This window comes from Sorghum bicolor, chromosome 3, assembly GCF_000003195.3.
Source record: "Sorghum bicolor cultivar BTx623 chromosome 3, Sorghum_bicolor_NCBIv3, whole genome shotgun sequence".
Taxonomy (NCBI): Eukaryota; Viridiplantae; Streptophyta; class Magnoliopsida; order Poales; family Poaceae; genus Sorghum; species Sorghum bicolor.
The window spans coordinates 37,027,150-37,099,238 of NC_012872.2; positions in this window are offsets into that span (position 1 = coordinate 37,027,150).

Genomic DNA, 72,089 nt, shown 5'->3' on the forward strand with positions numbered 1-72,089 from the left:
AGCGCTGTCAACCATCTCTTGAAGTTTGCCAGGATTGGCTTCAAAAGTAACCTGCCGAGGTGCCGGCAGTGCATCCTTCTGGATCACTTTGCCGCTCTTGTTTATGCTGAAGGACCTCAGGCATTGCTGCTTGTAATCCTCCATGGCTTTAGCAATAGCTTGCTTCTGCTCATCCTTGAGGTTGGCTTCTGTCACGGGGATGACGTTTTCTTGATCAAAGTCAGAAGTCGACATGTTGATCTCGATCTTGAATCTGTCCCACTGGGCATGCCAAAAGATGTGTTGGTGCAAAAGCTGATCTGCAAACACAAAGGGCTAATACCCGATTCAAACGTTAAGGTGTGCCAGCCGATTTGACCTTACTATCGGCAAGGGTGGTAACTTGAACACTTTGGTCCCGACAACAGCGATGCGTCCGGATGTCACGGCCAAGAGGTATTCATGCGGAACTTGAGAATACGCCGAGCTTAAGTTGACGAATTCCTAAGAACTCGTAACGAAAAGGAAAAAGTATGACGAAGTCCTCGAAAAAGTAGCTGCTGGAATATGAGTAAAAACTTGTGTTTTATTGATCGATAGATGTCCTCATTACAAAGCCCTAGGGTCTACAATTATACCCTGCTCAAAGAGCTACAACCAGACATGACTAAAATTCGAATTCCAAACTTAAACAGAATCCGTGTACAAAACGATCTAAATAACTAAGGAAAAGGTAAAACTGTCCTCACGGGACAAACCAGAACATCCCCACCAGCCAATCGGCAGCTTCCAGACTCTCCCTTCGTAGCATCGGCAGACCTCCTTGTCGTAGCCATCGGCACAGACACATCATCACCTACGGACTTAGTCACGCTCAACAACCCCTCCATCGGCAACCATCCTCCATCGGCAACTCACCCTGCAGATCAAGCAACACCATCTCATCCTGCCGATCCACACTTTACCGATCATGGACACGTGCCCAAAAACGGTGTCAACACCTGGCATGTCCGAGGGACTACATGCAAACATGTCGGCTTTCGCACGGAGAAAGTCGACGAGCACAGCTTCCTATTTGGGGTCGAGGTCGGCACCGATCGTTAGCACCTTGCCGTCGGAGTTGTTAGGGTCGAGCGGGATCTTCTTGGTTCCCTCAGCTAGCTCGAAACTGCCCGCGTGGCGCTTGGGCTCTGGAGCCTCAGCGGCCAGGGCCTCGAGCTTCGCGACGAGCTCGATGGAGTTCTCGACCGCCTCCCCATACTCGACGCACTCGACGTCACACTCGTAAGCGTGCTCGAAGGAGGAGCTGACGGTGATGACTCCTTTAGGACCGGGCATCTTCAGCTTCAAGTAGGTGTAGTTGGGTATAGCCATGAACTTGGCGTAGCCCGGGCGCCCGATGATGGCGTGGTACGTGCCCCGGAACCCGACCACCTCAAAGGTGAGGGTCTCCTTCCTGAAGTTGGCTGCCGTGCCAAAGCAGATCGGTAAGTCAATTCGACCCACTGGCAGCACCTTTTTCCCTAGCACGACGCCATGGAAACCGCCGGCGCTTGGTTGGAGCCGCCCCCTGTCGATACCTAGGAGGTCGAGGGTCTCGAGGTAGATGATGTTGAGGCTGCTGCCACCATCCATCAACACCTTTGAGAGCCGGGTGTTGACGATGATGGGGTCTACGACGAGCGGGTAGATGCCCGGGGCAACCACCTTGTCGGGGTGGTCCTCTCGATCGAAGGTGATGGGCGTGCTCGACCAGCTGAGGTACTGGGGCACCGCCATTCTCGCTGCGAAGACCTCACAGCGTTCCCTCTTGCGCTGCCTTGCAGTCAACTGTGTCGAGGGCCCACCATAGATCATGTAGCAGTCGTGGACGGTAGGGAAACCATCGTCGTCCTTGTTGGCCTCCTTGTCGCCGCCCTTCTCCTTCTTTGGGTCGTCACGTGCGTCCTTTTTGAACCCCAGACCGTCAAAAGGCTTTTTCAGCATGCGACAGTCTTTGAGCTTGTGATTGGCTCCTCCCTTATGGTAAGGGCATGGCTCCTCTAGCATCTTATCGAAGATGCCTCCATCTGGAGGACCTCGAGGTCTCTTGCGTTCCATGGCAGCGACGAGATTGTCATCGAAGTCTTCTCGTGGGAACTGCTGCGCTTTCTGCTTCTTCTTGTTCTTCTTTGGCCCTCGACTAGGGGTCCCATCTTCATCGGTAGGCTGCTTGCCTTTCCTTCCTTCACAGCTAAAGAAGGCACCGACCGCTTCCTCCCCTGCTGCGTAATTTGCCACTACGTCCATCAGCTCATCAATGGTCTGAGGGTGATTCCGGCCCAGCTCCTGCACCAAGTCCCGACTGGTGGTACCAGAGACAAAGGCCAGGATGACATCATCGTCGGGTATATGTGGCAGCTCAGTGCGCTACTTCGAGAAGCGTTGAGCAAACTCTCGAAGAGTTTCTCCTGACTTCTGCTTGCACTTGCTGAGGTCCCACGAGTTCCCGGGCCGTATGTAAGTCCCTTTGAAATTACCCTCGAAGACTCTAACCAAATCGACCCAGTCGTGGATGTGATTAGCTGGAAGTTCCTCGAGCCACCGACGGGCGGTATCAGAGTGGAAAAGTGGTAGCTGTCTGATGATGGCTCGATCATCTCCTCGAGCACCTCCCAGCTGACAAGCTAACCTGAAGTCTGCCAGCCATAGTTCTGGTTTGGTTTCACCATTGTATTTTGCGATGCTGGTTGGGGTCGGAACGGACTGGGTAGTGGTGTGCTGCGGATTGCCCTGCTGAACACCCGTGGGCCTGGTGGCTCGGGGGCCATTCAGTCCTCGTCGCTGTCGTACCTCCCGCCATGATGTGCGCTGTAACCGCGCTCTTCCGTGTCCCCATGCCGGCGGCGTCGATTCTCTTCGATGTCATGTCGTGCGTCGTGTCGACGCTGATCGTCGACGGGGGCGTGGTCTTTCTTGCCCGAGGAGGTGGCTGCTGATGGACCCACACCTCCTTTTCGTTTTGAGCCGGTTCGTCGCGCCTTTCAGTGGCAGCACCTCGACGTCGAGAAGTCGAGCTTTTGGCCTGCTGAACTGCCGCCACCTGGAGCAGCGTCTGTACCTCGTCTCGAATACGTCGAGCTTGGGAGTTCGATGGCTCTGGCATGTTGCGCAGCAGCATTGTTGCCGCCACCACATTCTGGCCTGCTCGAGGGAAACGGCTGACAGGCTGCTCTGGCTCTGCGTCTCCGACGATTTGTCGGTATACCTCTCGAGCGCGTCTGCGGACACTTCCGCCAGGCGGGTAGGGCAAGTCTTGCTCGAGGATTTGCTTGAGCAGGACGAGGCGCTCACGGTCCTCGTCAAGCTTGGTCTTGAGCTCTCGTAACTGTGCGAGTTGCGCGGCCCTGTCGTCCTGTGGAAGCGGGTCGACCTGTCCGTCGTTCCCAGGCGTCCTGGGATCATCTCTTGCTGCAGGGGCTCGACCGCTGGCAGCCGCATCCTGCGTCTCGTCGGTAGTTTCTACTGCCCCGTCGATGTGATAACATTCCCTTGTAGGGTCGTAGCTATCGGTCTCGGAGTCGGAGTCCAGCTCGGCAGTGTAGTAACCTCCATGTCCTTCCTCCAGCAGCCACTGCCTGAGCGAGGTGATCGTGTATCGTCCAGGGCCTAGGCGGCGGAGGCCTCGTACTCGGGAGAGGTCCGGCAGCTCGGACGTCGGCGGCCGTGCTTCAGAGTCATGTGGGAGGAGCATTGGTCTTTCCACGTACGTCCGGGCGTTTGGGCATATCGCCCTGGCGAGCGACGTCACGGCGTTGTCCAACCCGAATGGCAATGCCCTTCTTGGGGTGAACAGCCCATGTGGAAGCAACCTAGCGGTGGGGGAGAGCGCTCGGGGTGTGTCACCTCTTGTCGTCGTATGATGTTGGGCCGACATGGCCACGGTTCCGATATGCGGCGCGGCCGGCTCCTGTGCCACCTCTTGCCTAGCACGAACTGTCGGTCGTGACGAGGCAGAGGGGTGACGATGGTGCTGCCCACGCCTCTTCTTGGGCGGGGAGGCGTGGTGTCGAGGGCGTCTCGGGGCCCTCATTCGCACTGGCGCAACGCGGGCTCCTCCCGGTCCTTTGATCGAGAGCAAGATCATGTCATAGCCGAAGCCAGTCGACATGAACTCAAGGCTCCCAAACCAAATCACGGTGGAGTGCGGAATCGGCGAAGCGGGAGTGGCCATCTGGAAAGGAGTGGGAAATCGATGAAAAAACACGCAGGACCCCTACCTGGCGCGCCAACTATCGGTGTTTTCCCCACGGGGGGTCACGCCAATGAGTAAATTTGTATGCGTGCTCCCTTTTCCAGATGGTGATGCAAGAAGACACAAAGATTTATCCTGGTTCGGGCAAGAGAAGACCCTACGTCCAGCGGTGGAGGGAAGTTTGTATTATCTTGCACCTAAGTGCTTGTACAGGGGCGAATACAAGTGTGGTATGGAATGAGATGGAGTATGGGAGTTCTACTGCGTAGGAGTGTAGTGTTGCGTGGTGTATGTCTATTCCTGGGTCTCCCCTTTTATAGCTCCAAGGAGAGGCCTAGGGTACATGTATAGGTGTCAGAGTAGGGGTCGATAGAGGCATGGCGCGCTGACCTACTCGAGGCCTCCGTACTGGCGTGGTCTCGAGCCGTCCCGTCTTGGTAGCTTGATGATGATTACGCGTGCCCCCGTATCCGGCTCTGCACGCCGTCTCGGGTTGGTTCACCGGTCGCACGCCTATACGGTATAGCGGCAGATCCAGCGGAGTGGCTGCGGTGTTGTCAGTCGACGCCCAATTCTTCCCCAGGAAGGAAACATGTCTGGTCGAGGGTCAGACGTCGTGCAGTGCCTTGTTGTCTAAAGCGTTGACCTTGGGCGTCTCGAGGGGGTCCCGATTAGACGCTCCATCCCTGCATTCTACGTCCTGGTACGCTCTGGTTTGTTTGGTGGGGAAAGCTGCAAAAAGGATGATGGGACGGGTGCCTGTTCCCTATCACGCTTCCCGTGGTCAGCGTGTTAGGTGGGAAGGCGACAGGCGTATTAAATGCCCTGGCTCTCGTGCGCGCGTCAGGCGACGGACAGTGTCCTTGCACTCGACGCCTCCGATTCGCTCGAGCCTATTCCCGTATTCGACGGTAGTTAGCGCTCGGCCCCTAACTGGTTCGCTCGACGTCCTTTTCGTCTTCGAGGCTGCAGCCTTCGATGACCGCATGGCTTATTAGAACGTCGAGTTGAAGGCCTCAATCTGTGCACGGGTAATCTTTTTGAGTGTATCAGTTAGGGTACCCCTTACTGATGCCCTCGACAGCAGCCCCCGAGTCTCCGTTCGAGCGCTGGCACTCGAGTGGAGGCTTTATTTTGCGGTCGAGTTTCCGTGGGGACGCGCGAGCGACCCCACGGGGGTAGCCCCCGAGCCCTTGGAGGAGTTTTTGACTCCTTTGAGGGTTATATTGCCTAACTTCTTAGAAACGCTATCGACACCGGTGGTGGAAGGTCCTGATTGGCTTGTTTTGTGCGGGGGTTTCGACATACTCTCGATAGAGCGAGCGTCTTCCATCCCAAATTGAGTTCCTAACGGGTAGTCCAAGTGAGAACCTGTGCCCCTTTCGAGGGGGTCAGCTGTAGCCCGGAGGCGTTCTCATAAAGCAGGGTCGACGTGGTCGGGGATACTGATCTCATTCGATAGAGTCCAGCGGCTCGATGCCTCCCGTGGGGGGGATTCCTCTCGACTGTCTCGACCCTACCTTGGACATACCTAGCGAGTCTTTGAGGCGGGACTCGATCTTCGACATCTCGTTGGGGATCCCTGACTCTGGTGCTCGAGATCGGCTGTCGAACCCTTTTGTTGGGCCAGCCTGCGACCTCTTGAGGCTTTCACGGGTACATCCCTTGGCTTACATGGGAAGGAAAGAGTCGTGGTCGGTTCGCCTTTTTGCCCGTTGGGCGCGCCTTTTTAGGTGGGAGGCGTTACGACACTGTATTGGCGTGGAATTTGTAACAGAACCGTCCAATTTATAAGAATTCAAGTGAATTAGCGACCACTGAGGCAGTCAAGCCAATGGACTTGAACCCATATAAACCCGGTAGTCCGACGAAATCTCAAAAGACCTCGATTCAACCAACATACAACCAAGATCGTACATGATCAAGAATCACCATCACAGATTACAACATTCAACACAGAACATAGTTTTACATCACATCAGAGTTTAAAAGAGGTTATTACAAACCATAGCAGTAGCGGAAACAAAGTAGTTTTGAAACAACTCCAACTCAGTTCATAATACATGCCAGTTCCATGGTCAATCCCCACAAAAGCATAATTGAAGGTAGAAGAGTGATCACGCCCATGATCTATTCATCATCCACAGCGGGGTGATGACAGTTAGCGCAATAGCCGTGATAGACGACATCATCTGCAACAGGGGTAAATAAAACCCTGAGTACGAGAATGTACTCAGCTAGACTTACCCGTCATAAACCAGAAATAAAGTGACACCAAGGAGTATGCGAGGCTGATCTTTGTGGGCTGGTTTGACTCACCTTTTGCATAAAAGCCTTTGTTATAAGTAGTTCATTTAATCATATTTCAGCAGCAGGTTCATTACTTAACAACTATCCACTAGATTAGCACCTATTCTAAGCATACACTTGAGTAATTAAGCATTTCAATAATAACCATATCAAGATTATCACTTTGCTATCAACATTCTCATCATAACCATCAAGTTTATTTAGTGGATTCTACGTTGCCGCTGCCCAAGTCAAGTTCTCACTATCCGGGAGAGACGGCGATTCGAATCGATTCCTATCCAGCTGGAGGGGTATTCCTAACACTCACCCAAGCATACTTCATGACGGCAGCTTGGATCACCTTTAGCACAACTCCGGACCAATTCGCGGGTCCGTACGGCGCCGCACCCCCAGGGACCGCCAATCTGCCAGGGTCAGGACTCTAACCTGATACCTCGGTCTTACGCCATTGACTCCCCGCACATCCTTACTACCAACCGGGGTGCGCACTTTAAACAGATCGGGGTATCCGGCCGGAGTTGCACTCGTAGGCTTCGCGGTCGGAACGACTTATCCGGCCAACTAAGTGATAGGCATGCGTTCAACATGACACGGGGACGTACAGCGATTCGGTCCTTAAACGACATAGACGGGGATAGATTCACACCCAAGACCTCCATGCCTTGTTGCTGCACTATCGTCATCCTGCCCGGTCTCAAATTCATTATTAGCACATGGTTATCTTCCACGATAGCAAATATAGCCAACCGTGATCATCATCCACCTAACTCTCGCAGGTGACAGGAAATCACCCGGCTTCTACCGAGCTAAGCATGGCTAAGCATTATTTCGATCCCGGACCTACTTTGGTAATGTTTAAGGTGGACAAGGTAGTCATTATGCAGCAAGGGTGTCATATCAATGCCTACCACTTAATGCATCAATATATATAACCATAGTCAATTGATAGCTAAACACAATTAACAAAATAGTAGGAGGCTTATAATGCTCCGGGGCTTGCCTTCAACGTAGGTAGAGGGACGGTGGTCAGGGCACTCCGGCAAATCCTCCTCCTCCTCAGCTCCTTGAGGTAGTTCCACTTGCTGTCCTTCCGGCTCCGGCAGCTCGAACTCCAGCACCGTTACTCCCTTGGGTACACCTATGTATGCATGACAAGGAGATGAATATAGAGAATGCACATATGATGCATGATGTCATGATGAAGAGCCAAAGGGACATAAACAAGGTATAACATGAGCATAAACTTCTAAGAATAAGTGAGTCATGGAATAACAAGTAAATGCATACTTCTTTTCTGGTAGAGAGACTAATTAGACAAGTTAAACAAGTCCTAGCTACTCTTACCCAGTCACTGGTTTAGTAGGCAAACCAACCAGTCACAAGTTTCAGCAAGTAAGCACTTTCTGGAAAGCTTAACAAATTGTTTACAATTTACTTTTAGACATCCCAGCATGATTCCCAACCGAAATATGCTAAAACATACAAAGTTGGCTGGCTGCTCTGGAAATTCCAGAGAGCAAGCACTTTGTAGCAGCTACTTGAAATATGCATAACTTTCAAACTACTCAACCAAATGTCATGAAATTTGGACACGAAGTATATCAGTAAGTTAGCTACAAGTTTGTTGTAGACAAGATTCCCAGAAAACACAATCTTCACATAGCTGTTAATCATTTGCTATCAGCTGTACAAAAATGCTCTAGGAAAGGCAACAATAGCCAAAAATAATATTTTGCACATATTGAGAATGTATCAGAGGAACAATCCAATTGCACCAGTAGGTAGAACATATCTAAGAAACACTAGAAAACATCATGGCAAGGTCTAAAACTATTTCTATCATCACCTTTTCCATTTATTTAATTATTAAGGTGATTTAATGAACATATACTTCAAGTGTTCCAAAAATCCTAAGACAATTACAGCAAGTTACTTATGCTAACATAAGATCACTGTAAAATTTTCAGAACCTTTGCACATACACATTGTGAGGTATAAAAATAACAAGCTAACAAAGGCATGCAAGGCATAAATGTGAAACCCTATCAAAAAGTGTCAAACAACAAATTTCAGATTTTTCCTAGCTTTGTCCACACATAAGTACAACACTCAGCAAGTTTCATCACAAAAGGAGTTATAACTTAATTACTAAAAATATCACAAGAAACTCCTATTTAAGCAAGAATTATTTTTAACTTCTTAACTAGGCTTCCAAAAATCATGACAAATTTATCAGAGCCTATTCATAACATAAGTAACAACTCCCTAAATTTGCATGGTCAGCAGATCACTAGATCTCAAGATATAATTACCCACTGAAAATCCAAGATTAATTTATATCTATTTATTTCTGCAAAAACATAGCATGTTTCATATTTTTATTAAAAACTAGGCTTGAGCTAGAACCTAGCAAAATTGGAATCACCACATTTGGATCTTTAAAACTCCAGATATGAATTTTACAAAAACAGCTTTGGCTCTGCAAAACAGTGAACCAGAGGGGGTGACACAGAGAGGCTGACATCCGGGACCCACGCGCCAGTGAAACGGGGACAGGGGAGATGCTCGTCGCCGGCAAAGCTCGACGACGACGAGGTCTCGGCCGGATCTAAGGGCACCTACGTGTTCCTCTCATCAAGGCGACTCTGTTGACCTACATTACGCGCGCTCTACTGGACTCTAGGGTGCTCGCCGTCGGGAATGGCGGAGCGGCGGCGCTGCGCGGCGGTACGCCGATGGATCCAGGCAATGGCGACGCGGTAGAGGTTGCGGACGAGCAAGAGCAGCTCAAGGCAAAGCTATAGGAAGAAGAATCACGGCCAGAGGTGAACCAGAGAGGTCTGGCCACATTGCCGGTGATCTCTGTGAACTCCGGCGAGGTGAAGCTCGCGACGGAGATGACAATGTGACCTCACCGGTGCTCGGCTAAGGGAATGGAGTGGATGTCGAGGTAGAGGACGTCAAGGCGGAGCTCTGGACGGGCTGGCTTGGCCGGAGACACGGTGGAACGACCGGAGAAGCTCGCCGAAGCGCGGCGGAGCTCACCGAGGCGACGGCGGAGCGAAATGTGCTGCGCTGAGCGAGTGGAGAGCGCGTCTGAGGCGTCCACTCGGTGCGTGGCGACTTGGAGACGCTGTGGGAGCTGACAGGCGGAGTCGTCGATGGCGTACGGCCGACACCTGGCCGGACCTGCGGCGGCGGACGGTTTCTGACGAAACTGAATCGCGCGATTCAGTCGTCGTCGACCGTGTCTAAAACCGAAAGTTCACCGACGTTTTACTCTCAACTCACTCGATGGTTTTGGCTAGGAATTGATCCTCTGGACAGAGCTACACGAGTTCTACAACTTTGATTACAAGATCAAAGCCTAACTCGGTCTGGATTTCAAACTACAAAGCTCCCAATCACCCTTGGTCGAAACTGCGCGGTCCAACACTTAGCCAAATTCGGCTAAGTATGAAATCAGCCCTGATTTTTGGCTTGTGAGCAATTTTTGGATATTTTCTAAGCTTTTTCATAAAAAGTTATCAACATAACTTTTGTAGCTTATGAAAGTATCTACAACTTTGTTTCAGGTGTCATAGACATGCAAGGGCTCTAACATTACTTTCATAAAACATCTTTGAAGAGAGGTCTAGGGGGTCAAATAAGCCATTCTAGGTTTAACCCTAACCTAGTGGCATTTTTGGCCAAAACCTTCAACATGAACTTTGCTCCAAATGATATTCTAATTATGATTGAAGTATTTTGGAAGACAATGTACACTTGTTTGCATTGGTTACCCCTTATAGTCACTCAATTCGAGTCACACAAGCAATTCAATCATACATGGTATACATAAGATGACATGTGATCATGATAGATGCTTATGAATGAGCATGATGATGCTTATGTTGATGCAATGCTCATGGTTAACATGCAAGCTAACACTAGGAGTGTTACAGAATTCGGAGCGCCTCACCTGTGAGGAGGGAAAGGACCGTTAGACGGCGCATTTATGGGGGGAGTTACCTCATTTCTCGGATCTGCCCGTTGGTGGACTGCTGCCTATAAATGTGCCTTGGCGTCGCCACCGTTCTCCCTTCTGCCTCCCGTCTTCATTCTTGCCTTAGCCCTCTTCGTTGCTTTAGTTCTCTTGCTGTCTCACGCGCGCGCGCACCCCCTCGAGCGGTAGCGGATCCATCGTCCTTTCAGCCAAGATGCCTGTGAGACTCGTCGCCGCCGACGATTGGCGCCCGTCGTCGATGACGGAGCGCCGGTTGCTAGAGCTTGAGAGAGAGGGACTCCTGCGCCGCCGCACCTTGCTATCGTCGCTAGAGTGGATCGCGCCGCTGGCAGACCACAGGGAGCCCCAGCCGCCCGAGGGCTACGTGGTGTCGTTCGCCAAATTCCACCGCCACGGCCTGGGTGCTCCTCCGAGCCGCTTCATGCGGGCGCTCTGCCTCCACTATGGGGTGGAGCTCCAGCACTTCTCCCCAAACGCCATCACCATCGAGGCGGTCTTCGCCGCGGTGTGCGAGGGCTACCTGGGGATGATGCCCCACTGGGAGCTGTGGCTCCACCTCTACAGGGGCGAGCTTTACAACGCCCCCACCGGAACCACTGGCGTGAGGAAACCCGTGCGGGCGGGATGCCTCAATCTCGTGCAGAAGACGGGGAAGACGGACAAGCCGCGTGAGTACATCCCAGTGGGGTTGTCGACTAACCACGCCGGCTGGGACTCCCAGTGGTTTTATCTGCGGAACGACGACAACCTCCTACCTGCTTACTCCGGTCGCCTGATCACGGAGCGTCCAGCGGACTGGACATACAGCGTCGTCTAAGCTCATCAATCGCGGCTCGACCCCCTCCTCGACACCCTGAAGAAGCTTCGCCTGGAGGGCTTGACTGCCGCTCTCGTCCTCTCGGCCGTCCATCACCGGAGAGTTCTCCCATTGATGTCTCGACCGTTGAGGATGGACGAGATGGGCCCTGGCGTTTCATCTCGGGACCTCGAGGTGTGCCGGATGTCCAGCGAGGCTTCGGCGAACGACAAAGTCGCGGCCCGGGTCAGGGCCGCAATTGCCGGTGACTTTAAGCCAGAGCACGTTAACGGCTTCCCCATGAGGCCTGATGTGGGCTCGATCGATCTGGTATGCTCTCTTCTCATGCACAGCTTCGATTCTGGGTTTCTTTCTTCCCGTTTTCTAAGTCTACCTTTGTTCTGGTAGGGACGGATTGATGTCCGGTCCTCGAGGCCTCCAGTAAAGGAGGACGAGGTCGACCGCGACACACGGCGTCAGTCCGCCGAGAAACTGAAGTCCGCTAAGGACTCTAAGAAGAAAGGAGAGAAGAAGAGGAACCTCGACCGCCAAGCACTAGATGCGCGTCGAGCTAAATCCAGGCAGAGGGGGGAGCCTGAGGAAGAATCCCCCAGCGACGATGATGGGGGAGATGGTGATGAGGACAGCGACGACTCCGAGGGGATGGCGTCTCGCCTCGACCGGATCCTCGAGGGTCTGCCTCGAGGCGACGTCGTCGCCCCACGGATGGAAACACCAAAAGAGGAACCGGGCGGATCTCATCGTCCTCGTGCCGACACCCCCCTGTGCCCGCGACTGGTCAGGTGGCCCCACGTCCTCCCTCTGTGCCCAGGACGGGTAGCCATGCTAGGCCTCAGGCGACGGGGCCACTGACCCGCGGTCGCACCGCGGCCTCCGAGAAAGGAGAGACTGACCACAGGAGCACCAGTCTTGGTGCCCGCCAAGCGGAAGTTGCTGGGCCAAGGCCAGCGCCTGTCCTCGAGGGGCCTGGGACCTTGGCGCGGGTGGCTCGAGGCCCACCGGTCGGCGCACCGGCAGGCGAGCTGTTCTCCCCATGGGGTAAGCTCTTTGATGTTGTGACTTTTGTTCTCCTGTTCCTCTGCGTTTCCTCGTATACCGGTCTCTTTATGCTCGTTCCTTTTTTCTCAGATTAAAGCGGACGCTCGAGCAGGCCCAGCCTTCAATGGCGAAGAGGCTCAAAGCGGGAGCAGCCTCCAAGGAGCCAGGTTTGTAGCTGAATTCTGGGACTTGTGATGCTCTTACGTTGGTCATCATGGTGACCGGCCTTTATTCTTTGTTTTACAGGCTCCTCCGACTCTCAACCTCCGGCCAACGCTGAGAGTGCCCCGCCTCGTCCCGAGTCTGCCCCGTCGCCGCCGACACAGGCCGAGGTCGCCTAGACCCAAGGGCAAGAGGGAGCCCCCGAGCCTCCCCGATCGGGGGTCGAGGGGGACCCCATTACCATCAGCGACACGTCTGGCGGCAACGAGATGTCTAGGGATGCCCGTCCTATGGATGAGGAGGCGTCGACCTCCCTTGTCGCGGGGCGGATGCCCTGGCCTGCTGGTCTTCGCGCCCTCGAGGAGCAGAAGAAAAAGGGAGAGGAGGAGGAGTGGGAGCGCGAGGCAAGGCGGCAGCCGCAGGAGCAAGGCTGCCGACAAGAGTCGCAGTATCTCGAAGAGCAACAGCAGCAGCAGGGGGCCAGGAAGAAGGACCGCTCGAGCCCCCTCCTCACAGTCTGCCCCAACCTGTACCACCGGAGCCGCAAGAACCCGGAGACCAGGAGGAGGATTTGCCGGTTTTCGGCCCTCTAACCCCAGCGTGGCTCCTTCCAGGGGCGCCCGCCACGATCCCGGCAGAGTCGGGGCGGGCGGACGGTGTGGTGGCGCTTGCCTGCATGATGCGCACCCCCGTCGACCCCGAGTCCGAGATCAGGAGGACGATCTACGGCATGGACGGAATCGCCCCAGGGTTCCTCCGGGAGCGTCGGGTGTGGGAGGACCGTTTTCCCTCTGAGGAGGACGAGATCGGGACGTCGGGGAGTAAAGACGGCACCTGGAAGACGGTAGACGACGACGGTCGGTTCCCATGCCTCGTCGACTTGTTCTTGCGCCATGGGGGCTCCCTCGAGACCGTCGAGAACCTTATCCACGGCGTCAAGGCGCGGGCTGACCGAGAGATGGAGAACTGGTGCCCTGATCGGATTTGCATCTGGGCTTCCACCGACCCGTCCGAGCCCAACATCTTCCTGGACGATAGGAAGGAGGCGGAGAAATGGGAACACGTCGAGGAGCTCCGCCTTTGGATGAAGCACGTGGTGGGGCTCCTGTCGGACGTCATCAACAACGGGCTCGGGCCGGCTTACTTTGTAAGTGTTTTTCGATCTTTAATCCTCATGGAGCCTTTTGGTTTTGTATTCTAACTGTTCGACCGCCGGCTCGCAGGATATGAAAGAGACTTCTCGTATCAAATCGAGCTTCATTCATGCTACGAGGGGTGGCTAGGAGCAGCTCCCCCTCGTCAAGGATCAGCTCCTCGAGTCGTAGGAGAAACTCCTTAAGGCTTCTAAAGATCTCATAGCGCTCGAGGAGGAGAAGAAGGTGAGGGAAGCTGCCCTGGCCAAGGATCGAGAGGCCTCAAAGAAGGCTGAGGAAGAGGCCGTGTTGCTGAGGGAGCGGGCTCTGACAGTCGAGGAGGCTGCGTCCAAAGCCCGGGAGGAGGCCCTGTCTTATAGGAGCGTCGTTGCTGATTTTGACAAGGAGAAGGGCCTCCTCAAGACTGATTTGGACTCCCTTCGAGAATCCTTCCAGAGGATGAAGGTGGAGCACGTGAACGGCGAAATCGCTAGGAGCGCCATGGAGGAAGCCAAGAAGAAGGCCCTCGAAGACCTCGAGGCGGAGCGGGCTCGATCCCGCAGGCTCTCTGACGACGTCGAACGTCTGAAGGGAGAGATGTTGGAGAAGAGTGGGGCCATTGCTCAGGCTGGTAAGGTGATCGAGGATCTCCACGTTGCCAACACTGAGCTGGCACGCTCCAACAGAGAGATTGAGAGGGCCAACACCAGATTAGTCGGTGAGAACACAGCCTTGGAGGAGAGTGTCCGCGGTACGTTTCTGTTGCCGGATTTCCTTTTCGAGGTGTGCTTGGTTTTTTCTAAAGTTTTTTTGCGTTGGCATCCACAGGGCTTAAGGACGTACTCTTGGCCGTCCAAGTCGAGGCCTGCAATGCTAAGGCCCAGCTTGAGTCGGAGGTTGCTTTGAACCATCGAGTACGGACGGCGATAAGCAATCTCTCGACCTCTTGGGAGATCGAGCCCATGGAGGAGTCGAAGGAGGACGCTCGAGGCGACGCACTAGTTGACCAGCTGTGCTACTTAGGCGCGACGCTGAGAGATCGGGTGCGGGATGCCCTCCACATCGGGGTGAAGCGGGCAATGGCGGTTGTCTGCTCAGGCTTCTCCTACGACATTGAGGTGGTGTCCCACGGCTTCGTTACCGACATCTCAAAGACCGACGTGGAGAACGAAGAGAGGCTCCACGCCTTGATCGACGACGCGGAGGTTCCTGGAGAGAGGTTGTCCAAGCTTTTTGAGCCTGAGGTGCTTCCCCCTGAGACTAGCTCGGGCGCAGGCGACGGTGGTGAGGATCGTGCTATGGACTAAGGCCTGCGAGCCTGCTTAGGGTGCCTGGGTCCCCTTGTATAGTACTTTGTTAATCCTGTTTTCAAGTGGTACATTGTCTTTAAGTGGTTTATATGTCTGTCTGTCTTTTCTCCCGAAGCTTCTTTTCCTTCCTTTTTGCGCCTATGTTTGTTTTTTCTCACTTGGTCTTTTGTTCGAGGCGGTCTCGATTGCCTTAAGGGTGAGGGGATGAGTAGAGTTTCCATAGCCCGGGGGCGTAGGAGTTCTCAGGCTCGTCGTTTCTCGGCACTTAAGGGGCTCGAGGTACCTTTACTACTCAACCGTGTGAGATTACCGAAAGGAATGAAAGGATTGCTAGATTTTTTCGACACTTGGGGGGGGGGTCGCCCCCCTTGCTAGCCCTCGAGGGAGTGTCGACTATGATGGGTCGTAGTCGATACTCCCTTCTATCGCTGAGACTTGTGGAATAGTAAATTGCTCGAGGGAAAGACTTCCTTTATTCGTACATTCATTTACAAGGCCTTGGTACAAAGCGTACGTAGGAACATAAAGCTTTGAAATTCTAGGGGTAGAATCGACGTAGCTGTTCGATGTCCCATGCGTTGGTGAAGACCGCCCCCTTTTCGTCAGCAAGCTTATATGTCCCTGGCTTCAAGACCTCGGCCACCACATATGGGCCCTCCCATGGCGGGGTCAGCTTGTGGCGTCCTTGGTTGCTTTGTCGCCGTCGTAGAACGAGGTCTCCCACGTTCAAGTCCCTCCTGCGCACGTGCTTGTCGTGGTAGCGTCGAAGCTTCTGTTGGTACCTAGCAGAGTTGATGAGGGCCATGTCTCGAGCTTCTTCGAGTTGGTCGACCGCGTTCTCTTGAGATTCTTTATTTGATTGTTTGTTGTACGCTTTAAGTCGAGGGGACCCATACTCGAGGTATGTGGGGAGGATAGCCTCAGAGCCGTAGACCACGAAGAATGGGGTGTATTTTGTGGCCCTGCTTGGCGTCGTCCTTAGGCTCCATAAGACCGAGGAAAGCTCCTCGACCCACTTCTTGCTGAATTTCTTCAAGTGATTGTAGATCCTTGGTTTGAGCCCTTGCAAAATCATGTCGTTGGCACGGTCGACCTGGCCGTTAGTTCGAGGGTGGGCCACTGCAGACCAATTCACACGGATGTGATGCTGATCGCAGAAGTCCAAGAACTTTTTGCTGGTGAACTGGGTGCCGTTGTCGGTGATGATTACATTGGGGATCCCAAACCGGTGGATGATGTCGGTGAAGAAAAGGACGGCCTGCTCGGAGCGGATGTTGGTGATGGGTCGAGCCTCGATCCATTTGGAGAACTTGTCAATAGCTACCAGCAAGTGGGTGTACCCCCCTTTTGCCTTTTGCAGAGGCCCTACTAAGTCGAGCCCCCATACTGCGAATGGCCATGTGATGGGGATCATCTGAAGAGCGTGGGCGGGCAGATGCGTCTGTTTGGCGTAGAACTGGCACCCATGGCATGAGCGTACGAGCTCGATGGCATCAGCTACGATCGTTGGCCAGTAGAAACCTTGTCGGAAGGTGTTCCCTACGAGGGTCCGTGGAGCAGCATGGTGGCCACAAGCCCCCGAGTGCAGATCCACGAGGAGTTTCTGGCCTTCTTCCACGGTGACGCAACGCTGCAAGATCCCCGTCAGGCTTCGTTGATATAACTCGTTGTCCTCGCCATAGATCACATATGACTTGGCCCATCGAGCGATACGGCGGGCCTCATATCGATCTTCTGGCAGCTCGCAGCGGATTAGGCAGTCGAGGAATGGTGTGCGCCAGTCGAACGGTCGACCGGGCCGCTGTGCTACCTCCATCACCTCAGCTGCCATCAACAATGCATCGACGGTGTTGGTTTGCTGGGCAGGAGCGGCATCGACGCCAGCCCCCGAGCCCAAGTCGACGGATGGCTCGTGAAGATATCTTGAGAACGCGTCAGGTGGTATTGTGCCTCGGGTCGACGCGATCTTGGCGAGTTCGTCGGCTGCCTCGTTCTAGCGTCGGGCGACGTGGACGAGCTCAAGGCCATGGAATTTGTCCTCGAGTCGACGTACTTCCTTGCAGTACGCCTCCATTTTCGGGTCGTGGCAACTTGAGGTCTTCATCACTTGGTCAATGACGAGTTGGGAGTCGCCTCGGACGTCAAGGCGTCGGACTCCTAGCTCGATGGCGATCTTGAGACCGTTGACGAGGGCTTCGTACACTGCGACGTTGTTGGATGCAGCAAAGTGAATCCTGATGACGTACCTCATATGAATGCCTAAGGGCGAGATGAACAGAAGGCCGGCCCTGGCTCCCGTCTTCATGAGTGACCCGTCGAAATACATCGTCCACAGCTCTGACTGGACCTGAGTCGGGGGAAGCTGGGAGTCTGTCATTCCGCGACGAAATCCACCAGGGCTTGTGATTTGATAGCCTTGCGAGGTGCATAAGTGAGAGTCTCACTCATGAGCTCGACTGACCATTTGGCTATTCTTCCGGTAGCCTCCGTACTTTGGATTATCTCGCCCAGGGGGAAGGACGAGACCACCGTGATAGGGTGGCCGAGGAAGTAGTGCTGCAGCTTGTGTTGGGCGAGGATTACGGCATAGATCAGCTTCTGGATTTGGGGGTAACGTGCCTTGGTTTCTGTGAGCACCTCGCTGATGAAATAGACCGGTCTCTGGACCGGCAACGCATGCCCTTCCTCCTTCCTCTCGACAACCATAGCTGCACTGACGACCTGAGTCGTCGAGGCAACGTAAAGGAGCAGTGGTTCTCCGGGTTGAGGCGGGATCAGGACCGGTGCTGAAGTCAGCATTTTCTTCCAGTTTTCGAGGGCTTCCTCGGCCTCGGGGGTCCAAGAGAAATGCTCGACCTTCTTCAGAAGTTGATATAATGGTAACGCCTTTTCTCCTAACCTCGAGATGAAACGGCTCAGCGCCGCTAGACATCCCGTGACTCTCTGCACACCCTTGATGTCTCGGATCGGCCCCATTCTTGTGATGGCCGAGACTTTCTCAGGGTTGGCCTCGATGCCTCACTGGGAAACAATGTAACCCAGGAGCATGCCTCGAGGCACGCCGAAAACGCATTTCTCGGGATTGAGCTTGATCTGGTTGGCGCGTAAGCAGCTGAAAGCGATCTCGAGATCCTGGATCAGGTCTCCTTGTCGCATTGATTTGATGATGATGTCGTCGACATAGGCCTCGACCGTCGACCCTATGTGTTTGCCAAACACGTGGAGCATGCAACATTGGTACGTAGCTCCCGCGTTTTGAAGCCCAAACGGCACGGTTACATAACAATACATCCCAAAAGGTGTGATAAAAGACGTCGCGAGCTGGTCGGACTCTTTCATTTTTATTTGGTGGTAACCGGAATATGCATCAAGGAAAGAAAGGGTTTCACATCCCGCAGTAGAATCAACAATTTGATCAATACGTGGTAATGGAAATGGAACTTTTGGACATGCTTTATTTAAACTCGTATAATCGACACACATCCTCATTTTCCCATTCTTTTTCTTAACTAGTACAGGGTTTGCTAACCAATCGGGATGATGAACCTCCTTGATGAATCCGGCCATCAAAAGCTTGTGGATCTCCTCGCCAATGATCTTGCGCTTCTCCTCGTCGAATCGGCGCAACCGTTGCTTCACTGGCTTGGAACCAGCTCGAATTTCTAAGGAGTGCTCGGCGACTTCCCTCGGTATGCCTGGCATGTCTGAGGGACTCCATGCAAACATGTCGGCGTTCGCACGGAGAAAGTCGACGAGCACAGCTTCCTATTTGGGGTCGAGGTCGACACCGATCATTAGCACCTTGCCGTCGAAGTTGTTAGGGTCGAGCGGGATCTTCTTGGTTCCCTCTGCTGGCTCGAAGCTGCCCGCGTGGCGCTTGGGCTCTGGAGCCTCAGCGGCTAGGGCCTCGAGCTTCGCGACAAGCTCGGTGGAGTTCTCGACCGCCTCCCCATACTCGACACACTCGTCATCACACTCGTAAGCGTGCTCGAAGGAGGAGCTGACGGTGATGACTCCTTTGGGACCGGGCATCTTCAGCTTCAAGTAGGTGTAGTTGGGTATAGCCATGAACTTGGCGTAGCCCTGGCGCTCGATGATGGCGTGGTACGTGCCCCGGAACCCGACCACCTCAAAGGTGAGGGTCTCTGTTGACGCCGTTTTTGGGCACGTGTCCATGTTTGGTAAAGTATAGGCTGGCAAGATAAGACGGCGGTGTTTAATCCATAGGATGAGTTGCCGAAGAGGATGGTTGCTGTCGGTGTTTTTTTTCCCGGGGGGGTCACACCAACGAGTAAATTTGTATGCGTGCTCCCCTTTCCGGATGGTGATGCAAGAAGACACAGAGATTTATCCTGGTTCGGGCAAGAGAAGGCCCTACGTCCAGCGGGGGGAGAGAGTTGTATTATCTTGCACCTAAGTGCTTGTACAGGGGCGAATACAAGCGTGGGATGAAATGTGTCGCTTCTACTATGTGTGTGTGTGTGTGCTTGCATTGTGATCTCCCTCTCTTCTATTCCTGAGTCCCTCCTTTTATAGCTCCAAGGAGAGACAAAGGGTACATGCATAAATATTAGAGTAGGGATCGATAGCCGCATGGAGCGCTGACCTACTAGAGGCTTCCGTACGTCATGGCCTCGAGCCGTCCCATCTTGATAGCTTGGTGATGATTACGCGTGCTCCTGCGTGCTGCCCTGCCAGCCGCCTTGTGCTGGTTCTGAGGTCGCATGCTCGTATGGTATGGTGGCGGATCCGGCGGAGCAGCTGTGGTGTTGTCAGCCGATGCCTGACTTGTCCCCGGGAAGGGACCTCGTTCGGTCGAGGGTCGGGCGCCGCGTAATAGGCTGACATCCGGAGCGCTGACCTTGGGTGTCTCGAAGGGGTCCCGATTAGACGTTCCATCCTCGTTTCCTGCGTCCTGACACACCCTGGGTTGTTCGGTGGGAAGGCTGCAAAAAGAACGATGGGACAGAAGCTCGTTCCCTATCACGCCTTCCGTGACCCGGGTGTTAGGTGGGAAACGTCAGATGCATTTAATGCTCCCGCCCGCGTGCGCGCATCAGGCGGTGGACAGTGTCCTAACGTTCGACGTCTCTCAGTTCGCTCGAGCCCGCTTCCGTCTTCGACGGTAGTCGTTGCTCGAGCCCTGACCGATTCGCTCGACGCTATTTCCGTATTCGAGGCTGCGACCGTCGTTGGCGGCGCGTAAGTAAGATTAAGGCGTCGAATTGGGGGTCCCAACCTTCGTATGGGCAATCTCATAATGCGCATCGCTGAGGGTACCCCTTACCGATACCCTCGACAGTAGCCCCCGAGCCTTCATTCGAGCGCTAGCGCTCGAATGGAGGCTTTGATTTACGGTCGAATTTTCGTGGGGGCGCGCGAGCGACCCCGCGGGGTAGCCCCCGAGACCTCGGAGGAGTTTTTGACTCCTTCGAGGGTTATGTTGTCTAATTCGCAGAAACGCTTTCGACACCAGTGGTGGAAGATTCTGACTGGCTCGTTTTTGCCCGTGGGTTTCGACGTACTCTCGATAGAGCGAGCGTCTTTCATCCCAAATTGAGTTCCTAGCGGGTAGTCCAAGTGAGAACCTGTGCCCCTTTCGAGGGGGGTCAGCTGTAGCCCGGAGGCGTCCTCATAAAGCAGGGTCGACGTGGTCGGGGATACCGGTCTCATTCGATAGAGTCCAGTGGCTCGATGCCTCCCTTCGGGGGGATTCCTCTCGACTGTCACGATCCTACCTTGAACATCGCCAGCAAGTCCTCGAGGCGGGCCTCGATTTTCGACCACTCGCTGGGGATCCCTGACTCTGGCGCTCGAGATCGGCTGTCGAACCCTTTCGGCGGGCCAGCCATCGACCTCCCGAGACTTTTGCGGTTATGTCCCCTGGCTTACGAGGGAAGGAAACGGTCGTGGCGGTTCGCATTTCTGCCCGTTGGGCGCGTCTTTTTAGGCGGATGACGTTGCGACACCGTATCGGCGAGGAATTCGGAGAGTCCGGCCTGTGAGGAGAGAGAGAGACCGTATCGCTGTCAGGCGGCGCATTTATGGGGGAGTTACCTTACTTCTCGGATCTGTCCGTTGGCGGACAGCTGCCTATAAATATGTCGTCGCGTCACCGCCGTTCCTCTCCCTTCCGCCTTCTCGCTCTCGTTCTTTCGCTGCCTTTGCTTTCTCGTCATCTCACGCGCACGCGCCCCCTCGAGCCGTAGCGAACCCACCGTCCCGTTAGCCAAGATGCCTGTAAGACTTGTCGCCGCCGATGACTGGCGCCCGTCGTCGATGACGGAGCGCCGGCTGTTGGAGCTCGAGAAGGAGGGACTGCTGCGCCGCCGCACCTCCCTGTCGTCGCCAGAGTGGATCGCGCCGCCAGCGAGCCACAGGACGCCTCAGCCACCCGAGGGCTACGTGGTGTCGTTCGCCAAGTTCCACCGCCACGGTCTGGGCGCGCCTCCAAGCCGCTTCATGCGGGCCCTCTGCTTCCATTATGGGGTGGAGCTGCAGCACTTCTCCCCGAACGCCATCACCGTGGCGGCGGTCTTCGCCGCCGTGTGTGAGGGCTTCCTAGGGATGATGCCGCACTGGGAGCTGTGGCTCCACCTCTACAGGGGCGAGCTGTTTCACGCCTCCACCGGAACCACGGGCGTGAGGAAACCCGTGCGAGCCCGGGAGGAGGTCCTGTCCCACAAGGGCATCATTGCGGACCTGGATAAGGAGAAGGGCCTTCTCCAGACCGACCTGGACTCCCTCCGCGATACCTTCCAGAAGATGAAGGTGGCGTTCGTGGACAGTGAGGTCGCCAGGGGTGCCGCTGAGGACGCAAAAAAGAAAGCCCTCGAAGACCTCGAGATGGAGCGAGCTCGATCCCGCAGTCTCTCTGACGACGTCAAGCGTCTGAAGGGAGAACTGCTAGAGAAGAGTGGAGCCGTCGCTCAGGCTGGCAAGGTGATCGAAGATCTCCGCGTTGCCAATACTGAGCTGACGCGCTCCAACAGAGAGATCGAGCGTGCCAATACCAGATTGGTTGGCGAGAACACGGCTCTAGAGGAGAGCATCAAAGGTATGTTCCCTTTGTCGAATTTCCTTTTCGAGGTGTGCTTGAATTTTTTCTAAAGCTCCTTTGTATCGGTATTTGTAGGGCTCAAGGACGAACTCCTGGCCGCCCAAGCCGAGGCTCGCAACTCCAAGGCTCAACTCGAGGCTGAGGTTGCTTTGAACCGTCGAGTGCGGACGGCGATAAGCGATCTCTCGACCTCTTGGGAGGTCGAGCCTATGGATGAGTCAAGGGAGGACTCTCGAGGTGACGCACTGGTCGATCAGCTGTGCTACTTAGGTGCGACGCTGCGAGATCGGGTGCGGGATGCCCTCCACATCGGGGTGAAGCGGGCGATGGCGGTTGTCTGCTCGGGCTTCTCCTACGATATGGAGGTGGTGTCCCATGGCTTCGTCACCGACATCTCCAAGACCGACGCGGAGAACGAGGAGAGGCTCCATGCCTTGATCGACGACGCGGAGGCTCCTGGGGAAAGGTTGGCCAAGCTCTTCGAGCCTGAGGTGCTCCCTCCTGAGGCTAGCTCGGGCGGAGGTGAGGGTGGTGAGGATCGTACCATGGACTGAGGCCTGCGAGCCTGCTCGGGGTGCCTGGGGCCTCTTGTATAAAACTTAGTTAATCCTGTTTCTAAACGATACAGTATTTTTGTGGTTGTTAAATGTTTGTTTGTCTTTCCACTCGATGTTCTTTTATTTCTTTTGCGCCTACACATGTGTTCCTTGTTCGATTTTTCGTAAAACACAGCCTCGATCGCCTCGAGGGTGAGGGAGTGAGTAGAGTTTCCATAGCCCGGGGGCGTAGGTGTTCTCAGACTCGCTATCCTTCGGTCCTCGAGGGGCTCGAGGCGCCTTGACTACTCGATCGTTCAAGGTTTACTAAGTAGGAAATAGAGAAACTTTTTGGCTTTTTCGACGCTTGGGGAGGGGTCGTCCCTCTGGTAGCCCCCGAGGGGGTGCGGACTATGATGGGTCATGGTCGGCATCCCCTTTTAATGTCGAGACTATAATTCGTAACTATTTTTGGTACAGAAAGAAACTGCTCGAGGGAAAGACTTTATTTATTCATGCGTTCATTTACAAAGTCTTCGTACAAAAAGTAGGATCGTAAATCTAGGACTTCTAGGGGTAGAATCGACGTAGCTGTTCGATGTTCCATGCGTTGGTGAAGACTGCCCCCTTTTCGTCCGCCAATTTGTAAGTTCCTGGCTTAAGGACCTCGGCCACCACATACGGGCCTTCCCAAGGTGGGGTTAGCTTGTGGCGTCCTTGGTTGCTTTGCCGGCGTCGTAGGACAAGGTCGCCTACGTTGAGGTCCCTCTTGCGCACGTGCTTGTCGTGGTAGCGTCGGAGTCTCTGCTGATATCTAGCAGAGTTGAGGAGGGCCATGTCTCGAGCTTCCTCGAGTTGGTCGACCGCGTTTTCTTGAGCTTCTTTGTTCGATTGCTCATTGTAAGCCTTGAGTCGAGGTGACCCATACTCGAGGTCTGTGGGGAGGATAGCCTCAGAGCCGTAGACCATAAAGAACGGGGTGTATTTGGTGGCTCTGCTCGGCGTTGTCCTTAGGCTCCATAGGACCGAGGAAAGCTCCTCGACCCATCTCTTGCCGAATTTCTTCAATCGATTGTAGATCCTTGGCTTGAGTCCTTGTAAAATCATGCCGTTGGCACGCTCGACCTGGCCGTTAGTTCGAGGGTGGGCTACTGCGGACCAATTCACACGGATGTGATGCTGATCACAGAAATCCAAGAACTTTCTGCCAGTAAACTGGGTGCCGTTATCGGTGATGATGACATTGGGGATCCCAAATCGATGGATGATGTCGGAGAAGAAGAGGACGGCCTGCTCGGAGCGGATGTTAGTGATGGGTCGAGCCTCGATCCATTTAGAGAACTTGTCAATAGCCACCAGCAAATGTGTATACCCTCCTTTCGCCTTTTGTAGAGGTCCTACTAAGTCGAGCCCCCATACCGCAAACGGCCAGGTGATGGGGATCATCTGAAGAGCATGGGCGGGCAGGTGCGTCTGTTTGGCGTAGAATTGGCACCCGTGACACGAGCGTACGAGCTCGACGGCATCCGCCACGGCCGTTGGCCAGTAAAAGCCTTGCCGAAAAGCGTTTCCTACAAGGGTCCGTGCGGCGGCGTGGTGGCCACAAGCCCCCGAGTGCAGGTCGTCGAGGAGTTTTCGGCCTTCCTCTATGGTGATGCAACGCTGTAAGATCCCCGTCGGGCTCCGTCGATACAGCTCGTTGTCTTCACCATAGATCACATATGATTTGGCCCATCGAGCGATACGACGAGCTTCTGTCCTGTCTTCTGGCAACTCACCGCGGATAAGGCAGTCGAGGAGCGGTGTGCGCCAATCGAATGGTCGACCCGGTCGTCGTTCTATTTCCATCACCTCTTCCTCCATCAAGAGCGCATCGACAGCATTGGTTGGTTGGGCGATGGTGGTATCGACGCCAGCCCCCGTGCCTAGGTCGACGGATGGCTCGTGTAGATCCTTTGAGAATACATCAGGCGGCACTGTTCCTCTGGTAGACGCAATCTTGGCGAGTTCGTCGGCTGCCTCGTTGTAGCGTCGAGCGACATGGACGAGCTCGAGGCCGTGGAATTTGTCTTCGAGTCGACGCACCTCCTTGCAGTATGCTTCCATTTTTGGGTCATGGCAACTCGAGGCTTTCATTACCTGGTCGATGACGAGTTGGGAGTCGCCTCGGACGTCGAGGCGTCGGACTCCTAACTCAATAGCGATCTTGAGACCGTTGACGAGGGCCTCATATTCTGCGACATTGTTAGATGCGGCGAAATGAATCCTGATTACGTACCTCATGTGGACGCCCAAGGGTGAGATGAACAGTAGGCCGGCCCCGGCCCCAGTTTTCATGAGTGACCCGTCGAAATACATTGTCCACAGCTCCGCCTGGACCTGAGTCGGGGGAAGCTGGGAGTCCGTCCATTCTGCGACGAAGTCTACCAGGGCTTGCGATTTGATGGCCTTTCGAGGCGCGTAAGTGAGAGTCTCGCTCATGAGCTCGACCGACCACTTCGCTATCCTTCCCGTGGCCTCCTTGCTCTGGATTATTTCGCCCAAAGGAAAAGAAGAGACCACCGTGATAGGATGACCAAGGAAATAATGCTGTAATTTACGGCGGGCAAGGATTACGGCGTAGATCAGCTTCTGGATTTGGGGGTAACGCGCCTTGGTCTCCGAAAGTACCTCGCTGACGAAATAGACCGGCCTTTGGACTGGTAGCGCGTGACCCTCCTCTTGTCTTTCGACCACCACCGCCGCGCTGACGACCTGGGTCGTCGACGCGACGTAGAGGAGCAGCGGTTCCGCCGGTTGAGGCGGAACCAGGACTGGTGCCGAAGTCAGCGTCTTTTTCAGCTTTTCAAGTGCTTCCTCGGCCTCGGGGGTCCAAGAAAAACGCTCGACCTTCTTCAGGAGTCGATATAATGGTAATGCCTTTTCTCCTAGTCTCGAGATGAAACGGCTCAGAGCCGCCAGGCACCCCGTGACTCTCTGGACACCCTTGATGTCTCGGATTGGCCCCATTTTCGTGATGGCCGAGACCTTCTCGGGGTTGGCCTCGATACCGCGCTGTGAAACGATGTATCCTAAGAGCATGCCTCGAGGCACGCCAAAAACGCACTTCTCGGGATTAAGCTTGATCCGGCTGGTGCGTAAGCAGCTGAAAGCAACCTCGAGGTCCTGGATCAGGTCTCCTCGTTGCTTTGACTTGACGACAATGTCGTCGACGTAGGCTTCGACCGTTGAACCTATATGTTCGCCAAATACGTGGAGCATGCAACGTTGATACGTGGCTCCCGCGTTTCGAAGCCCAAATGGCATGGTCACGTAGCAAAACATCCCGAAAGGCGTGATAAAAGAGGTCGCGAGCTGGTCAGACTCTTTCATTTTTATTTGGTGATAACCAGAATAAGCATCAAGGAAAGAAAGGGTTTCACATCCCGCGGTAGAATCGACAATTTGATCAATGCGTGGTAACGGAAAAGGAACTTTCGGACATGCTTTATTCAAACTAGTATAATCGACACACATCCTCATTTTCCCATTCTTTTTCTTAACTAATACAGGGTTCGCTAACCAGTCAGGATGATGAACCTCCTTGATGAATCCGGCCGTCAAAAGCTTTTGGACTTCCTCGCCAATGATCTTGCGCTTTTCCTCGTCGAATCGGCGCAACCGCTGCTTCATTGGCTTGGAACCGGCTCGAATCTCCAAGGAGTGCTCGGCGACTTCCCTCGGTATGCCCGGCATATCCGAGGGACTCCATGCAAACATATCAGCATTCGCACGGAGAAAGTCGACGAGCACGGCTTCCTATTTTGGGTCGAGGTCGGTGCTGATTGTCAGCACCTTGCCGTCGGAGTTGTTGGGGTCGAGCGGGATCTTCTTAGTACCTTCCACCGCCTCGAAGCTGCCCGCATGACGTTTAGGTTCTGGAGCCTCAGCGGCCATGGCTTCGAGCTTCGCAACGAGCTCGGTGGAGCTCTCGACCGCCTCCCCGTACTCGACGCACTCGACGTCGCACTCGTACGCGTGCTCGAAGGAAGAACTGATGGTGATGACGCCTTTGGGACCAGGCATCTTCAGCTTCAAGTATGTGTAGTTGGGTATAGCCATGAACTTGGCGTAGCCCGGGCGTCCGATGATGGCGTGGTACGTGCCTCGGAACCCAACCACCTCAAAGGTGAGGGTCTCCTTCCTGAAGTTAGCCGCCGTTCCGAAGCAGACCGGTAGGTCGATTCGACCTACTGGCAGTGCTTTTTTCCCTGGTACGACGCCATGGAAGCCGCCGGCGCTCGGCTGGAGGCGTTCTCTATCGATGCCGAGGAGATCGAGGGTCTCGAGGTAGATGATGTTGAGGCTGCTGCCGCCGTCCATCAGCACTTTCGAGAGTCAGGTGTTGACGATGATGGGGTCGACGACGAGCGGGTAGACGCCTGGGGCGACCACTTTGTCGGGGTGATCCTCTCGGTCGAAGGTGATGGGAGTGCTCGACCAGCTAAGATACTGGGGCACCGCCATCCTTGCTGCAAAGACTTCGCGACGCTCCCTCTTGCGTTGCCTTGTGGTCAACTGAGTCGAAGGCCCGCCATAGATCATGTAGCAGTCGTGGACGGCGGGGAAACCGTCGTCATCTTTGTTGTCCTCCTTGCCGCCAGCCTTCTCCTTCTTGGAGTCATCACGCGCATCTTTTTTAAGCCCCTGACCGTCGAAATGCTTTCTCAGCATGCGACAATCCTTGAGTTTGTGGTTAGCGCCTCCCTTATGGTAAGGGCACGGCTCCTCCAACATCTTGTCGAAGATGCCTCCCTCCGGAGGGCCTCGCGGCTTCTTTCGATCCATCGTGGCGACGAGGTCGTCACCCGAATCTCCCTGGTGGAACTGCCGTACTTTCTGCTTCTTTTTATTTTTCTTGAGGCCTCGACTGAAAGTCCCTTCTTCATCGACGGGCTGCTTGCCTTTTGTTCCTTCTGAGCTGAAGAAAGCGCCGACTGCCTCCTCCCCTGCCGCGTAGTTAGCTACTACGTCCATCAGCTCATCGACGGTCTGAGGTCGATTGCAGCCTAATTCCCGCACCAAGTCTCGACTGGTGGTGCCCGAGACAAACGCCAAGATGACGTCGTGGTCGGGGATGTGTGGCAACCCAGTGCGTTGCTTCGAGAAGCGTCGAGCGTACTCCCGAAGAGTCTCTCCTGTCTTCTGCTTGCATTTGCTGAGGTCCCACGAGTTCCCTGGCCGTATATAGGTCCCTTTGAAGTTACCCTCGAAGACTCTGACCAGGTCAACCCAGTTGTGAATCTGATTGGCTGGGAGTTCCTCGAGCCATCGACGGGCGGTGTCGGAGAGAAAAAGGGGTAGTTGTCTGATGGCTCGATCATCCCCCCGAGCGCCGCCTAGCTGACAAGCCAGCCTGAAATCGGCCAGCCATAGCTCTGGCTTGGTTTCTCCATTGTACTTCGCGATGCTGGTTGGGGGTCGGAATGGACTAGGCAGGGGTGTGCTGCGAATTGCCCTGCTGAACACCCGCGGGCCTGGTGGCTCGGGGGCTACCCGGTCCTCGTCGCTGTCGTACCTCCCACCGCGATGTGCGCTATAACCACGTTCTTCCGCGTCTCCGTGCCGTCGGCGTCTATTTTCTTTGACGTCGTGTCGCGCGTCGTGTCGACGTTGATTGTCGGCAGGGAGGATGAGAGCGGTCTTTCTGCCTCGAGGGGGAGGTTGTTGCTGGACAGACACCTCCTCTTCGATTAGAGGCTGTTCGTCGCGCTTCTCTGTGGCAGCTCCTCGTCGTCGAGATGCCGAACTTTCGGCTTGTTGAACTGCTGCCACCTGGAGCAACGTCTGAACTTCGTCTCGAATTCGTCGGGCCTGGGAATTCGACGGTTCTGGCATGTTACGCAGTAGCATCGTCGCTGCCACTACATTCTGGCCTGCTCGAGGGAAACGGCCGACAGGTTGCTCCGCCTCCGTGTCACCGACGATCTGTCGATGTACCTCTCGAGCGCGTCTGCGGACACTTCCGCCTGGCGGGTAGGGCAGGTCTTGTTCGAGGATTTGCTCGAGCAGGACGAGGCGCTCGCGATCTTCGTCGAGCTTCATCTTGAGCTCCCGCAGCTGCGCGAGCTGCGTAGTTCTATCTTCCTGAGGAAGAGGGTCGAACCGTCCGTCGTTCCCAGGCGTCCTGGGGTCTTCTTGCGCCGCGGGGGCTCGTCCACCCGCAACAGCATCCCGTGTCTCGTCGGTGGTTTCTGCCGCTCCGTCGAGGTGATAGCATTCCCTCGTAGGGTCATAACTGTCTGTCTCGGAGTCGGAGTCCGGCTCGGCAGCGTGGAGACATTCACGTCCTTCCTCCAGCCATCGTTGCCTGAGGGAGGTGATCGAGTATCGTCCGGGGCCTAGACGGCGAAGGCCCCGTACTTGGGAAAGGTCCGGCAGTTCGGACGTCGGTCGCCGCTCTTCGGAACTACGTGGGATGACCATTGGTCTTTCCACGTATGTCTGAGCGTTTGGGCATATCGTCTTGGCGAGCGATGCCGCGGCGTTGTCCAATCCGAACGGCAGTGCCGTCCTTGGAGAGAACAACCCGCGTGGAGGTAGCCTAGCTGCGGTGGGGGAGGGTGCGCGAGACGCGTCTTCCCCCGTCGTTGCGTGGTGCTGAGTCGTCGCGCTTGTTGCTTGGTCAGACGGTGCTGCCGACCCGTGGCCCGCATCCTGCCTTGCACGAGTTGTTGGTCGTGCCGAAGCAAGGGGGCCGCGGTGGTGCTGCCCGCGCCTCTTCTTATGCGGGGAGGCGTGGTGGTGAGGGCGTCTTGGAGCCTTCAACCGTGCTGGCGTAACGCGGACTCCTCCTGGTCCTTTGACCGAGAGCAAGATCATGTCGTAGCCGAAGCCCGTAGACATGAACTCGAGACTCCCAAACCAAATCACCGTGGAGTGCGGAAGCGGCGAGGCAGGAGTAGCCATCCGGAAAGTGGTGGGAAATCGGTGAAAAGCACGCAGGACCCCTACCTGGCGCGCCAACTGTCGGTGTTTTTTTTCCCGGGGGGGGTCACACCAACGAGTAAATTTGTATGCGTGCTCCCCTTTCCGGATGGTGATGCAAGAAGACACAGAGATTTATCCTGGTTCGGGCAAGAGAAGGCCCTACGTCCAGCGGGGGGAGAGAGTTTGTATTATCTTGCACCTAAGTGCTTGTACAGGGGCGAATACAAGCGTGGGATGAAATGTGTCGCTTCTACTACGTGTGTGTGTGTGTGCTTGCGTTGTGATCTCCCTCTCTTCTATTCCTGAGTCCCTCCTTTTATAGCTCCAAGGAGAGACAAAGGGTACATGCATAAATATTAGAGTAGGGATCGATAGCCGCATGGAGCGCTGACCTACTAGAGGCTTCCGTACGTCATGGCCTCGAGCCGTCCCATCTTGATAGCTTGGTGATGATTACGCGTGCTCCTGCGTGCTGCCCTGCCAGCCGCCTTGTGCTGGTTCTGAGGTCGCATGCTCGTATGGTATGGTGGCGGATCCGGCGGAGCAGCTGTGGTGTTGTCAGCCGATGCCTGACTTGTCCCCGGGAAGGGACCTCGTTCGGTCGAGGGTCGGGCGCCGCGTAATAGGCTGACATCCGGAGCGCTGACCTTGGGTGTCTCGAAGGGGTCCCGATTAGACGTTCCATCCTCGTTTCCTGCGTCCTGACACACCCTGGGTCGTTCGGTGGGAAGGCTGCAAAAAGAACGATGGGACAGAAGCTCGTTCCCTATCACGCCTTCCGTGACCCGGGTGTTAGGTGGGAAACGTCAGATGCATTTAATGCTCCCGCCCGCGTGCGCGCATCAGGCGGCGGACAGTGTCCTAACGTTCGACGTCTCTCGGTTCGCTCGAGCCCGCTTCCGTCTTCGACGGTAGTCGTTGCTCGAGCCCTGACCGATTCGCTCGACGCTATTTCCGTATTCGAGGCTGCGACCGTCGTTGGCGGCGCGTAAGTAAGATTAAGGCGTCGAATTGGGGGTCCCAACCTTCGTATGGGCAATCTCATAATGCGCATCGCTGAGGGTACCCCTTACCGATACCCTCGACAGTTGCCGATGGACGAGGGGTTGAACATGACTAAGTCCATAGGTGGTGATGTGTCTGTGCCGATGGCTACGACAAGGAAGTCTACCGATGACTATGACGAGGGAGTCTGCCGATGATATGGAGGGAGAGTCTGGAAGCTGCCGATCGGCTTGTGGAGGTGTTCCAGTTTGTCACGGGGGGATAGTTTTATGTTTTCCTTAGTTATTTAAATCGTTTTGTATACGGATTCTGTGTAATTTGGAATTCGAGTTCTAGTCGTGTCTGGTTGTAGCACTTTAAGCAGGGTATAAATATAAACCCTAGGGCCTTGTAATGAGATATCTATCAATCAATCAAACACACGTTTTTACTTACATTCCAAGCATCTACTTTTCCGACGACTTCGTCATACTTTTTCCTTTTCATTACGAGTTCTTAGGAATTTGTCGACTTAAGCTCGGCGTGTTCTCAAGTTCCACGTGGATACCTCTTGGCCGTGACATCCGGGCGCATCGCTGTTGTCGGGACCAAAGTATTCGAGTTACCACCTTTGCCGATAGTAAGGTCAAATCGGCTGACACGCCTTAACGTTTGAATCGGGTATTAGCCCTTTGTGTTTGCAGATTAGCTTTTGCACCAGCACATCTTTTGGCACGCCCGGTGGGACAGATTCAAGATCAAGATCAACATGTCGACCTCTGAGTTCGATCAGGAGAACGTCATCCCCGTGACGGAAGCCAATCTCAAGGATGAGCAGAAGCAAGCTATTGCCAAAGCCATGGAGGATTACAAGCAGCAATGTTTGAGGTCCTTCAGCATGAACAGGAGTGGCGAGGTGATCTAGAAGGATGCACTGCCGGCACCGCGGCAGGTTACTTTTGAAGCCAATCCTGGCAAACTTCAAGAGATGGTTGACAGCGCTATCAACCGTGCTTTGATCAACCAAGCTGTTGTACAGTCTAACACGATTTTCAATGCCGTGGCAAGAACTTTCAAGGAAGGACAATTGCCACTAGATTATGTGGGCCCCACTTATCACCAGCCAAGGTCACCAGTGGTCACAGCTCCATCCGCTGCTACAGTCGCTGCGGGCATGGATATTCCTGTTCCGCCAAGCACGGTGGGAGTCACCAATGCACAATCTACGCCGATGACAACCAATCCACAAACTTCACATGGGCAGATCAAACTTGCTACAGATCTATTGGCATCGGCAATGTCAGGATTGACTCCTCCTCCTAACTGGTGGTGTTATGGCATGCCTCCAGAGTTAACGCCGGGTACGTCGCAGACGACTGATGTGAGGGGCAAGACTCCTATGGCATCGGCACCTCCAAGCATGCCGATGAACCAGAGTCCCCAGTATACTACAACTACTACTGCAAGACCTCACACTAGGAATTCTCAAGCTCCAACATTCCAAATGCCTAACGCATCGGCAGACTCAATGCTGATGCAACAGAGGTCTATGATCCAACCAGGGTATGTCAGTTCAATGATAATGCCCAATTACCAGTCATCGGCAGGGCCTATGCCGATGAACGCTAATAGTGGATGGCTTGGGCAGCAAGTCTTTCCGCAAATGCCCCAACCGAGTCATTAGGCTACAGGGTTCCACCAAGGACAGATCTATCCCGGGTTCCAGAATCAGGGGATGCCTAACCAGCCAATGAACCTTGGGCAGCAGGTGGGCGGACAGCAGATTGCCGGGCAGTAGCTTGGTGGTCCACAGATTGGGGGCCAGATAATTAATCCAATGTTTCATGCAGATCGTGCGCCGCATAGACACATGGAAGCTTACCAGCAGGTGCCAGATCCGCAACCGCCTCATCGGCAAGATGCCGATGCTTATTAGGCCGATAAGATTGCTGAAGTAATGAGAGACCAATTCGGGATAAAACCCAAAGTCAACACTTACTCTTATCGGACACCGTATCCTCCCGCATATGATTTGATCCCGCTTCCACATCGGTACAAGGTACCAGATTTCACTAAGTTTTCTGGGCAGGATGACACGTCAACCATGGAGCATGTCAACAGGTTCATTATTCAATGTGGTGAAGCTGGTAACAGGGACGAGTTAAGGGTTCGTCTATTCTCATCATCGTTGTCTGGATCGGCTTTCACTTGGTTTATATCGTTACCTCCTCACTCAGTGATTACCTGGGCCGATCTGGAGAAATAATTCCACAAGTACTTCTTTTCTGGGGTCCATGAGAGGAAGATCACCAACTTGGTCAAGTTGAGGCAACGCAATGACGAATCGGTTGAAAGTTTTGTGCAGAGGATACGGGAGGTCAAGAACAAGTGCTATAGTCTGGTTCTGGATGATCGGCAGCTAGACGATTTGGCTTTCTAGGGTTTGTTGCCACACATCAGGGACAAGTATGCTTCTAAGGAGTTTGTAAGCTTAAGTCATTTGGTGCAGAGAATTTCTGATCAAGATATCAAGCCTTTTGAGCCCAAGAGAGCATTGAACAAAAAGGTATCATTCATTGAGGAAGTAACAAGCTCAGACTCTGATGTGGAACCAGTCATCGGCTTGGCAGAGTGGGTAAAAAATAAGAAGCCGATGTCTTGTCCTTTTGGACATAAAGAACCAGAGAAGTTCACGTTTGACACCGCCAAGGCCGATAGGATATTTGACTTTCTACTTCAGGAAGGTCAGATCAAGCTGTCCCCTAATCATATGATCCCATCGGCTGAGGAGTTAAAAAGGATGAAATATTGCAAGTGGCACATTGCAACTTCTCACGACACCAATGAGTGCAAGGTTTTCAGACAGCAGCTGCAATCGGCTATAGAGTCTAGGAGAATCAAATTTCACAGTTCCAAGACCCAGAAGCCGATGAAGATTGATCAACATCCTTTCCCAACGAACATGTTGGATGCTAAGGGAAAGGCCAAGGTCTTGACATCGGAAGCAGCTGAAAGAAGTGCATCGGTGGATCCTCAGCACCAGGTCACTACTGCCGATGCCAAAGGAAGAGGTTTGGTCCAGGAAGGAACTAACTTAGGAAGGCCTCCCCGGTCTGGTATTGTGATAACTCACAGAAGGCCTCGGGAGGCTTGGCAGCAATGAGAAGATCGGTACCGGCGCCAACAAGAAGATTATCGTCGGGAAGAGGAGAGACGCCGACAAGAATGGAATCGGCATAGGGATCACTGGAATGGCCCGTTCTTCATTCACTGTTGGGAGGAAAATATCAAGCTTCCAACTATCAGAGATTGTCCTGAATGCAACGGTTACGACCGGTATGACAGGTCCGACCGGTACTATCGTGGTGATAATCGGCGATTTGATGGGCCGATTAGGGGGAGAACGTCCGTCCATGATCGGCTGGGGGGCAGGCTCAGTGTGCACGACAGGCTTGGCGATCGTGTTGGATATTTTCCCAAGAACTAGGATGAACTGGAAGAGATGGCTAATGCACGGGTTCCCGACGATTTCATATTTTGTAGGGACGCCAATGCATATCGGATGGAGTCAAGGGAAAATCGTCGCCCAGCGGCAAAGCAGCAGCAGCTTCCTCCATGGTGTCCAGAGGGGTTGACCAGGACACAGAAACGAAGGCTGCAGCGTGAAAGGCCAGAAGAGTTAAGCAAGGGGGAGAACTCTGGACAGTCTGGGGATGAGCAACAACCAGATCCTAAGGAAGAAGGTCCATCGGCAGATGTCAACATGATATTTATGTTGCCGATGGAGTTCCTTACGCCGTCCAGTGATGATGAGGTGGATTTTTCCGACCAAATAGCTCAGTTGGCTCTAGATCCGATGACGGCTATCTTCGAGAAGCCTGCCGATGATGAAAGGCAGCACCTCAAGGCTCTGTTTGTTAAAGGAAAAGTGGATGGTCAGCCAATGACCAAGATTCTAGTTGATGGTGGAGCCGCTATTAATATCATGCCATATGCAGTGTATCGGAAGCTTGGAAAAGGGGATCAGGATTTAACCAAGACCGACATGATGCTCAAAGATTTTGAAGCGAATGTGTCTCCGGTTAAGGGGGCAATATGTGTAGAGTTGACCATCGGCAGCAAAACCTTGCCGACAACCTTCTTCGTGATCAGTGGAAAGGGTGCTTACAATTTACTGTTGGGAAGAGATTGGATTCATGCTAATTGTTGCATTCCGTCCACAATGCACCAATGCTTGGTCCAATGGGTAGGTGACAAGATTGAAATTGTCCCAGGAGATTCTTCTTATGTCATTGCATCGGCAGAAGCAGACACCTATGAAAGGACTAGGTGCATTTTAGGAGAGATATGGGAAAAGGATTTTCTCAAGGTTGCCGATTACGAGATTCCACTGATCCAAGCAGTCGGTTCTGACGAAGGTTTTTAATGGATAGGTTCGCCGATGATGGAAAATTAGGCCAGGGATTCACATCGGCCGATGATTTAGTAGAAGTAGATATAGGTAGTGGTGATAAACCTAGACCTACTTTTATTAGCGCTAAGTTAAGTCCTGAGTGTAAGCAGCAGTTAATTGATTTGTTAAAGGAATATAAAGATTGCTTTGCTTAGGATTATACTGAGATGCCTGGTTTGGACCAATCAATTGTTGAACATCGGTTACCTATCAAGTCTGGATTTCGGCCACATCAGCAGCCAGCTCGCCGATGTAATCCTAATATCCTCCCTGATATTAAGGCTGAAATCACCAAACTTATTGAAGCCAAGTTTATTCGGCAGTGTCGATATGCCGAATGGATTTCCAATGTTGTTCTGGTCTACAAGAAGAATGGGAAGCTTCGGGTCTGCATTGATTTCATGAATCTCAACAAGGCTACGCCGATGGATGGATATCCGATGCCAGTTGCCGATCTGTTGGTTGACGCTGCGACAGGACATCGGATAATCAGCTTTATGGATGGCAATGCAGGATATAACCAAATATTCATGGCTGAAGAAGATATTCCAAAGACTACGTTCAGGTGCCCTAGGCATGTTGGATTGTTTGAATGGATAGTCATGACCTTTGGCTTAAAGAATGCTGGTGCTACTTATCAAAGGGCCATGAATTTTATATTTCATGAGTTCATCGGCAAGCTGGTGGAGATTTATATTGATGATGTGGTGGTTAAGTCTGGAGACTTCACAAAGCATCTTGCCAATATACGAAAGGTGTTGGAGTGCACAAGGAAGCATGGTTTGAAGATGAATCCCAATAAGTGTGCATTTGGTGTATCGGCAGGACAATTTCTTGGTTTCATGGTGCACCAGAGGGGGATTGAAATCAGTCGAAGATCTATTGATGCCATCAATAAGATAGTGGCCCCTACCAACAAGACTGTACTCCAGTCCTTGATCGGCAAGGTAAATTTTATCAGGAGATTTATATCTAATTTGTCTGGTAAAATTCTTGCTTTCAGTCCTCTTCTTAAGTTAAAAGCCGATCAAGAATTTATTTGGGGGAAGGAACAGCAGTTGGCTCTGGATGAAATCAAGAAGTATTTAGTGAATCCTCCAGTTCTAATTCCACCTCAGCAAGGGAAACCCTTCAGATTGTATTTGTCTACCGATGGGATGGTCATCGGTTCAGCTTTAATTCAAGAGTTTGAAGGGAAGGAGCGTGTAATTTATTATTTAAGCAGAAGGTTGATTGATGCTGAGACCAGGTATTCGGCTATTGAGAAACTATGCCTATGCTTATATTTCTCTTGTATCAAGTTAAGGCATTACTTGTTATCGGCCGAATGCACTGTTATTTGCAAAGATGATGTGGTCCGGTACATGCTGTCCATGCTGATTATGAGCGGCAGGATAGGTAAATGGATTTTGGCGCTGTCGGAGTTCGATCTGCGTTATGAATCAGCTAAGGCAGCTAAGGGACAAATTATGGCCGATTTTGTGACTCAGCATTGCGGTACAGTGGAGGCTTTGGAAATTGTGCCTTGGACGCTTTTCTTTGATGGATCCACATGTGACCGGGGGGCAGGAATCGGCATAGTACTAGTTTCCCCTCGGGGAAGGAAATATGAGTTTTCCTTGCCGATTGTTGCCATGTCAACGAATAATCAGGCTGAGTATCAAGCTTTAATAAAGGGATTAGAGTTGTTGAGAGAAGTTCATGCTGATGCTGTTGAGGCCTTCGGAGATTCTATGCGAGTTATAAGTCAATTGGCTGGGAGCTATGAATGCCGAAGTGAAGTTCTCATAACTTATTACGAAAGGAGTGTGCAACTGTTAAAGGAATTCAAAGACTTCCGATTAGAGTATGTTCCTCGATTGCATAATGAAGAAGCAAATCGGTTGGCTCAGCATGCTTCGGGACATCAGCCTATGATCAATGCGATGTCGGCAATTGGTGCCGATGATTGGAGAAAAGAAATCGTTGATTATTTGAAAGATCCATCTAAGAAAGTTGAAAGACGAGTTTGGTTTCAAGCAACCAAGTATGTGCTCCTCGAAGATGAATTGTATTATCGGACTATTGATGGAATTCTTCTCCGATGCTTAGGTGATGATGAAGCTAAGAGTTTGATGGGAGAAATCCATGAAGGGGTATGTGGAGCGCATCAGTCGGCTTTCAAGATGAAGTGGATGATTAGGAGGAATGGATATTATTGGCCGACTATACTTGAAGATTGCTTTAAATATTTCAAAGGGTGTCAAGGATGTCAAAAGTTTGGTAATATTCAAAGGGCACCTGCATCGGCTATGAATCCTATTATAAAGCCATGGCCGTTCCGAGGATGGGCTATTGATTTGATCGGCCAGATTTATCCACCATCTAGCAAAGGGCATAAGTTTATTCTAGTTGCCACTGATTATTTCACTAAATGGGTTGAAGCTATTCCTTTGAAGAAAGTCACATCAGCCAATATGATTGATTTTGTGAAGGAGCATATCATTTACCGATTTGGAATTCCTCAAACAATTACTACCGATCAGGGTACTATGTTTACATCAGGGGAGTTCGATGAATTCGCAATCGGTATGGGGATTAAAGTATTGAATTCTTCTCCTTACTATGCTCAAGCCAATGGGCAGGTCGAGGCGTCTAACAAAGGAATTATTAAGCTTATTAAACGGAAGATTGAAGAAAATCCTAGAAGGTGGCATACATTGTTAAATGAGGCTTTATGGTCATACCGGATGGCTTGTCATGGATCGACCAAGGTCTCACCCTATCAGTTGGTGTATGGGCATGATGCAGTATTACCTTGGGAGGTTAAGGCTGGGTCTAGGCGATTATCTTTTCAAGACCAGTTGGCTGCTGATGATTATGTTACTTTGATGACAGACGAGTTGGATGATCTAGCAGGGCATCGGCTGAGAGCCTTGATGAGTATAGAAGAGAATAAGAAAAGAGTTGCTAGATGGTATGATAAGAAAGTGAAGGCTAAGGAGTTTGCCGATGGAGACTTGGTATGGAAATTAATTTTACCGATCGGGACTAAAAGTTCGAAGTTTGGAGAATGGTCTTCCAATTGGGAGGGTCCCTATCGGATAAGACGATTGGCTCCTGGTAACGCCTACATTTTAGAAACTCTCGAAGGAGTTGAATTTCCAGAGCGTTAAATGGCAAATATTTAAAAAAGTACTACCCCAGCATATGGGTCGATGCATAAAAGTTTAAATGCCGATAACACTTCTATCAGCTGGATTAAAATGTATCTGGGGCCAGACTTAATGTTTCAAAAGGATGCCGATAACAGTCCTATCGGCTAGACTAAACATCAAGAAAGCTGAAGAGCAGGAAGAGGCAAGTGTGTTGCCGATGAAGAGCTCACATGCTTAGCAACGCTTGGATGGTTGATATAGCGCGCAGGCGGATCTGGTCGGCTGCTTCTATTTCTTTGATGTCTTCATCAGCAGAGCCTTCTATCGGCTTCAATTTCTTCTTCAACTGCAGTGCTTTGCGACCATGGGCATTTCGCTCTTGCTCGAGGAGTTTGATGGTCTCTGGCAGTTGGTTTTCTTCCTGTTGGGCTTGGGATAGAGCGTCCTCCACTTGCTTGAGTTCTGCCAGCAGGGCTTCTCTTTTTGCCGATAAATCAGAGATCTTCTGTTTCAATGCGTCGCCTGATGACTTCAAGGTACCGATAGTCTTGTGCTTCTCATCGGTTAGGAGCTTCTCTTTCATCATCTCCTCAGAAAGCCAGGTCTGAGCAGCTCTATCGGCAAGGCGCCGGACGGCCCTCTGGTACTGCAGCTGACGACTCTCCACATGTGCGGCCTGGAAGAGGGTTTCCTCGGCATCGGTAGGAATCTGGCCTCTGAGGGCCTTGAACAGAACCTTGGCCGGGTCAGAGTCATCGACCAGTTGAGTCGTGTCTTGATGAAGGAGAGCTGACAGTTCTTCTAGCTTGGCCCTGATCTCTACCGATGTGATTCCAACTGCCTGGGAGGAACTTGCTTCCTCTCCTTCGTCTTCGGAGATATCAATGGCAAAGGAGAATAGGCTGTCAGGAGAGTCCTGTTCCTGAAAAGGAGGACAAAGTGGGTCATTCCATGGTCAGAGCACTGGTAAATAATATGGATGGAGATTGGATAGCTTACTTGTTTCAAGGCAATCTCTCGCCTCTGACTGGAAGATGTCGATGGGGCCACGGGTTGATCGGCCAGAGTTGCCGATGGAGCTACGTCAGCTGAAAATTAACAGAAGGGGTTATAAGACCGAAAAGGAATAAGTTCATCGGCAGTAATAAAATGTGTTACCTTGAGGAAGGGCAGTTCTTGTCTGGATGGAAGAGACCACTGATGCTATGATGGAACCTGCTGGATCGGCAGTTGGTTCATGTACATCAGCCGATGTGTCTTCTGGCTGAGGTACTTCTTGTTGAGGTTCTTCCACCTGTGGTGCTTCTTGCATTGGTTGGGGAGATGGTACTTGTTGCGTCTGGACTTCTAGAGAAGAAGGGGAAGACTCCACCGGAATTGGAGATGCCGAAGGAGGAGGGGGAGTTGCTACTCTCTGGCGCTTTGCCTGTGCTCTGGTACCTTTGGCACCCTTTCTCTTTTGCTGGCTGGATTGGGGGGCATCGGCACCTTTGCTTTTGGTTCTTGCCGATGCATTGGTCTGCTGTTACAGAAAAGAGAATTTGTCAGTACTAATATAGCCGATATAGAAGTAAGATCGGTATAAGTGAAAAGGTTTAGCAGTTACCTTAAAAGCCTGTGCTAGGGTGGAAGCAGCTACCGATGGTGATGTCTGAGTTCTCCTGGTGGTGACTTTTTTGAGGCGTATGCCTCGATGCACGATGGTGGCCAGGGTAGGAGCGTGGTGGCCGATTGAGGAAATTGGACCTGATGCAAACAAGTCAATCGGCTTGCCACTCCTGCTGACCGATGGAGGGATGTTGTCAACCTACAAGATGGCATAGAAGTGAATTACCGATGGAAATAAAATTAAAAATTTTTTTTGAAACATCGGTTTAAAGATACTTACAGTGTCAGTGGGAACTTCGTACTCAGGATCGATCATGCCGCGATACGAAAGAGCCGATTTGCAGAATAGGTGCTCCTTATATTCTGCCCACCACTGCTTGTATCCCTGAGTGATAAAGGCGGCCGGGACCCACTCTGACAGGTCTACGTATCGGCACTTGATGGCAGCTGGGCTACTCGAATCCATTCAAGGAGGCTGGTGATGGTTTCCCTAGGCTTTATCACATTGGCATAACAGAGTGCAATCGGCAGCTGGCCGAAAGCTAACTGACGAGCTAGTGCCGATGGATTGTAGAATTCATAAGTCTGGGGAGAGGTTTTTCCACTGCAAAAGAAGTTCACTGGTATGGCTCTGGGAGTCACCAATGCCATCATTACTTCATTGTCCTTGTCAAGAGCATCGTCGAACGGGTTGAAAACCAGAGGAAACATGGTGTCTGGGTCATCATAAGCAAACCATGCTCGCTCATCTCTGGCCAAACCTTCGTACAAGGTTTGGAAGAATCGGCTAACCTGATCTAGATTACCCCCTGTGCCAGGCATAACTATGACAGCTTCACCGAAGTTCAAGGGAGGGCGTGTTGCCGATTCTTCTTCACCCAGCACATGGTTCTCTGCTATGTCCCATGGAAAGCGCTGTGCAAAGAGATTGAACTCCAGACGCTTGTGCATGTGGAGGCTGAGCCACATGTTGATGAACCACCAAGGGCCTCCCAAGTTACCGATGGACTGGCCGAGTAAGAGCTTCCTGGTTACTTGGTGGAGGAGGTGATAGGCTGCCCCAAGCAGGTATCGGCCGAGGGGAAATCGGCCACCATTGGCCAGATTTTCTGCTGCTGCTAGGTAGACGGAAGTTGGTCCTGCCGATCGGCCACAAAATACGAATTTGTCTAGCCACATGTTCAAGAAGCAGGTCTGTTCTTTTGTGTCAACAGAGCCTGTTTTGCGGTATTTTTGGATATACCCCGACCAGCCGCCGATGGTGCGGGTTTCTACCTTAGCACTGGGTTTGGTATCGAAGAAGTGGGTGCTATCGGCAGAAGATACATCCAGGCCAGTGAGCATAGCTACATCGGCAAGTGTAGGGGAAGCAGGGCCATGGCCAAAGACAAAGGCATTGAGGGTGTCTGACCAGAAATAAGATGCAGCTATCAACAGTGATTCATTCTTATGCATATCGGCAATGGACAACCTAATGCATTGGTCTAGCTTTCTCTCGCCCCACTGGACTTCATTGGAGTTGCTGACCCTCAAGAACCAATCCTTCCACCCCACAGTAGGGCCAGCCAGGAATGAAAAGTATCCTTCCACAGATCCAAAGAAAAATTCTTTGCTCTAAAAGGGATCCTGTTGGTTTCTGCATTTATGAGGTTGGTTGGATCTGGATCCCCTAGCGGGCCAAGGCATTGGAGGTGTGGTTGATCAGTGGGGATGACAATTTTGTTAGCCAATTCCTAGTGGTTTTGGAGATGGAAAAGAAAAACACAAAGAAAAAAAGAGAAAATGTTCAGTAAGATGGATTGCGGATGAACAGGGGTGCGAGGAAAAGTACAACAGATGGCGCGAAGGACTGACCTCAGGAACAATGAAGTTGATGGCCATTTTACCACGGAGAAGATGTTTGAGAGCTTCGGAGGTGGTGAAGAAGGGACTTCGTCGAAGATCTTGGAGCTTTTGGATAGCGCCGCTGCCGGGAAAGTGAAGTTGGAGTTGTGGAATGATGTGATGGAGAAGGAGTACCCGAGAAGGAACTATTTATAGGACAAAACGGGCAAGGGCAAATCTGACTTATCTCATTGCCGCATCTTGAAATCCGAGGGTGCTCAGGTAGATATGGTAACTGTTCGCACGGTAATCAAGGGATTGTGCAGGTGATTTGACAGGAGGCGGTCATTATCCAGAGATATTTTACTGTGCGGGATCTCCTGGTCGGTCCATCGGCAGCATCTTGTAACGGTCATATTGCCGATGAGCGAATAAAGTGGAGATTGCCGTTTGGAAGGATAAGGTACGAACGTCCTGGTCAGTCCATCGGCAAGTCTTAGTGACGGTAATATTGCCGATGTGCGACTAAAATGGAAATGCCCGTTTGGGAAGTTGAGGATTTCGAGGAATCTGCAAAAGAATAGGATCAGAGTTGTTCAGATTGAGGTTGTCGGTTACCAGGTTAGGAGCATTAATTGTGGAAAAGGGCATCATTACTGCAGAGAATTTTGGAGCATTAATGATTTCATACTACGAAATTGGGGGGCATGAGTTGACGCCGTTTTTGGGCACGTGTCCATGTTTGGTAAAGTATAGGCCGGCAAGATAAGACGGCGGTGTCTAATCTACAGGATGAGTTGCCGATGAGGATGGTTGCCGATGGAGGAGGGGTTGAACATGACTAAGTCCATAGGTGGTGATGTGTCTGTGCTGATGGCTACGACAAGGAAGTCTGCCGATGACTATGACGAGGGAGTCTGCCGATGATATGGAGGGAGAGTCTGGAAGCTGCCGATCGGCTTGTGGGGGTGTTCCAGTTTGTCACGGGGGGATAATTTTATGTTTTCCTTAGTTATTTAAATCGTTTTGTATACGGATTCTGTGTAATTTGGAATTCGAGTTCTAGTCGTGTCTGGTTGTAGCTCTTTAAGCAGGGTATAAATATAAACCCTAGGGCCTTGTAATGAGATATCTATCAATCAATCAAACACACGTTTTTACTTATATTCCAAGCATCTACTTTTCCGACGACTTCGTCATACTTTTTCCTTTTCATTACGAGTTCTTAGGAATTCGACGACTTAAGCTCGGCGTGTTCTCAAGTTCCGCGTGGATACCTCTTGGCCGTGACATCCGGGCGCATCGCTGTTGTCGGGACCAAAGTATTCGAGTTACCACCTTTGCCGATAGTAAGGTCAAATCGGCTGGCACGCCTTAACGTTTGAATCGGGTATTAGCCCTTTGTGTTTGCAGATTAGCTTTTGCACCAACAGTCTCCTTCCTGAAGTTGGCCGCCGTGCCAAAGCAGACCGGTAAGTTGATTCGACCCACTGGCAGCGCCTTTTTCCCTGGCACGATGCCATGGAAACCGCCGGCGCTTGGTTGGAGCCGCCCCCTGTCGATACCTAGGAGGTCGAGGGTCTCGAGGTAGATGATGTTGAGGCTACTGCCGCCATCCATCAACACCTTTGAGAGTCGGGTGTTGACGATGATGGGGTCGACGACGAGCGGGTAGACGCCTGGGGCAACCACCTTGTCGGGGTGGTCCTCTCGGTCGAAGGTGATGGGCGTGCTCGACCAGCTGAGGTACTGGGGCACCGCCATTCTCGCTGCAAAGACCTCACGGCGTTCCCTCTTATGCTGCCTTGCAGTCAACTGTGTCGAGGGCCCACCATAGATCATGTAGCAGTCGTGGACGGCAGGGAAACCATTGTCGTCCTTGTTGCCTTCCTTGTCGCCGCCCTTCTCCTTCTTTGGGTCGTCGCGCGTGTCCTTTTTGAATCCCAGACCGTCGAAATGATTTTTCAGCATGCGACAGTCTTTGAGCTTGTGATTGGCTCCTCCCTTATGGTAAGGGCATGGCTCCTCTAGCATCTTATCGAAGATGCCTCCATCTGGAGGACCTCGAGGTCTCTTGCGTTCCATGGCGGCGACGAGATTGTCATCGAAGTCTTCTCGCGGGAACTGCCGCGCTTTCTGCTTCTTCTTGTTCTTCTTGGGCCCTCGACTGGGGGTCCCATCTTCATCGGTAGGCTGCTTGCCTTTGCTTCCTTCACAGCTAAAGAAGTCACCGACCGCTTCCTCCCCTGCTGCGTAATTTGCCACTATGTCCATCAGCTCATCAATGGTCTAAGGGCGATTCCGGCCCAGCTCCCGCACCAAGTCTCGACTGGTGGTACCAGAGACAAAGGCCAGGATGACATCATGCTCGGGTATATGTGGCAGCTCGGTGCGCTGCTTTGAGAAGCGTCGAGCATACTCTCGAAGAGTTTCTCCTGACTTCTGCTTGCACTTGCTGAGGTCCCACGAGTTCCCGGGCTGTCTGTAAGTCCCTTTGAAATTACCCTCAAAGACTCTAACCAAATCGACCCAGTTGTGGATCTGATTAGCTGGAAGTTCCTCAAGCCACCGACGGGCGGTATCAGAGAGGAAAAGTGGTAGCTGTCTGATGATGGCTCGATCGTCTCCTCGAGCACCTCCCAGCTGACAAGCTAACCTGAAGTCTGCAAGCCACAGTTCTGGTTTGGTTTCACCATTGTATTTTGCGATGCTGGTTGGGGGTCAGAACGGACTGGGCAGTGGTGTGCTGCGGATTGCCCTGCTGAACACCCGTGGGCCTGGTGGCTCGGGGGCCATTCGGTCCTCGTCGCTGTCGTACCTCCCGCCACGATGTGCGCTGTAACCGCGCTCTTCCGCGTCCCCATGCCAGCGGCGTCGATTCTCTTCGATGTCATGCCGTGCGTCGTGTCGACGCTGATCGTCGACGGGGAGAACGAGCGTGGTCTTTCTTTCCCGGGGAGGTGGCTGCTGATGGACCGACACCTCCTTTTCGTTTTGAGCCGGTTCGTTGCGCCTTTCAGTGGCAGCACCTCGACGCCGAGAAGCCGAGCTTTCAGCCTGCTGAACTGCTGCCACCTGGTGCAGCGTCTATACCTCGTCTCGAATACACCGAGCTTGGGAGTTCGATGGCTCTGGCATGTTGCGCAGCAGCATTGTTGCCGCCACCACATTCTGGCCTGCTCGAGGGAAATGGCTGACAGGCTGCTCTGGCTCTGCGTCTCCGACGATTTGTCGGTGTACCTCTCGAGCGCGTCTGCGGACACTTCCGCCAGGCGGGTAGGGCAAGTCTTGCTCGAGGATTTGCTCGAGCAGGACGAGGCGCTCACGGTCCTCGTCAAGCTTGGTCTTGAGCTCTCGTAACTGCGCGAGTTGCGCGGCCCTGTCTTCCTGTGGAAGCGGGTCGACCTGTCCGTCGTTCCCAGACGTCCTGGGATCATCTCTTGCTGCAGGGGCTCGACCGCCGGCAGCTGCATCCTGCGTCTCGTCGGTAGTTTCTACCGCCCCGTCGATGTGATAACATTCCCTTGTAGGGTCGTAGCTATCGGTCTCGGAGTCGGAGTCTGGCTCGGCGGCGTAGTAACCTCCACGTCCTTCCTCCAGCAGCCGCTGCCTGAGCGAGGTGATCGTGTATCGTCCAGGGCCTAGGCAGCGGAGGCCTCGTACCCGGGAGAGGTCCGGCAGCTCAAACGTCGGCGGCCGTGCTTCAGAGTCATGTGAGAGGACCATAGGTCTTTCCACGTACGTCCGGGCGTTTGGGCATATCACCCTGGCGAGCGACGTCACGGTGTTGTCCAACCCAAATGGCAATGCCCTTCTTGGGGTGAACAGCCCATGTGGAAGCAACCTAGCGGTGGGGGAGAGCGCTCGGGGCGCGTCACCTCTTGTCATCGTATGATGTTGGGCCGGCATGCCCACGGTTTCGATACGCGGCGCGGCCGGCTCCTGTGCCACCTCTTGCCTAGCACGAACTGCCAGTCGTGACGAGGCAGAGGGGTGACGATGGTGCTGCCCACGCCTCTTCTTGGGCGGGGAGGCGTGGTGTCGAGGGCGTCTTGGGGCCCTCATCCGCACTGGCGCAACGCGGGCTCCTCCCGGTCCTTTGATCCAGAGCAACATCATGTCATAGCCGAAGCCAGTCGACATGAACTCAAGGCTCCCAAACCAAATCACGGTGGAGCGCAGAATCGGCGAAGCGGGAGTGGCCATCTGGAAAGGAGTGGGAAATCGATGAAAAAAAAACACGCAGGACCCCTACCTGCGCGCCAACTGTCGGTGTTTTCCCCACGGGGGGTCACGCCAACGAGTAAATTTGTATACATGCTCCCTTTTCCAGTTGGTGATGCAAGAAGACACAAAGATTTATCCTGGTTCGGGCAAGAGAAGGCCCTACGTCCAGCGGGGGAGGGAAGTTTGTATTATCTTTCACCTAAGTGCTTGTACAGGGGCGAATACAAGTGTGGTATGGAATGAGATGGAGTATGGGAGTTCTACTGCGTAGGAGTGTAGTGTTGCATGGTGTATGTCTATTCCCGGGTCTCCCCTTTTATAGCTCCAAGGAGAGGCCTAGGGTACATGTATAGGTGTTAGAGTAGGGGTCTAGGCATGGCGCGCTGACCTACTCGAGGCCTCCGTACTGGCGTGGTCTCGAGCCGTCCTGTCTTGGTAGCTTGGTGATGATTACACATGCCCCCGTATCCGGCTCTGCACGCCGTCTCGGGTTGGTTCACCGGTCGCACGCCTGTACGATATAGCGGCAGATCTAGCGGAGTGGCTGCGGTGTTATCAGTCGACGCCCAATTCTTCCCCAGGAAGGAAACATGTCTGGTCGAGGGTCAGACGTCGTGCAGTGCCTTGTTGTCTAAAGCGTTGACCTTGGGCGTCTCGAGGGGGTCCCGATTAGATGCTCCATCCCTGCTTTCTGCGTCCTGGTACGCTCTGGGTTGTTTGGTGGGGAAAGCTGCAAAAAGGATGATGGGACGGGTGGCTGTTCCCTATCACGCTTCTCGTAGTCAGCGTGTTAGGTGGGAAGGCGACAGGCATATTAAATGCCCTGGCTCTCGTGCGCGCGACAGGCAACGGACAGTGTCCTTGCGCTCGACGCCTCCGATTCGCTCGAGCCTATTCCCGTATTCGACGGTAGTTAGCGCTCGACCCCTAAGTGGTTCCCTCGACGTCCTTTCCGTCTTCGAGGCTGCAGCCTTTGATGACCGCATGGCTTATTAGAACGTCGAGTTGAAGGCCTCGATCTGTGCACGGGTAATCTCTTTGAGTGTATCAGTTAGGGTACCCCTTACTGATGCCCTCGACAATGCTGCAGCTGGACATCGAATTATTAGTTTCATGGATGGCACTGCAGGGTACAATCAGATATTCATGGCTGAGGAGGATATTCCTAAGACTGCATTTAGATGTCCTGGTCATGTCGGATTGTTTAAGTGGATAGTCATGACTTTTGGCTTGAAAATGCTGGTGCTACTTATCAGAGGGCCATGAATTTTATTTTCCACGAGTTCATCGGCAAATTGGTGGAAATCTATATTGATGATGTGGTGGTTAAGTCTGGAGATTTCATAAAACATCTGGCCGATTTGCGAAAAGTGTTGGAGTGCACAAGAAAACATTGTTTGAAGATGAACCCTAATAAGTGTGCATTTGGTGTATCGGCAGGACAGTTTCTGGGTTTCATGGTGCATCAGAGAGGGACTGAAATCAGCAGGAGATCTATTGATGCAATCGGCAAAGTAGTTGCTCCTACCAACAAAACTGAACTTCAGTCATTATTGGCAAAATTAACTATATGAGACGATTTATATCCAATTTATCAGGTAAGATCCGAGCTTTCATCCCTTTGCTTAAATTAAAGGCCGATCAAGAATTTGTATGGGGAAAAGAGCAATAATTAGCCTTGGATGAAATCAGGAATTATTTGGTAAATCCTCCAGTCCTGGTTCCACCTCAACATGGGAAGCCTTTCAGGTTATATTTGTCCACCGATGATGCAGTCATCGGATCAGCTCTCATTCAAGAATTTGAAGCGAAATAGCGTGTAATTTACTATCTAAGTAGAAGATTGGTGGATGCTGAGACAATGTATTCGGCAATTGAAAAATTATGCTTCTCTTGTATCAAGTTAAGACATTACTTGTTGTCGGCCGAATGTACTATCATATGCAAGGATGACGTAGTCAGATACATGCTGTCGATGCTGATTATGAGTGGAAGAATCGGTAAATTGATATTAGCATTTTCGGAGTTTGACTTACGTTATGAATCGGCTAAATCAGTTAATGGCCAGATCATGGCCGATTTTGTAACTCAGCATTGTGGTGTAGTGGGTGCTCTAGAAATTGTTCCTTGGACACTTTTCTTTGATGGATCTACATGTGATCGAGGGGTAGGTATCGGTATAGTATTGATTTCTCCTCGTGGAAAGAAATATGAGTTTTCTTTACCGATTGTTGCTACGTCGACAAACAATCAAGCTGAGTACCAAGCCCTAATCAAAGGGTTGGAATTATTAAAGGAAGTTCATGGTGATGCTATTGAAATTTTTAGTGATTCTATGCTTGTTATAAATTAGTTGGTTGGGATTTATGAATGCCGAAGTGAAGTTTTGATAGCATATTATGAAAGGTGTGTGCAATTATTGAAGGAATTCAGGGATTTCTGATTAGAGCATATTCCTCGGCTACATAATGAAGAAGCTAACCAATTGGCTCAACATGCCTCGGGATATCAATCCATCTTGGAAATATTATCGGCGATCAGCGCCGATGATTGGAGAAAATAAATTATTGATTATTTGAAAGATACATCTAGAAAAGTTGAGAGACGTGTTAGGTTTCAAGCTACAAAGTATGTACTCCTTGAAGAAGAATTATATTATCGTACAATAGATGGAGTTTTGCTTAAATGTTTAGGTGATGATGAATCCAAAAGCTTGATGGGTGAAATCCATGATGGAGTATGTGGAGCACATCAATCAACTTTTAAGATGAAGTGGATGATTAGAAGGAATGGATACTATTGGCCGACTATACTTGAGGATTGTTTCAAGTATTTCAGAGGGTGTCAAGGATGTCAGAAGTTTGGTAATATTCAAAGGGCGCCTGCATCGGCTATGAATCCTATTATTAAACCATGGCTGTTCCGGGGTTGCGCTATTGACCTCATCGGTCAAATTTATCTGCCATCAAGTAAAGGGCATAAGTTCATCCTTGTTGCCATTGATTATTTCACCAAATGGGTTGAGGCTATTCCCTTGAAAAAGGTGACATCGGCTAATATGATTGATTTTGTAAAGGAGCATATTGTTTACCGATTTGGTATTCCTCGAACGATAACTACCGATCAGGGTACTATGTTTACATCAGGGGAGTTTGATGAATTTACAATCGGTATGGGGATTAAAGTGTTGAATTCTTCTCCTTACTATGCTCAAGCTAATGGACAAGCCAAAGCTTCCAACAAGGGGATTATTTAAATCATTAAATGGAAGATCGAAGAGAATCCTAGACGATGACATACATTATTAAATGAAGCCTTGTGGTCTTACCGGATGGCGTGTCATGGTGCAACCAAAGTATCACCTTATCAGTTAGTGTATGGACATGATGCGGTACTGCCTTGGGAAATTAAAATCAGTTCTAGGCGGATGTTCTCTCAGGATCAATTAGCTGCCAATGAATATGCTACTCTGATGAAAGATGAGTTGGATGCTTTAGTAGGGCATCGGTTAAGAGGTTTAATTAGCATAGAAGAGAATAAAAAGAGAGTGGCTAGGTGGTATGATAAAAAGGTAAAGACCAAATAATTTGCCGATGGGGATTTGGTTTGGAAACTAATTCTACCAATTGGGACTAAAAGTTTGAGATTTGGAAAATGGTCTCCCAATTGGGAGGGTCCTTATCGGATATGTCGATCTGCCTCTGGCAATGCTTATATTTGAGAAACTCTCGAGGGACTTGAATTTCCCAGAGCATTGAATGGAAAATATTTAAAGAGATACTACCCTAGTATCTGGATTGACGCATAAAAGTTTAAATGCCGATAACAGTCCTATCGGCTGGACAAAATATCAAGTGTATCTGGGGCCATGCATAAAGAGTTAACGTAGTCCTATCAGCTGGACCAAATGATTGAAGTTTTTGAAAAAAGAAGCTAAACTTGCTGCCAATGAAAGAGTTTATAGATTCAGCAAGGTTTGGATGGTTGATATTGCATGCAGACGAATCTGGTTGGCCTCCTCTATCTCTCGGGAATCTTCATCGGCAGAACCTTCCACTGGCTTTAGCTTTTTCTTTATTTGCAATGCTTTGCGAGCTTGGGCATCCCTCTCTTGTTGAAGATTCTTGAGCACATCAGGCAGTTGGCTTTCCTCTTGTTGAGCTTGGGTCAGAGCTTCCTCCACTTGTTTAAGTTCAGCCAGTAGGGCCTCTCTTCTTACCGATAGATTGGAAATCTTCTATTTTAGTTCATCATCTGAGGATTGTAGAGTGCCGATGCTCTTGTGCTTTTCATCGGCAGCGTGCTTCAATTGTAGCATCTCCTCTTTAAGTTGGGCATAGGCGGCTCTATCGGCAAGGCGCTGAGTGGCCTTCTGGTACTGAAGCTGGCGGCTCTCCAGGTGGGCAGCTTGAAAATGAATCTCATCAGCATCGGCAGGAATCTGACCGTGGAGAGTCTTGAATATAGCTTTGGCCGGATCGGAATCGTCCACCAGTTGAGCTGTGTCTTGCTGCAACAGGGCTAGTAAATCTTCCAGCTTGGACTTAACCTCTACCGATGCGATTCCAAATGCCATTGAGGAGCTTGCCTCTTCCCCTTCGTCATCAGAGATGTCGATGGCAAAAGAGAACAAACTCTCGGGAGAATCTTGCTCCAAGAAAGAGAAGAGGATAAGTTACCCAAAATTAAGTATCGACAATGCAAACTCTGATAGATCGGATGACTTACTTGTTTTAGAGCAATTTCTTTTCTCAGGTGTGGGGATGCAGCGTGCACTATAATTTGATCGGCTAGAGCTACCAAGGGTGACGATGGTATTTATAAAAGAAGTCATCAGTAATGATTTTGTGATCAGTACTTTACCTTGAGCAGGGATAACAACTGTCTGTTCAAGGAGAATGGCCGATGATGTGCCTAGATCAGCTGGATCGGTGATCAGTTCAGACACATCGGCCGGGTTTGTTTGCATTTGAGGCACTAGATGAGGTGGAGAAGAAGGTGTTGCTTGAATCGGGGATGCTGGATGAGGCGGAGAGCATGGTGCTGTCTTCTGTCGCTTTGGCTGGGTATTGGTACTTTTTGGGCCCTTTCTCTTAGGGAGAGCTTGACTGGGCTGGTGGGCATCGGCACCTAATGATTGAGTGCTCTTAGTCCTTGCTGATGCGCCGGTCTGCTGTTACAAAGGATCAAAGTTCTATGGGTTAGGTGTAAAAGCAGACAAACATTGTTGGAATCTGAAAGAGTAGAATGCTTGGTACAAAACAAGGTTACCGATGGCATTCCAGTCGTGGCCGATGTACCCTAAAAGAATAATGAATATGAGATGAAATTGGCAAAAATGAAAAGGAAATTTGAAGATTTTACCTTGAAAGCCTGTGCTAGCATGGCAGTAGCTACCGATGGAGAAGTTTTAGACTGTTCAGTGGTCTTCTTCTTGAAGCGGTTGTTTCCGTGCATCAGGACTCCCAAGCTTGGCGCGTTGTGGCCGATCAGAGAGACTGGGCATGATGGGAGAAGGTCGATCGGCCTCCCACTTCTGCTTACTGTCGGCGTTGGGTCATCAACTTGTTGAAATAAAAGGGGTTAGTTGCCGATAGAATTGAAGTTAACAGAAAGACCGAGTATTGGAAAAGAAACTTACAACATCATCGGGAACTTCGTACTCGGGGTCGATCATGTTATGGTACATGTGAGCCGATACCTTGAACAGGTGCTCTTTCCGTTCTTCGCACCACTATTTGTATGTCTGAGTGATGAAACGGGCTGGAACCCAAGTCGATAGATCAATATCTGTTGTATCGGCATCTGGCTAGAGCTGAGCAATTCTGATCCACTCAAGTCCACTGGTTATCACCTCTCTCGGTTTAACCACATCGGCATAACAAAGTTTAATAGGTAGCTGACCAAAAGCCAGCTGGCGAGCTAGTGCCGATGGGTTGTAAAACTCATAGGTGGTGTTGGTGTTCTTTTCGCGCTGCCGAAGTTGTTCACTGGGATTGCTCTTGGAGTAATGATTGCCATAATCATATCATTATCCTTATTAAGTGCATCATCAGCAGGGTGGAAAGTGAGTGGAAATCTGGACTCTGGATCTTCATAAGGCATCCAGGCTCGTTGATCTTTGGAGAGGTCGTTGTACAATGTTTTAAAAAATTGGCCGATCTGGTTCTCATTTGTATCAATGCCGGGCAGGACTATGATGGCTTTGCTGTAATTGAGGGGTGAGCATGTTGCTGATTCATCCTCTACTAGTTCATAATCCTCACCGATGTCTCGTGGGAATTCCTGTGCGAAGAAATCCCATCGGAGGCACTTATGCATATGGGTGTTGAGCCACATGTTGATAAACCACCAAGGACCTCCCAAGTTGCCGATGGGTTCACCTAGCAGAAGTTTCTCAGCTACTTGGTGGAGAAGGTGATAGACAGAACCCAGCAAATATCGGCCAAGGGGGAATCGGTTGCCATTGGCTAATCGCTCTGCTGCCGATAAATAGACACAGGTTGGTCCTACCGATCGGCCACAGAAGATAAACTTGTCTAACCACATATTCAGAAAAATGGCATGCTCTCTCTGGCCAACTGATCCAGTTTGCTGATATTTTTGGACATATCCTGACCAACCACCGATGTTGCGAGTTTCTACCTTATACTCGGATTTGTGGTAGAAGATACCACCGTCATCAGCATGGGTAATATCTAGGCCGGTAAACATAACAATATCGGCAAGTGTGGGGGAAGCTGGGCTATGACCAAAGATGAAGGCATTAAAGGTATCTGACCAAAAGTATGAGGTAGCTATCAACATTGATTCATTCTTTTCCATATCGGCAATGGAAAGCCTGACCCTCGGGAACCAATCTTTCCATCCGTTTTACCCTAGTATACTTCATTCGTTTTACTGACCCTCAGGAACCAATCTTTCCATCCTTTGGTGGGTTTTGGCCATGATCGGAAAGTGTCCTTCCATAGATCTAAAGAGAAATTATCGGCTCTAAAAGGAATCCTATTGGTTTCTGCATTGGTCTGGGTCACCCATTGGACCAAGAGATTGGAGGTGGGGTTGTTCAATGGGGATAACAGTTTTCTCACTCAAATCTTGGAGTTTGGAGATCAAAAGGATAGGAAAAAATGGGAAAAAATGCTAAGTAAATAGGACTTACAAAAAAGTAAGGGATTGGAGTAAAGAAAAAAGAAGATGGGAATAGATTAACCTCAGGAACAACGAAGTTGACAGCCATTTCCTTCCAAGGAGAAGAAGGAGCCAAAGATTTGAAGATTCTAGGGGGACTTTGCTGTAGGAGAGCTTTTCCACTGCAGAGGTTCTTGAGCTCTTGTCAATGTCGCCGCCGGGAAGGTGAGCTTGGAGATGGGGAATGGCAGGGTAAAGAATGAGTACTAGGGAAGGAGGTATTTATAGATTGAAATGAGCAGGGGTATTTTTGACTTATCTCTTTGTCGTATCTGTGAAATTCGAGGTTGTTTAGATGGATATGGTAACTGTTCACACGATAATCAAGGGATTGTACACGTGATTTAACAGCAAGTAATCATGATTTTAGGAGATATTCCACTGTACATGATCTTTTGGTCAGTTCATCGGCAATCAACCCTAACAAAACAATTGCCGATGAGCGTGTTTCTATGAGATTTGGTTCGGGTGGTTGAGAGATTCAATGTTCTTACTGGAGATTAGGATTAAGGTTGTTTGGATTTGGTAATTAATTGTGAAAAGGTCATCATTATCAGGAGAGAATTTCGGAGCATTAATGATTTCATACTCCAAAATTGGGGGGCATGTGTTGACACTGTTTTTGGACACGAATCAGGATAGTCAGTGAAGCTTGAATCGGCAGTCAAAGAGGTGATGTGTCTGGCCGATATGGAGATTGCCGATAGCCAATGATGCCGATGACACGACAACATGAGGAAGATGTTGCTAAGTCTGGCGATAGTTGCTGATCATTGCCGATTACTAATGATTGCCAATGCCGATGAGGAAAGGTATGGGAGTTGTTAAAAGAGATACAGGGTGTGTGCCGATGACGATGAAGGAAGGTGTGGGGGTCGCTAGGAAGACTACGGTGATATTCCGATCACTAGGATAGATAGGTAGTTATTTTCCATATTTGTTAGGGTTTGTTTTATGTACAAGTCCTATTTGGTTTAGAATTAAATTCTAGTCGTATACGGTTGTAACTCTTTAGGACAGAATATAAATATAGGCCGAGTAGCGAAGTAACAAGGACAATCAATCAATATCATACACAAGTTCTACATCTACTTTTACATCTACTTTTCGACGACTTCGTCAACTCACATATTTTCTTTTGTTTACGAGTTCTTAAGGATTCATCGAGCAATACTCGGCGAATTCTCATGTTCCGCGTGAATACCTCTTGGCTGTGGCATCCGGACATATCGCTGTTGTCAGGACCAAAGTATTTAAGTTATCACCTTTGTCGATTGCTAGGTCAAATCGGCTGGCATGCCTCAACGTTTGAAGATTAACCTTTGTGTTTGCAGATTCGTTTTTGCATCATCAAGATGATAAGGTGTACCCACATTGTGTCTTATCCCACTTCAGTTAGGAATTCACGGAATCTCCTGTCAATGAAGTGGCTGCTCCCATCACTAATAACCAACATTGGCGTGCCAAATCTTGGGAAGATGGTCTCCTGGAACATCTTTTTGGCGTGTTTTGAGTCGGCTGCTCTACAAGGCAGTGCTTCAACCCATTTGGACACGTAGTCCACTGCCACCAAGATGTACTCGTAGCCTTGACATGGTGGGAATGGACCCATGTAGCCTATTCCCCAGACATCAAACAGCTCCACTTGAAGGTTGTTTGTAATAGGCATGGCATCACGGGTATTGATATTCCGATGTCGCTGACACCTCTCACACCTCTTGATGAATTATTGAGTGTTTTGAGACATGGTAGGCCAATATAATCCACTTTGCCAAATTTTGGCATGGGTCCTGAATGTACCATAATGGCCTCCATATTTAGCTCCGTGGCACTTCTCGATGATTTGGACGGCTTCTTCCATAGGGACACATCTTCTTAGCAAACCATCTTGACAGACCCTATAGAGGTAGGGGTCGTCCCAAAGGTGCACTTGGCTCTCCTTGATCAACTTCTTCTTATCTACCCCCAGTTGCACATAACCAGAAACCATGTAGTTGACGATGTTTGCGTACCACAGGTATGCAGCTGACACCTTGAGGAGTGTGTCTTCCTGAAGATAGTCGTTGATTGGTAGATCATGTTTATCCTCAATCTGCATTCTAGACAAGTGGTCTGTGACCGAGTTGTCTACTCCCTTTTTATATTTTATTTCTAAGTCAAATTCTTGGAGTAGCAAGATCCATCTTATTAGCCTTGGTTTAGCATCTTTCTTAGTGAGCAGGTATTTTAGTGTAGCGTGATCAGTGTAAACGATCACTTTTGCCCCTACTAAGTAAGATCTAAACTTGTCTATAGCAAAAGTTATAGCTAAAAGCTCCTTTTCTGTTGTTGCATAGTTTAGTTGTGGGCTAGTTAGTGTTTTGCTAGCATAAGAGATACCGTGATGCCTTTTATCTTTGGTCTGTCCTAAGAAAGCACCTACAGCATAATTACTAGCATCACACATTATCTCAAAAGGAAGCGACCAATCAGGGGGTTGTATGATTGGTGCAGAGATAAGTGCTTTCTTGAGGTACACTCATCGTCAAAGTTAAAGGGTGCATCTTTAGCTAACAGGTTTGTTAAAGGTCTAGCGATTTGTGAAAAATCTTGTATAAACCTCCTATAAAAACCTGCATGACCAAGAAAAGTGCGTACGCCTCTAACATTCGTGGGAGGTGGAAGCTGTTCTATGACCTCTATTTTAGCTCTATCCACCTCTATCCCATGCTCGGACACTCTATGTCCTAGCACTATCCCCTCCCGAACCATGAAATGACATTTCTCCTAGTTCAGGATCATGTGCTTCTCTTGGCATCTTTGTAAGACGCAGTCTAGGTTCTCAAGACAGTCGTCAAAAGTCTTCCCATAGATGGAAAAGTTGTCCATGAAGACCTCCATGATTTCTTCAATCATGTCTGAGAAGATGGACATCATGCACCTTTGGAAATAAGCGGGAGCATTGCATAGGCCAAAAGACATACGCCTATATGCATATGTCCTATAAGGGCATGTGAATGTTGTCTTACTCTGATCATCGGGATGGATCGGGATTTGATGATAACCCGAATAACCGTCAAGGAAACAAAAGAAAGAATGCTTTGCTAACTGTTCTAGCATCTCATCGATGAAGGGTAACAGGAAGTGATCTTTCTTTGTAGCCTTGTTGAGTTTTCGGTAATCTATGCACATCCTCCATCTCGTGACGGTTTGTTGTTGGATAAGCTCGTTATTATCGTTTATAACTACCGTCATTCCTCCCTTCTTAGGTACTACTTGTATGGGGCTGACCCACTCATTGTTTGGAATAGGGTAGATTATGCCCGCGTGCAAGAGCTTCAAGACCTCTTTCTTCACTACTTTTCTCATTGCATTATTTAGCCTTCTTTGAGGCTCCCTGTTGGCATTTCTTAGCGTTACTACTAAAAATAGACCATAGATCCATCCTTAGCAATGGCACCAGAAATGTCAGGTGTTGCCATACCGTAACTATCGCTACATCAGAGAGATAACCCAAGGCAACTCGAGGGCGCCAGCCTTAGCAGTGCAGTCTGGTAACAATAATTAGGAATGTCGGATTGGCCTTCCTAACCATCCTTACTTGCGATATGCAAAGCTGTGGCACTACGCTTGAAAGTGCACAAGGATTACAATATTAAGTAACGGTACTTAGGTACACCAATCGCTAGTTCATGAATGAAGAAGTAATATAACTGCAAGCGGACAGAACTGTCATTGTAGCATTTCAACCCGTGAGTATTCAAGGGTGTCGAATTTATAATTCACGTAGGAAGGCAAGGGATCCAACATGGTGTAAACATGATTACTTATTGAATGCTTGGTAGACATAGAGTAAATAGGAATAAACATGATATTCAAGATAGTGGACACACATTGGATCAACCACAAGGATAAAATAGAAGAGAAATAATAAATAAAGAATAAAGAAATAAATCTACTTGAGCAGACATGGGTCACATATAACTATGCATAGAACTGTTAGCGGATCATCTAATTAGCAATAAATAGAGTTAGAACTAAGCCTGAGATGAGGGGAGATCCCCGCAGCTGGATACCCAGCCGATAGAGACTTTACGGAACTCCTATCGGAATACCTGATCGTGGGGGAATGCAAAGGATGACAGAGCTGTCACTACCCTGCCACCTACCCCTCTCCCCGAAAGATACCCGCACATCCACTGATTCCCGCATACCTGAACACCATGTTCACGTAATTGGAAACAACTCCTAACCCCCGCAGGCCCCACCCCTTCGGAGTGTCAGGCTAGGCTAAGAGCAACCATCACAGCACAGTGAACCATCATCCCATTCCCAATTCAAATCCTAATCATACTAATCTGATGAACAATGAAGAACAATGATGAACATATCAAGAACATAGCACAAGAACTAAGAACTAGTTCATATACAATGAACATGATAAGAACACAACCTTACTCTAGTTCATATGCATAATCATATAAAGATAAATAGAACTCGCTCATGGAAGAAGATTGAATATTATTTATACCAAGAAGATCCTTTCTTCCAAGGAGACAAGCTCTCCTTGCTAGCTTGCCTTGCTCTACTACTTATCTAGACCAAAAATACAAGTGAGAGGTGTGAGGTAAATTGACTCCAAATGATATGTGTTGAAAAGGGGGGAGTGCCTCTCTTTTTATATTGGAACTAGGACGGTTCGTCACATCTAAATTTGGTAGTAGGTGAAACCATCCTATGCATGACGGCATGCAACTACCTGAGAAAGATGGGCCCAGTTTGCCGTCTCTAGGGGTGCGGCCACACCCTGGGTGGGTCCCCCTGGCCACCGCCTTCGCGTGGTCAGTTTGGCTCTAGGCCTGGATCTCTCCCATGGTTACGATCAGGCCTAGTTCTGCGTTGTTTGGGCCTTTCTCTATTTTCTTGGTTTGCGCATTTCTGAATACGTGTTTTTTTACTTTGCGCTTTCTTCGTGGTATGGCACATTTCCACTTGTTGCACTATAATTCCTGCAAAATATAATCACTATGGTACAAGTGGAACTTGTTAGTAACAAAATGCATGTGTATATAATATGATTGCTTCTTCTCCTTTTGGATCAAGTTGGCAGTTTATGATTGGTCTATAATGACTGCCAACAAGTCCCCCAAGCTTAACCTTTACTCGTCTCGAGCAAATAATTAAGTATGGTTGTTGATCAGGAGTTGCTACTATGCCGATATAATTCAAGAGTATCATACCTATAACAAAGCATTCATTCGCAATTTAAATAAATTGGCATGCTATCCACTCTTTACCTTGACTTCTCATGGGGCTTATAGCTTTTCCAAGTTCATGGGTGGTTGCAAGATAGAATGATTGTAATAGACTCACCATTCATTCATCCCTTGATAGACCATCAATCCGGTGGTTTTATAATTTTTTTTGCAAAATAAATAAGTTCCTTGAATGATTCTCTCGATCTCTCAATGCGCATGAAATCCTCACCAAAGGCATTTGTGTTTGCCTTTAAGACCTACCACTAAGGCTGAGAATGGAGCTTTGGGAAGGTATAAAGGTGGGCGTACTTGCGACACTTGTGTTGCAAGTCAAAGCCCGAACCATGAGGAGGTACAAGTCATACACCTTGATTGAGATGTGCAAGTGTGTGGAATTTTTGGTGGTAGTCCTATCTAAATATTTTTGGTTACTCCTTGTATCATGACTCTCTTTATTTGAGGATGAGAATGAGAGAATGTAAACATATGGGCCCTAAAAATATGGATCACATATATATATATATTGATATATATATATATATATATTGATGGGGATTTTAATTTTCCCGTCCATGCCTTTTGGCTTTTCCTTCATTTTTTCTCATGGATAACTGATGCCCACATGTTTCAAAGGGGTCTCAAAGAGGAAAATGGAGAGATGTCATGATGGTGATGTAAGGAGTAAAATTGTATATGGGGATGCGCAAACCTCAGGGTGAGAGTTTGACATATTTATTTGGTGGAAGCTAAGGCGCAACTCTTAGGGTAAGAGTTGGCATATTTTTGGTGGTTGGAAGGGTGCATGTTGTGCGCAACTTCTCAGTGTGAGAGTTGGCTTTATTTGGTGGGTGCGTGAATCTCATATCTTGGGTGCATGACCATAATCTCACTCTAGGATACCTGGGATTGGACTCAACTCAAAGCGCCGCAAGCCGCATATGACTAAAGGTGTATAAACTACTAAGCAAGTCATATGGCCTTGGTAGGTATTTCATAATCATTGAGGAACCCTTTGTTTTGAATTTTTGAAAAGAAAACTCCGGATGTCAAGTTTCTCTTAGAACAAAGTCATAGCAAAAATCTATTTATACCATATCATGTCTCGCAACAACTTAGAAAAGGATCATGCATTTGCAACCCACAAGATTTCAAGTTTTCAGAATGAGACATTTTTAGCCAACAAACTTAAATCTTGATGAACACTAAATTATAACTTAGATATACTAGAGAATTATAGACAGAGCAACTATTCATCATTTCAATAGAAGAGAAACTAACATATCATAGCGCACATGAGAGTGGAATTTTTTAATTATTTTTTTTGAAAGATGATGAAAAATTGCTGAAATTTAAATACTGAAATTGAGAACCAAAATGAAGTGCAAGAATGTAAGATAATGTTACCTCTTGTGGGGGTCCTCCCCCCAAGCAGCTCACTACTGTGGTGGGAAATGTCCCATGGATCGCAGGTAGGCCATCTGTGTCTTGTGCTAGCGATGGCTTGCATCCTCAAGGTCGATGAAGCTCTGCTAGGTCTGCTATTTTTTTGGGTAGCAGTCTAGATGTGAGCATTTAGCGTACCTTGGATCTGCCTGTTCTGGAGCTCCAGTCCTCCCATGCGAGTGTTGAGGACGTCTAGTGTGACCTGAGGGCGAACAGGGGGTGGCATTCCCTCAGAATCTGAGGAGTGTCCTGGCTCGTGATGCCTAGATTCCCCTGCCCCATATGCCTCTGGCTCGCTTGGGCCTACGCCTCTGTGCGCCTGCCAGCTCAACCCTCCTGCCTGCCAGCTCAAACCTCCTGCCTCGTAGGGGTGAGGAACGTATCCCATACCATATCCATACCCAGGGGTAAATCTGGGTGGATGTATAGCAGGGGTCCATCCCATCCCTGGCATAGCCGGTGGTGGAGTGCGTTGTGCTGGCTATGCGGATGCTGCTGGCTGTGCTGCCTATGCTGCCCTTGCTGGTTGTGCTGCCTGCTCTTCTTGTTCCCTCCTCCATGAGTTCCTACGAGAAACAGAGCTCCTGCGTCCTCCTTCCCTCTCAATGAGGGTGAAGATGAGTGATGGGGAATTATACAGAGTGAGATCCGGGTTAGGTAACTGGATCTCATTTGTATATCCCAAAAAATAATATAAAATCTTTTTACCGATTTCGTCGCGTTTAATCATATGTGCATGCGAAAGATATGATTCATTAATCATGATGCCAGGAGTAGTGATGTAAATAATGGTATTAGCAGCATGGGGATCAACACTTGCAGCAAGGCGAGTAATAAGAGATGTGCACATGATAGCAGTTGAAGTCTTAATGGAATGCAACCAATGATTAACAAGCTCAACAACATGTGCAACCTTAATCTTTTTCAGCGCAACATAAAGCAATCAGCTCTATGTCATAAGTAAGATGTGTATCATCTCTTGAAAAGAACGAACTAGCGATCCACTTATGGAGAAGCCTCAGAGTGGGGTGATGGATGTTGGCAGAATACCCCTAAAACTTTCCAATGACGTGTTGCCCCGAGATCAAATGCCAGAAATCATGACGTTGGTAACCCCCGAGGGAGAAACCTAAGTCAATGGAGCATCGCTTGTGGAAACCCAAATGGTTGGCAGGATCCTTCCAATAAATACCAAAATCTCTTCCAAAGCAACGGAAGGTAATACCATAATCGACAATATGTAGAGTGCCCAAAATTTGGATCGTCAAAAGACGTGACCCAAGCTCATGAACGGGAGCAACTCTACTCCAACCAAGATGCTCGAAAATAGTATCAAACTCAACATCCATACCTATTTGGGGCCAGAATGTGGGGTCGAATGCCGACGAATGAAGGAACTCGTGTTCCTTCATGAGGTTGTATGCCTGCATCTCCCGCTCGCTCTCCAAGTCGATGAAGGGGGCGTCGGCCTCATCAATGGCATGGCCGTGTGGCTCCTCCTCCTCTCCTCCATGTGCTGGCTGCTCGTTCCTTGTAGGGGTTGGTGGATCTTCCCTGCATTGGCGGCGGCTCCTTCTAAGCCCAAAAATTTTATTCATGGTGGACGAGCTAGCACAAGTGTATGGTGTTTTTGCTTGGAGAGGGAAGTGTGCAAGAGGTTTTCGATAGAATTGTCTTGCACTAAGATTGTGGAGTAGGCTATGAAGCAAAGTGGAGCAAGAGAGTGCAGAAGGGAAGAGTAAAAAAATGTGTGTGAGAGGGGTGAGGTGCTCCACACGGGATCCTCTCTATTTATAGAGTTGATCGCAGGTGGGGGAGAGCCCCCCTCAACGGCTACTAGCCATTGCCCAAAGGCCGAGGCCAACAGGCCTTGGGCAGGGTGTGGCCGCACCCTGGTGCACCCGCACCAGTGATGGGCCCACCTCTGCCCGGCCTTTTGGCTGCTGGCTCCAACGGTCACCCCAAACGCCTCTCTAGTTACGATTTCGAAATCTTGCTCCAGATTTTGATTTTTCACATATTTATTCAAATTTTTTTTGGTTTTCAAAAATTATATAAAAATAAGATTTGGAAATGAGAAAATCTATACTTCTAGAAAATAATTTTTATAAGATTTTCAGAGAAACTTTATTTTTGACTAAAAATAAAACTATAGAAAGGGAAACTTTTGAAGACTAAAAATAAAAACTTTCTATAAAAAGGGAAATTAAAATGAAATTTAAAGAATTTAAAAAGACATAATACCAGAGCGGGGACACCTCCCCCAAGCTTGCTTGATGTTGTGGGCCCCCTTCAGATATCTTTATTGGGACACAAATAGCACAAAATTTATTTTTATTATATATAGTTTTTTTAGATAACTACGGAGTGCCTTCGGCAAGGGCTCAACATTTATAGTCCACTGGCAAGACTTTCCTTCCTTTATTCTTCTGTGGCTGCATGGACGAACTTAGTAGAGGTTTCCGGTTGCCGTGGGATCCTCTCTATGTTACTGACTGGAATTGATGCAGCTATCTGTGCTATCTGTGTTTCTATCATCTTGTTGAAACTCGTCTGACTTTTGATAGATGAACTAAGAGTTTCAAGCTTGGCGTTGATGTTCTCAATGATCTTGTCATTGTAGGATAGCTTCTTGGTCAGATTCTCGTTGATTTTAGCTTGCCCTATGACCAAATCTTTCAAGGAAGGCTGATTGAAGAAATTACCCTACGGGTGGTGCTGATTGTTCCACCCGTTGTTACCTTGCTGTGATGGCCGAAACCCATTGTTGACATATGCTGCTTCTTCTTGGGTTTCAGGGCAATTGTTCCCTGAATGACCATTATCACCACAAACTTCACATGATGTGTGTGATTTCACTGCTTGGACGGTGTCCATGTTGGGATTTGAACATGTCCGTCCATCCTTTGCAGCAGCAAGTCTATTTTTGCAGCAAGCACATCTGCCTCCTTCGCAGATTGCGAGCCTTTTTGTGTTTTCCTTCCTTCTCCCCAGCTTTGATTTGCCACCATCTTCTCAATGAGGGCAGTAGCTTCATTAATGGTGAGATAAAGGAATGCACCTCCAGCTGCGGCATCTACGTGACCCTTTGACATGGCCATGAGGCCTTCGTAGAAGTTCTGGAGCACAAGCCAGTCTTCCATTCCATGATGAGGATAGGCTCGGATGTACTCCTGGAGCCTCTCCCATGCTTCGAGTATGGACTCAAGTGAAGACTACTAGAAGTTAGAGATCTTCCCCCTCAGAGCGTTGGTCCTGCTCATGGGGAAGAACTTGGCGAGGAATGCCGCGGAGCACTTTTCCCATGTGTCAACAGCTTCCTTGTTCTGATAAAACCATTGTTCCTTGATGACGATGGTGTCGCACAGCTCAAGGAAGTTCTGAAGGTGGGCGTTGGCATCCTCGCTTGGTAGGCCACAGAATTGGCTCGCCTGCACCATAGAGATGAGGCCAGTGTAGATCTCAAAGCTTCCATTTCCCATATTGACAGCGGGCCCAGTCGGGACGTTGGCAACAGCAGGAGTGGAGTAGTCATGGAGTGTCTTGGCCATAGCGATTGGTGCGATTGGTGCTGGAACGGTTAATTCGCTTGTCAGTTGCGTAGCAGAAGAAGAGACGGTATGAACCCTTCTCTTCCTTAGGAGTGTTTCTGGATCACTGTGGAAGTTTGCCGGCAAGTTGAAACCGCTCATACACTATCCTATTTTCATTCCAATAAAAAGAGGAAGAAAATAGTAAAGTTATCCTGCTTAATCTAAGGCTACCAATGCTCATTATGCAATCAATGTTTATGCCAGTATGATTTTTGCCTTCCCCGGCAACGGCGCTAGAAATGTGTCACAGAACCGACCAAATTATAAGAGTTCAAGTGTAGAAACGATCGAACTAACAATCAAGTTTCCAGACTTGAGCCCATATAATCCCGGTAGTCAATTGAAATCACGAAGGACTTCAAACCAACTTTGCAACATACCAAGATCATAATAGTTCAACACAATACAATGAATGTTACATAGTTCATTCATTGCCGACGAAGCGGCACCACATCGGAGTACTTTAGTTATTACAACACAAGTTTGAAGTAGCGGAAGCAAAATAGTTTACACAAACACATTTCATCAGTTCTTGTTACTGCCAGAGTCTCATCTCAACCACCAAAACCATCAGGGTACGAAGTTGTTAGAGAACCGCGCCCAATGGTTTAGTCCTCATCCCAGCGAGATGGAGACAGGTCTTGCAGAAGCCATCATAAAAGACATCATCTGCAACAGGTGGGAATAAACCCTGAGTACGAGGATGTACTCAGCTAGACTTACCCATCTAATCAAACATAAAAGAGACCAAGGACCATGCAAGGCTGAGTATACGTGTAGCTGGCTTGACTCAGACAATTTGCCCAAAAGCTTATAGTGGATAATAACCATTTGTAAAAGCATCATATTAGTCATCATTAGCCTACCACTAGATTATCACCTATACTAAGCACTTCACTTGATTATTACAAACAATAATAACCATATCAAGTTTCATCATATGTTCTTCCTTGCTATCCTCAACATTATTATAAAGAACCATTGTACTTAGTGAACGCTATGTTTGCCGCTGCTCTGTCAAGTTCTCACTATCCGGGAGATACAGCGATTCAAATCGATTCCTATCCAGCTGGAGGGTTATTCCTAGCACTCACCCAAGCATCCCCCGTCGGAGAACAAGCGGGTCACCTTTCGTACGACTCAGGAATTGCGACTCCGATCAGCGCCGCACTCCCAGGGCTGCCACTCTGCTAGGGAGGTCAGGACTTTTAACTCACCTGCCTTTGGTCTTACTCCAATGGCCCCCCGCACACCGCATTTCCTCCGGTAGTGCGCACTTTATACTTGCCGGTCTTCCGGCCTCAGTCATACTACTAGGCTTCGCGGTCGGAACGAGTTATCCGGCCAACTAAGTGTCAGGCATGCGTTCAATATGACAAGAGGACATACAACGATGGGTCCTTAGCTGCCACAGATGGAGTTACTACCACCTTGCAAAACTCCGCCTGGCTTAAGTCATTTTAAACAGGTTCTTTCCCACGATAGCACATATAGTCAATCGTGATCCAACAACAGCCCTATTTCGCGCAGGTGACAGGATATCACCCGACTTCTACCGATTAAAGCATAGCTAAGCTGCTACTCGATCCTAACTCTACAACCAGATAATGGTAAGATATCTGGACAAGGAAAGGGTATAATGCAGCAAGGACTTCATCACAACTCCTATACGCAATGCACCAATAGATATAACATAGACAAGTATGCTTTTGAAATTAAAGTGGGAGACTTAAGATGCTACGGGGCTTGCCTTTCATGAACGAAGCTGGCTCGTGATTAGGGCACTCGACCTCCTCTTCAGGCTCCACTTGTCCGACTGGCTGAACCTCCACTTCCTGATTGATCTCCGGGCCTTGGTGGTTCACCCGATCGAGCTCGAACGAGGTTGTCGCTTCCGATGCACCTATTGCATGCACGATAAGTGAGGAATGGGTGCACACTAGATGATGATAAATGCTTGGTAACAAGATTAGAGATTTCACTGGACATTCATTTATGGAGTAACTCCCATTTCAAGCTCACAAAAGAGTACCAACTTAACTAACAAGACTCACCAAGTTGAATCATTAAACAGCAACAACCAAATAACAGAGCAGCTCAAGGAACAATTCATAACTAATGCTATACAGATCCAACAAACATGAATGAAGACATTCTGGAAAGATTATGAAATTGTTTACATTTTATCTTTAGACATCACAGCAAGATTCACAAGTTAAACAAGTCAATTAGACAAAGTTCCAGGTTCTGTTCTAGAAAAACAGAGAGCACCTAGTTCTGGAATTCAACTTGGAAGAGTCATAACTTTTAAACTACTAGACCAATTGATCCCAAATTTAAACTACAGCTAGTTCACCAAGTTTACAACATCTTTGATTTAGACAAGTCTTTCAGAAAACAAAGTTATCATTAAGCAAAGATCATATTACTCCCTTCCTGTCCAGAACAGCTATATAGCCTTCAATTAATTATTTGATGACATAGCACAAACATACACTACACCACAACCCTTTAACAACAATAGACAATCCGTTGCTAAAAGGGGTGTACACCAATGGACAGTCCGTTGCTAAAGGCTATAGCAACGGACTGCTGCCATTGCTATTGAAGCCGTCGTTGTATGTATATAGAAACGGACATCATATTTAGCAACGGACAATTCGATGGTCCAACTTTTAGCAACGGACAGCATGTTAGAGCTTTTAGCAACGGACAATTCGACCCAATATGAACTTTTAGCAACGGACAATCCATCAATCTCAATTAAATTGGTAAAAAAAATAAACCACATGTATTTATAACGGGAGTAAACATTAAGAACCAATACAATATTGAATCACATAAACAAATGAACACATTAATCATACTATCATTCATCCATATCAAATAAGAACATATAATCATGCCATTAATCTATATCCAACTGTTACATTATATTTTAGAAAGGATAAATATCATGTGTACAAATATACACCTACAGTAAGTCACAAGAGCTGGGCATCCACTGAAGCTGTGAACAATGCCTTGGACAAACAATTAGTGCATATGAACCTGCATGTAATTTCCTTTTTATATCATCACCAAAGTACCAAATAACAAGACAGCTTGAGGCCACGCCAGTACGAAGGCCTCGAGTAGGTGAGCGCACCACGCCCCTATCGACCCCTATTTTATTATCTACGCCATGTAACCTAGGTCTCCCCTTGGAACTATAAAAGGTGGGGCATAGGAAAGGGTAAGGGGGGACACACGTACAAGAATAACCATACATCGCCTCCATCTCTGACTTAGAATCCACGACGATACCCACTTGTATTCGCCCTGTACAAGCACTTAGGTGCAAGATAATAGAAACATCCCCCCCACTGGACGTAGGGCATTCTCTTGCCCGAACCAGGATAAATCTCTGTGTCTTTCTTGCATCACCATCTGGGAGAGGGAACACGCACACAAGTTTACTCGTTGGTGTGACCCCCCGGGGGTAAAACACCGACACAAATTTATAATTCTTGTAGGAAGGCAAAGGGATCAAACATGGTTGTAAACATGATTACTTATTGAATGCTTGGTAGACATAGAGTAAACAGGAATAAACATGATATTCAAGATAGTGGACACACATTGGATCAACCTCAAGGATAAAATAGAAGAGAAATAATAAATAAAGAATAAAGATAAATCTATTTGAGCAGGCATGGGTCACATATAACTATGCATAGAACTGTTAGCGGATCATCTAATTAGCAATAAATAGAGTTAGAACTAAGCCTGAGATGAGGGGAGATCCACCTCAGCTGGATACGCAGCCGATAGAGACTTTACAGAACTCCTATCGGAATACCTGATCGTGGGGGAATGCAAACGATGACAGAGTTGTCACTACCCTGCCACCTACCTCTCTACCCGAAAGATACCCGCACATCCACTAATTCCTGCATACCTAATCACCATGTTCACGTAATTGGAAACAACTCCTAACCCCCATGGACCCCACCCCATTGGAGTGACAGGCTAGGCTAAGAGCAACCATCACAGCACAGTGAACCATCATCCCATTCCTAATTCTAATCCTAATTATACTAATCTAATGAACAATGAAGAACAATGATGAACATATGAAGAACATAGCACAAGAACTAAGAACTAGTTCATATACTATGAACATGATAAGAACACAACCATACTCTAGTTCATATGCATAATCATATAAAGATAAATAGAGTTCGCTCATGGAAGAAGATTGAATATTATTTATACCAAGAAGATCCTTTCTTCCAAGGAGACAAGCTCTCCTTGCTAGCTCTTGCCTTGCTCTACTACTAATCTAGACTAAAGATACAAGTGAGAGGTGTGAGGTAAATTGACTCCAAATGATGTGTGTTGAAAAGGGGGGAGTGCCTCTCTTTTTTAGTGGAAATAGAACAGTTCGTCGCATCTAAATTTGGTAGTAGGTGAAACCGTCCTATGCATGGCGTCATGCAACCACTTGAGAAAGATGGGCCCGGTTTGCCGCCTGTAGGGGTGCGCCCGCACCAGGGTGCGGCCACACCCTGGGTGGGTCCCCCTGGCCACTGCCTTCGTGTGGTCGGTTTGGCTCTGGGCCTGGATCTCTCCCCTGGTTATGATCAGGCCCAGTTCTGCGTTGTTTGGGCCTTTCTATTTTCTTGGTTTGCACATTTCTGAATACGTCTTTTGGTACTTTGCGCTTTCTTCATGGTATTACACATTTCCACTTGTTGCACTATAATTCCTGCAAAATATAATCACTATGGTACAAGTGGAACTTGTTAGTAATAAAATGCATGTGTGTATATAATATGATTGCTTCTTCTCCTTTTGGATCAAGTTGGCAGTTTATGATTGGTCAATAATGACTGCCAACACTCCCTAGAAGGTGTAGCATCGGGTTCTATGGGTATGCGATGAGTGCAGAGAGCGGGACTAATTCTTTTAAAGTCTTGGAGGGAGTATCCTAAGACAGAGCGGTATTTCTCTAATACGGTGATAAGTCTAGCGGCCTCCTCCTCAGAGAGCTGATCGCTAATGATGACAGGGCTATCCCTATCGCTGTTAAGGAAGACATACTTAAGCCTAGGGAGAAGTGGCTTAAGTTCTATGGAGGGCTTAGGTGGTGGCTCAGATTCATCTAGCTCTAGTGGTTCATCTAGTTCTGTTTCTAGCACTTCGATGTAATCCTTAGCTTCCTCCTCTAGATTAGGCTGTGATGCCTCTAGATGAGTGGCGGCGATCACCTCCTCTATCGGGTCAGTTTTGAGATTTGGCTCGATTTTGGCATTAATCGAGCCGACATAGGGAATGGACAGGTTTAGGTTCTTCCCTAACTGACCCTTGAGGTGCCCTCTATGAAATCCATCAATGAATCTCATAAGCGGGTGCCCAATTAATAGGTCGATGTCCTCTACATCAAAGATGTAGAAATTCAAGAGGACATGGACCTTGCTAATGACAACAGACATGTTCTGTGCAAGGCCGCAGCTCTCAACCAATTCTCTAGATGGTAACTTGAGAAACTTTTCGGTCAGAACTAACGGTTCCTCACCTAGGAGTGTTAATGTTAAATTCTTAGACATTACAGATGCTCCTACAGCAGGGTCATAAAGAGAATCCATGGGAGTCCTGCTTATGAGACAACGAATGGTTGTGAAACAGGAGAGAAGCCTGATAACATCAGACGACGCTTCTGACTCCTTCAGCCATTCGCTGCTCATAATGATCATGAGCTCCTGAGCAGTTGCTTTTAGGTAGCAATCCTCTAAGCGAGAAGATACTTGCTCTTTTGGAGTGTTGTGGTTTCTCTTTTGCACAGGTTATTTCGAGATGTTGCCATAATCGGTGAAAAGATCCATCTCGATGTTAAGAGGATACTCCAAGGTATGAATCACTTCTTCCCTTGGAGGTGTTTGGGATTGTGGTTTAGGCTCAACAGCTTGTGATGTGGCTACTGTAGCGTCAGTTGATGAGGTTTCATCCCTAGGGGCTTGGTCTTCCTCAGGGGCATCACTGTGGTCATTAGTGTAGGGGGTGTTGTCTAGTATGGTTGCTAGGACCACCCTACCTTCACTAATGGGTAAATGAAGGAATGATCCCTTCGAGGCTAGATCAAGGAATTATGTGGAACTTTGCCTAAGACCGAGATAGAAATGATGTATTGGCGTTGGCTTGGTTATGGCTAAGTTTGGGCCTGAGGATGCTAAGTCTGTGATTCACGCCCAAGCCGCACCTAGAGATTCCTTCTCTTCTTGCTTGAAGTTTAGGATCTCTCTATGGAGACGAGCCACACGGGAAATTGGGAAGTAGGTAATAGCAGCTTCTCCCATTCTCTGTCTACACTACCTACATAGCGACAGTACCATCGTCTGGCTTTTCCTATCAAAGAGAAAGGGAAGAGCTTCCACTTAAGGGTAACTCACCTCATCCCTTGGATATGAATGCACGAGCAAAGCTGCTCGAAATCACGTAGGTGGGTATAGGGATTTTCATCTCCTCCTGAAAAGGGATTCTCCTGAACCATCGCTATGAGACTTGGGCGAAGCTCATAACGAATGGCCAAAATGGCCTAAGAACTAGGTAGCTCCAGCTCAACGCCCGATGGAGCAGCGTAGTCAAAGAGGGTTGTTTGATCCATGGGATAGGTAAAGGTTCTAATCAAACAAGGATAACTTGACGACTTTAAGTCTAGTTAACCAGCTACCGCTCCCCGGCAACAGCGCCAGGAATGCTTGTTGACTCTTCTTAGCGTCACTACCTAGGATTGTCTGTCCTTGGCACAACACTAGAAATGCTTGTGTCACACCAGAAGTGGCAAACGGTTTTACCGCCAGCGGACGGTGGTCAATGCAACACTTCACCAGGAGTATTCGAGGTATCATATTTTCCACGGGGAATGGGAAGTGGATTAACTAGACCAATTGAATCGTCGGATGATGATCAAAGGGTTTAGGATTGGGTGGAGAGGTATTTCTAGTATTTGGCTTCTAGCTAAGCTATCCTAAGTATACCAAGAGTTAACTCTCTTTCTACTATGGCTAATAGGTGAAAAGGGTGTGGCGAAATAGTTCCCTAGGAAGCTACCATACAGGCCAACTATTATTTGCAACTTGCCTAACAACACACTGAAGAGAACTCCTAATGTCACTACAAGAAATCTGATTATTTATGACAGAATACCTCATGACGGTGGCTGGTTTTGTCATATAATGTACTTTTTTATGACGGGAAAAATTTGTGTCGTCACAAGTAGAGGAGAGGCCATTTGTTAGTGACGACCTGGTTTTTGTTGTCACATAAAGTCATCAAATATTGTCACAATTGTCCGGCCCCGTGAGACGATTGATAGTTCAGTTTTTGGTGACGCTGGGGCCTGTCTTTTTATGACTGTTTAGCGTTGTCATGTGTTTGTAATTCAATAATTGAGGCCAAACCCCCTTGCTGGTGGACCCAAGCATTGACCAATTGTGATATTTTGTGATATGCGTGCACTTGGCATGAACCGTGGGCATTTCATTTCCGATATTCAATAACAAGATAATGTACAAATATTTGAGATTAGATTAAAAAAAGTGCAGTTGAAGCCAGATCCTTAAAGGGTACCACACATAGTTTCATCACCACATCCCCACATCAATATAATACATATATATATATATATATATATATATATATATATATATATATATATATATATATATATATATGCATAGTGCAGTTCAAGCCATAACCTTAAAGGGTAACATACCACCCATGGTTTCATCCTAGATTAACTATGCCCACTTGGGCTAACAAAAGTCCATCAGTGGCATACCACTTGGGCTAACAAAAGTCAATCATCGGTCACATCATTAATTAGTTCACAAAAGTCATCAGTGCCACAGCTAGCTAGGTAACATCCATCACTTTGCCTTCTTGTGCGGTTCGTCCACCTTCTTCTTCTTGATGTCGTCCTTGACCAGTTGAGTGAGGTCATCAACCTTCCAAGTGAGAGCAGTAATGCTCTGCTTCAGGGGTCGGGTCACACATTCCATGGCGCTTATGAGCGCTGGTTGAGTCATCACAAAGCTGCTAACATGGTACTACAAATGGACAAGATGAACATGTTATAGTACTGTGCTGAAAACAACAACAAATACATAAGTGCTGCAAATGTGTGTTAATAGGACTGCAGGTAGCAATTAACTATATTTTAGTTCACATACACATGGCAAAGACAGGTTGTGAATCACATGACAAATGGTCACAATTTGTAATTAATTCAAAACAAAACATAGGTTGTGAATCACATGGCAAAGACAATCATATTAATATTGCAATAGTCAGCAAGGTGTGCTAAACAAAATCTTGTCTAGTTAGCAATATAACACAATTGGTCAATGTAATATGAAATGACAGCAAGGTTTGCATCATCATAATCTTGCACATGGCCTATATGAAATGACATCAGATTCCTAACATGTCATAGTAATGTACTAAACAAAATAACAAGGTGTGCATCATCATAATCTTAGACATGGCCTAATAACACACTAGGTGTGCTAAACAAAATTAAGAACAATGCCACGAGCTATACCCTAATTAGTTAGAGAAAATTGTACCTCATCGCTGGAGGAGGGCAGGCTGGATCTGGAGGTGGGCAGGCTGGAGCTGGAGGTGTTGCCATCACATTCACCGCAACATGTGTGCCCCCCGTGCACATAGAACTTACAGAACTGGCTCTCTCCTTCATAGCAGTTACGGCAGAGCTCTTTCACGGAGTCATTCTCTACCGAGGAAGAAGGAGAGGGGGCCAAGAAGGCCGCCGCCGCCGCCGCGGCCTTCTTCTTG